The sequence below is a fragment of the Erpetoichthys calabaricus genome, chromosome 4 (assembly GCF_900747795.2).
Source record: "Erpetoichthys calabaricus chromosome 4, fErpCal1.3, whole genome shotgun sequence".
Lineage (NCBI taxonomy): Eukaryota > Metazoa > Chordata > Cladistia > Polypteriformes > Polypteridae > Erpetoichthys > Erpetoichthys calabaricus.
The window spans coordinates 429944-496261 of record NC_041397.2 but is presented as its reverse complement, the minus strand read 5'-3'; the positions used below and the strand labels follow the sequence as shown (position 1 = coordinate 496261).

Sequence of the window (66318 nt, the reverse complement as noted above, 5' to 3'; positions counted from 1 at the left end):
CAGCTTAACTCCACTCATTTATTTGTGATCTGTTCATTTTACAGTCATATGAAAGAATTTGGGACCCCCTGTTAATTCTTTGGATTTTTGTTTCTCATTGGCTGAACTTCCTTTTAATATCTGACATGCCTTATGGACACAGTGGGATTTCAGCAGTGACATTAAGTTTATTGGATTAACAGAAAATATGCAACATGCATCATAACAAAATTAGACAGGTGCATAAATGTGGGCCCCCAACAGAGATATGACATCAATACCTAGTTGAGCCTCCTTTTGTCCTCTAGACGCTGTCCTCCTATAGCCTGTGATGAGTGTCTGATTCTGGATGGAGGTCTTGTTCACCATTCTTCATACCAAATCTCTCCAGTTCAATTTAATGGACAGCCTGCTTCAAATCATCCCATAGATTTTCGATGATATTCAAGTCAGGGGACTGTGACGGCCATTCCAGAACATTGGACTTCTCCCTCTGCATGTATGCCTTTGTAGATTTCCAACTGTGTTTTGGGTCATTGTCTTGTTGGAATATCCAACTCCTGCGCAAGTAACTTCAACTTTGTGACTGATGTTGAACATTATCCTGAAGAATTTGTTGATATTGGGTTGAATTCATCTGATCCTCGACTTTAACAAGGCCCCAGTCCCTGAACTGGCCACACAGCCCCACAGCATGATGGAACCTCCACCAAATTTGACAGTAGGTAGCAGGTGTTTCTCTTTGAATGCGGTGTTCTTCTTGCGCCATGCAAAGTGCTTTTTGTTCTGACCAAATAACTCCATTTTTGTCTCATCGGTTCAAAGCACTGTGTTCCAAAATGAATCTGGCTTGTCTAAATGAGCATTGGCATACAACAAGCGACTCTGTTTGTGGCGTGAGTGCAGAAAGGGCTTCTTTCTCATCACCCTTCCATACAGATGTTCTTTGTGCAAATTGCCCTGAATTGTGGAACGATGTACAGATACACCATCTGCAGCCAGATGTTCTTGCAGGTCTTTGGAGGTGATCTGTGGGTTGTCTGTCACCATTCTCACAATCCTGCTCATATGCCGCTCCTGTATTTTTCTTGGCCTGCCAGACCTGCTGGGCCTTCCATTTCCTGATTCCATTCCTTACAGTTACAGAAACTGACCGTTTAAACCTCTGAGATGGCTTTTTGTAGCCTTCCCCTAAACCAGGAGACTCAACAATCTTTGTGTTCAGGTCTTTGGAGAGTTGCTTTGAAGATCCCATGCTGTCACTCTTCAGAGGAGAGTCAAAGGGAAGGAAGCCCAACTTGTAATTGACCACCTTAAATACCTTTATATCTCATGATGGGACACACCTGTCTATGAAGTTCAAGGCTTAACGAGCTCATCAACCAATCAGCATTGAGCAGTGACAGGCATTCAAATCAGCACAATGACAAGGGGATCCACATTTGTGCACAGACAGTTTTTCACATTTGATTTAATTTCATACAACTAAATACTGCGTCACTAAAAATCTTTGTTCAGAAAACACCGCAGTACTCCTAGGAGATGAAAGACATCCCACTGTTATCTTTATTGTTGAACGGAGAGTCAGTTATTATACAGGCTGAGAGGGGGTCACAAACTTTTTTATATGACTGTATATGAAATCTGCCGGCCTGGCATTAGGCGTTTTCGTGGTGTTGAGACGGCCCTCCTAACGTATTTAATGATGTCTCTCTTATTACTGACTCAGGTGGCACAGCAGTCCTCATCCTTCCAGACCTTTCTGTGGCTTTTGAGACCACTGACCAGGAGACCTCACTGTTGTGCCATCAGGTGGGTGTCGGGGGGCTGCTCTCGAGTGGTTCAGGTCACCTGGCGGTGTCTCTCAGCTCCTGCTTCTCCTATTAAATGTGCTGTCCATTTTGGGGTCCTATCTTATTTTCTGTTTATCTTCCTCCTTACTGTATAAGAGATGTTTTTAGGACGTCTAATGTTTCTCTTCACTGTCATGCTGATGACACGCAGGTTGACATTTCAGTTTAGAACTCTTCAAGGAAGCGGCTGCATGATTGTCTTCCTGGAGGGCTGATGATTTTCTCCATCTTAATCAGAATAAAACAGAAGTGCTGATCGCTGGTCCTGCAGCCGAAGCTCAAACTTGTCTTGAACTCCTCTGCTCTTTTGCTGACTTCTGCAAACCTCCAGTCCATAATCTTGGTGTCGTTTTCTGACAGTCTCCTCTCTTTTAAGACACACATTCACTTTGTCTTTTAGCCGAGGTTAAGCCCTTTCTCATCTCGTAGGGCTGGCTACTCCTGCCTTCATCTTTTGTCAGCGTGATTACCGTAACTCGTCGTATTCTCGGATCAGCAAATCCCCGATGTGCAGGTTACAGTTGGCCCAGAATGCTGCTGCCCGATTTTTGCTTTGGGGTACGAAGGTTTGGCTCCGTGTCTCCAGTGTTAGCCTCCCTGCACTTTTAGAACTGAATTTCAAATTTTGCTGCTGGTTTTTAAATCGTCACATGGGTCTGCTCTGCCTGTTTATGTGAGTTGTGTGTTTTACAGCAGCCATCCACAGAGCTCCGATCTGCCGGTCAGTTGGCTCTGGTGGTCCCTCACGTGACGTGTAACACTAAGTGGGGACAACAGCTGCTGCAGCCCCTCATCTGTGGAGCTCTTCACCTCATTACATTAGGGGGTCACTTCAACTGAACTGTTGACGCTTTTCTGTTCTCTCGCTTTCCGTGGCCTTCCGTGGTACTGAGGGCTCCCCTCTCTTAGTTCATTTGCTTGTTTCAGGCGTCACAAAGATTACACAGAGACATCATGAAGGCTCGGGGCAGCCACCCGTATGTTGTGTCCTGGCTGAAAAAAGGTTGAAAATAAGCACAGATCTTTACAGATCAGAGTCTGAGGACGTGGAGGTACGTTGGCGGTTTTAAAGGCCGGTGGAGGTCATCAGGACAGGAAGTGACGTCATCGATAGCAGCGGAACTGGGCGGGACTTCCCAAGAATGGTCTGCAAGGCATTGAGAGAGACAGTCAGTGCACCTCGCCACCTTCTGGTCTGGCATGGAATTGCTGTCATTCAGGCCCTTCAGCTGTCACACGTGCAGGGTGACACAGTTTACCGTGTGTTTTTATTGTTATTTTAGTCTGATTATGTTCATTGTATGTTTTGATGTGAAGCTCTTCAGCTTTACTGATGTTGTTTTAAATGAATACACTTCATCCCACCACAACATGCTGATCCAAACACACTGCTGGGGCCTCACAGGAGTTTATCAAAGCTACAAATGGCAGTCCAACTGAGCAGGCCCTCCATATGCTGAAGAGAAAACCTAAGGGGACGAGCCCCCCGAAACAAGCAGGAGCTGAAGATCGGACCCTCAGTGCCTGGTGATGTCTGTGAATGGCAAACTTCAAGCAGTCATTGCATGCTGGGATACGTGACAAAGGACTAAATATGACAACGGCTTTAACAGACCTGCCATTGATGGGGGGCCGAGTAGAAAAAGGGACATGTGACCAAAATGTCTGCAAATCCCCTTCAATGAAAGTCTGCAGTGTTGGATTTGCAGTTTTAAACTGTGGAGCAGAGGGGGAAATAAACGGACAGTGTGTCTGTGTGCCAACATTATGGAGGGCCCTGTAGATTAATATCACACACACAGACACACAGACTGAGAGCAGGACCCCATTTATCATCGGCGATCCACTTAACCTGCACGTCTTCAGGCGTCGCCTGTTTAATATTAAAGAAGGTGAAAAACCACAAAATAGACCCCCAAAATGGAGATGATACGACAGGCTGTTGCATCCACAGTGGTTCAGGACGACCACTGAAAGGGAATTAAGGTGTTGGAGGTGCATGGGGGGCCACAGACTGACAGCCAATCAGAGCGCAGCAGACAAAGGTTCAGTTCTCTGGTGGGGAGGAAACCTTATATGGGAAGAAGAAAAAAAAAACCTAAACCCCCCATTTAAAACAAAAGGTATGTTAAATTTGATTGAAAAATAAATGAACAGCTGGTATGCACTGCCAGTCAATAAAAAGAATTGATTTTTCTTATGGGCGGCACGGTGGCGCAGTGGGTAGCGCTGCTGCCTCACAGTTAGGAGACCCATCTGGGTTTGCTTCCCAGGTCCTCCCTGCGTGGAGTTTGCATGTTCTGTGTGGTTTCCTCCCACAGTCCAAAGACATGCAGGTTAGGTGCACTGGTGGTCCTAAATGTGTGTGCCCTGTGGTGGGCTGGCATCCTGCCCGGGGTTTGTTTCCTGCCTTGTTGGCTGGGATTGGCTCCAGCAGACCCCTGTGACCCTGTAGTTAGGATATAGCGGGTTGGATGGTGGATGGATTTTTCTTACTTTTCAATTTTATTGTTTTATACACTCAAGACTGCACTTAAGTGGCATGTGAGATTTCTGTTAAATTCACCAAGTCCGTGCGATGCTCTTAAGATATAATAAAAAACTGAGACTGTAATTAACGTGAGCAACTGTCCTCATATTCGCTATTTTTTAGGTTTTGCAAGAGAGAAGACGGTGAAAGGCACTGCAGATTAGACCAGAACACCTTATTAATCCCAAGGAGAATTGTAGATGCAGCAGAAACACAAAACACAGAAATACAGACACACACAGGACAGATGATACAATCAGTGCTACACAGGGAAGGCGCTATATAATAGACAGACAGGGAAGTGTAAAACACATACACTGACAAGGAAGTTACTTAATAGATAGATGGGCATATCTAACAATATTAGCTATATAACGACTTACACGGTTGCTGTTAATTTTTTAATTCCGCGCTTTAATTAAAAAACGTTCATGAAAATCGCTACGGCCGCCGGCAGGCAGAGAGAGTGGAAAGTCGCAGCACAGCGCCCCCAAAACGGAAGTGGTGGAATATGCATATTGCATCGGTAGTGGTTTAGCGCTACCATACAGCAAAGGATCGAGTCTTAGATAGACTTTATTTTTAAACCAAAAAAGACGTTACATTTTATATGAAAAAAGCCCCATCAGAACATTTCCTTTTTAAAATAGAAAAGTACGTTCAATCAGATATTAAAGTCATATCAATTAAATGAACACTACGTATGCACGGCCAGTCAATCAAAATCATGCCGTTAAATTCCTGCCGAAAGTTACGTTTTTTTTTTGTTTTGTTTTTAAATGGAGCAAAACGCCCCCTTTTATTGGGTAACTGAACAGATTACAATATGCGGGAAGGCTTTCAAGGCAGCTCAGGCCCCTTCTTCGGGCAAGCTGAAGTGTCGAAAATCTTTACTGCATTTAAATGACACGCAAAATGTTTATTACACAAAATTTGTGGGATTTTCTTTTTAAAATACAATAAAAACATTGACTGCAATTCATATGAACTGTTCTTCATAACTGTTCCCGTTTTTGAGAGATAGACGGGAAAGGCACGAGACAGACTGGGCACTGTGTAACAGTAAGGGAGGACGCTATATAAATAGCTATCTAGATAATACGGTTAGAGCGATCTCTCTATTACAGTATTATTTACCATCATTATGTTCTTTACATTACATATTTTAAACTCCACAATTTATGTAAAACACAAATATAAGAAAGGAACTGGTAACGATTCAGACTAAGAACAGCATTGGTGGTTCAGTGGTAGAATTCTCGCCTGCCACGCGGGAGGCCCGGGTTCGATTCCCGGCCAATGCAAATTCAATTTTCGTTTTTTAATAATTTTTTAAACAAGTATTTGCGGAGTTTCGACGTCTCGAATTGCCGCCTCCGTTTCATCTGCAAGCCACTGTAATAACCATTGCAGCTCTTCGGGTGTTCGCTGTAAAATCTTAAAAGCCCCCCCCCGTTTCGAAGCCGCTTCAGTCTTAGGTGGATGGCGGACTTGATCCCATGCTAACAAAGCCAAGGTGTTCGTCGATTGCTTGGTGGGAGCAGAGAGCTCGCCGGGGCAGCATTTTCCACTCTGTAAAGACGCTCGTAATAAGTTCTCCATCGCTTATGACGCGTAGTCGGTGGACGGGGGTGAAGGTCGGGTTGGTGAGCGGAGTGATTGTGGGGGTCTTTCGTAAACCTCACTGGAGGAGAAACGTAGCGGGTGCAGCAACATAAAACAAAGCCCTGCACACTAATGGATGCCTCTGTCCCAAGCATGCTCTTTTCACATGTCCATTCGGGGGTCCTGTCTTATTTTCTATTTATCTTCCTCCTCTGTATAAGAGCTGTTTTTAGGACGTTTAATGTTTCTCTTCACTGTTATGCTGATGACATGCAGGTTGACATTTAAGTTTAAAACTCTTCAAGGAAGCGGCGTAACATCAAAGTTACGCCACAAAGGTTGCTTCGTTTATTTTGGAGGATGAATATTTTCATTATGGTTAACTAATGTGGAACTAAAATGAATAAACTGTAATGTCAAGTTGTACTGCATGCACAGGTCCGATCGGGCCGTGCCGTAAAGTGGATTTTTTTTTGTTGTTAATGTTTTTTTCATTACATGCATGCGGTATGTGTTGTCGCTGTGCGTGTCACACACTTTACGGTGCTGCCCAATCTGTTTAACGCAGGCGTGAACACTTTACGGCATGCTGGGCTTTTAATACGCCTGCGCACGCAGATCGGGTAACGACAGTATTGCAGCAGGCCAGAATAAAATGGGCGTGGCAAAGCTGCGCAAATTTAAACGTCGCGGTCAATCACCTTTTTATTCAGCAAATCGCCAATCGGTGTTATTTGTCATTCACGTTCCACTTTAGCCAATTCCCTTATGGATATGTAAAAAGGAGGGTGGGAGTAATTTCTAATGGTGGACGGTAAATTTAAAGTGACTGTAAGAGACGGGGTGTATATTCGTAAAACACATCTGCCACGGTAGTCTACTGGTGCCACTATCTCACACTATAGCACTCTGTTAAGTGGATTATTAGGACTGCAGTGTATTTTCACCACCGTCATTTATGATTAGCAGTTCTGAAAAATAATGATAATAAAAGTTTGGATATGAGATATTTACTGTTACTAAACAACAATGAACATATGAATACAAATTTGAGTCCGCCTAATTTTAATGGATTGACGTACTCTTCTTGATTAAATCAGTCAGATTAAAACAAATGTTTAACTGTTGTTGTTTACTAGGCTATCCAAATGAAATAGTCGCCTACATTTAACAAGTCACACTAAAGACGGACTATAAACGGATTACAATTTTAAACTCTGAATAAATTGTTTTACTTCTATAATACCCTAAAATGTGTTTTATTACTTTCATTACTATGTATCCTAAATATAATACCCTAAAATGTGTTTTATTACTTTCATTACTATGTATCCACGTTTATTTATTTAGGTATTCTTAATATTCCATTGTCCCCCCGTCTGCCCACAGATCAGCCTCAGTTCTTCCTTTGCTGATGTCTGTCACATATTCTGCGGTCTTCATGTCTGTTCTCATCACACCAGCAGCTCAGTGAGTTTCTTGTCTGTGGATCTCGTAGTCAAGTTTGTTTTTAGCTGTATTATGATTACAGAATTTCACAAATCACATACTTGACACTCTCACGTTCATGTATCAGGGAACAGACAACATTAAGAAAGCTGGCAATAAAATTGTGACTTTAAAGAATCCATTGGCTGTCTCTACATGTTATCAATGTTAAATATAAGAAACACAGTTATCATAGTGCTAATAGTAAACTTTCAATCATTATTTTATAAAGAAATTTATTATGTTAAACGATCTGTGAAGTGCAAATATTATGCCTTTAAAAGAGTAATCCCCTCCTTTAACCGCCACCTTATCGTGGTGGAGGGGTTTGCGTGTCCCAATGATCCTAGGAGCTCTGTTGTCCAGGGCTTTATGCCCCTGGTAGGGCCATCCAAGGCAAACTGGTCCTAGGTGAGGGATGAGACAAAGTGAGGTTCAACATAACCTCCTATGATGAATAAAAAATTTGGACGGCGTTTTCCCTCGCCTGGACGCGGGTCACCGGGGCCCCCCTCTGGAGACTGGGGCTCGATGGCAAGCGCCTGGTGGCCGGGCTTACACCCATGGGGCTCGGCCGGGCACAGCCCAAAGAGGCAACGTGGGTCCCCCTTCCCATGGGCTCACCACCTATGGGAGGGGCCAAGGAGGTCGGGTGCAGTGTGAGTTGGGTGGTGGCCGAAGGCGGGGACCTTGGCGGTCCGATCCTCGGCTACAGAAGCTGGCTCTTGGGACGTGGAATGTCACCTCTCTGAAGGGGAAGGAGCCTGAGCTAGTGCACGAGGTCGAGAGGTTCCGGCTAGATATAGTCAGGCTCACCTCAACGCACAGCTTGGACTCTGGAACCAATCTCCTTGAGAGGGGCTGGACTCTCTACCACTCTGGAGTTGCCCCCGGTGAGAGGCGCAGAGCGGGTGTGGGTATACTTATTGCCCCCCGACTTGGAGCCTGTACATTGGGGTTTACCCCGGTGGATGAGAGGGTAGCCTCCCTTCGCTTTCGCCGGTAGTGACCGAAAGAACGAGATCGCGAATACAAACGGCTGAAATGAGTTTCCTCCGCAGGGTGTCTGGGCTCTCCATTAAAGATAGGGTGAGAAGCTCAGAGTAGAGCCGCTGCTCCTCCGCATCGAGAGGAGTCAGATGAGGTGGCTCGGGCATCTGATCAGGATGCCTCCTGGACGCCTCCCTGGTGAGGTGTTCCGGGCACGTCCAACTGGGAGGAGGCCCCGGGGAAGACCCAGGACACGCTGGAGGGACTATGTCTCTCGACTGGCCTGGGAACGCCTTGGGATTCTCCCGGAAGAGCTAGAAGAAGTGGCCGGGGAGAGGGAAGTCTGGGCATCTCTGCTCAAGCTGCTGCCCTCGCGACCCGATCTCTCGGATAAGCAGAAAAGGATGGATGGATGGATGGATAAAAGAGTAATAATTTTTCAGTTTTTGTGACTGTGCACCTGTTAATCAGGGTATTCAATTATTTGACTTAATTGAACCTTTATTACTTTTGGGATTTTTACTACCTCTTTAAGATAATCAAATACATGTTTATTATAATGCATGTCACTTATATAAAAGTTACCTTTAGAGATTGAAACTTGACAGATGTTTGTTTGTAGTTCATATCTCATTTATCCTCCATTTGACTCCATCAGGTCCTAGTGGTGTCCTAAACACATCGGCCTGACTTTAGTGTCTCTGATAGAGATGGCAGATATTTCAGCTGGGCATCATCCTATATGACTACCCAAGCAAACGGCATATTAAGAGCACACCCAGCAGGTCTACTCCAGTAGAAGTGACCAGATGGCCCTGACATAACACCCTGTACAGCTGTAAGCGACTCCACTTTACTGGTCATTTTAGCACACGCTACACTGAGGCTGTCAAGTCACAGCCATTAAATAATTCAATCTGAACAGCTGGGATTTTATTTTGGCAATGATATTTCTGGTAAGGCATTTTATATTCTCATTTGTCATAGGTTTATACTGACAAACTGGTTTACATCAATGTAGTTTTCTATAGGATAAATATATATATATATATAGAGTGCATCCAGAAAGTATTCCCAGCGCTTCATCACTTTTTCCACATTTTCTTATGTTACAGCCTTATTCCAAAATTGATTAAATTCATTTTTTTCCTCAGAATTCTACACACAACACCCCATAATGACAACGTGAAAAAAGTTTACTTGAGGTTTTTGCAAATTTATTAAAAATAAAAAAATTAAGAAAGCACATGTCCATAAGTATTCACAGCCTTTGCCATGAAGCTCCAAATTGAGCTCAGGTGCATCCTGTTTCCCCTGATCATCCTTGAGATGTTTCTGCAGCTTCATTGGAGTCCACCTGTGGTAAATTCAGTTGACTGGACCTGATTTGGAAAGGCACACACCTGTCTATAGAAGGTCCACAGTTGACAGTTCATGTCAGAGCACAAACCAAGCATGAAGTCAAAGGAATTGTCTGTAGACCTCCGAGACAGGATTGTCTTGAGGCACAAATCTGGGGAAGGTTACAGAAAAATTTCTGCTGCTTTGAAGGTCCCAATGAGCACAGTGGCCTCCATCATCCGTAAGTGGAAGAAGTTCGAAACCACCAGGACTCTTCCTAGAGCTGGCCGGCCATCTAAACTGAGCGATCGGGGGAGAAGGGCCTTAGTCAGGGAGGTGACCAAGAACCCGATGGTCACTCTGTCAGAGCTCCTCTGTGGAGAGAGGAGAACCTTCCAGAAGTACAACCATCTCTGCAGCAATCCACCAATCAGGCCTGTATGGTAGAGTGGCCAGACAGAAGCCACTCCTTAGTAAAAGGCACATGGCAGCCCACCTGGAGTTTGCCAAAAGGCACCTGAAGGACTCTCAGACCATGAGAAAGAAAATTCTCTGGTCTGATGAGACAAAGATTGAACTTTTTGGTGTGAATGCCAGGAGTCACATTTGGAGGAAACCTGGCACCATCCCTACAGTGAAGCATGGTGGTGGCAGCATCATGCTGTGGGGAACTGGGAGACTACTCAGGATAAAGGGAAAGATGACTGCAGCAATGTACAGAGACATCCTGGATGAAAACCTGCTCCAGAGCGCTCTTGACCTCAGACTGGGGCGACGGTTCATCTTTCAGCAGGACAACGACCCTAAGCACACAGCCAAGATATCAAAGGAGTGGCTTCAGGACAACTCTGTGAATGTCCTTGAGTGGCCCAGCCAGAGCCCAGACTTGAATCTGATTGAACATCTCTGGAGAGATCTTAAAATGGCTGTGCACCGATGCTTCCCATCCAACCTGATGGAGCTTGAGAGGTGCTGCAAAGAGGAATGGGCCAAACTGGCCAAGGATAGGTGTGCCAAGGTTGTGGCATCATACTCAACAAGACTTGAGGCTGGAATTGCTGCCAAAGGGGCATCGACAAAGTATTGAGCAAAGGCTGTGAATACTTATGGACATGGGATTTCTCAGTTTTTTTTATTTTTAATAAATTTGCAAAAACCTCAAGTAAACTTTTTTCACGTTGTCATTATGGGGTGTTGTGTGTAGAATTCTGAGGAAAAAAATGAATTGAATCCATTTTGGAATAAGGCTGTAACATAACAAAATGTGGAAAAAGTGATGAAGCGCTGGGAATACTTTCTGGATGCAGTGTATATATAAAAACACAGCCACATACTTAATGGCAAGACTTTAGAATAACAAGGTTCTAGCTCCGAGTCCTGGTTTTAGAATACTGAGCTTCAAAAGTTTTCACTCTCCATGTATCAGGTGTATACAATCCAGGAGACAGAGCTGGAGGTGGCAGAGTTCAAGATGCTAAGATGTGCATTGGGTGTGATGAGGATGGACAGACAGATTAGAAATGAGGACATGAGAGGGTCAGCTCAGGTTGGGAGACAAAGTCAGAGAGGAGAGATTGCGTTGGTTTGGACATGTGCAGAGGAGAGATGAGGGGTAAATTGGGAGAAGATTGTTAAAGAGAGAGCTGGCAGGTAAGAGGACGGCCTAAGAGAAGGTTTATGGACGTGGTGAGAGAAGACATGCAGGTGATGGTGTGACAGAGGACAGAAAGATATGGAAGAAGATGATCCACTGTGACAACCCTAACAGGAGCAGCGAAAGAAGAAGAAGTTCAATCCTTTTCCTTTAATTTTGTTCCTATATGTAAAAGATGCATTTCTAGTTAAAAAGGTATGTTTTATTGTTGTGGACTATGTTTGGAAGTGAACAGCACAATCTTGATGAGGATGCTCAGTTTCCAAGCTGTTTTATCTCGTGGGATTACCGGCGAGTCCAGCAGAATGCCATGTGTAGGCCATGTAGATACAAGCGGAGGCTCTGCTCAAATCTATCAGTTCTAGTTGTGTTAATACGTGAGGTGACTGGCCAGCACAAATTAAAACATTGTCTGTATTGTCACTAGCAAAAATGAGATGTTATTAATAAGTATTCAGTAGAAATTGTACAATCATTTCAAGAAATAGTTACAATTAAAAATAATGACGGGTCAGTTGAATTGAAAGAAAGAATGTACAAAGAAGATTAATTTAACAAACAGACTGACTGGGGAATATACTGAAGCTGAAGTATTAAAACTGCAGCAGGCCCACTTCTGTATTTTATATATAAATAAAAGAACAATGTAATGGGGATAGACATGTTCACTTGTAATGTACAAAAAAGGAATAAAACTGTACAATGCAGTTATAAAAAATAAGGAAAAAATGCAGATGGCATGAATTGGCTAAAAACAGATACACAGACGATTTCAAATATTCAAAACTTAATCAACAAAGTGTCCTTTATTATTTACATCAATAGTTAAATCAAATCTACACAACTCTATTTATTATGTACAGTCAGTTTAATACTAAAAATTAAAAAGGCCAAAGACCAGTAAAGCCAGTGAGGTGTTTATTAGAGGAGGCGTTGAGATGGAATCCCAAGTTGAGACGCCTCAGTGATGCTGATCTTGTACTGCAACAGTTAGAAGCTCAAGTACAGAATGTCAAACTCTTCTCTCTCACTTAAACAAAAACAGATTTACTTTTACTAATACTAGAAGCGTATTAATGCGTATTTTACATTTCACTTTAAACATTTATATTTACATTTCTATGTATTTAGTTTATATTCTTGTCTAAAATCACTACAAGTAAAATGGTATTCTAATTAACAGAAGAATGGTGCTGATAAGAAAAAGAAAGGACCGTCTGCTCCCAGCACCACATGACGTTCCACTCACCATCTGCTGGTCCATCAATGAACAGACCTTCTGTCTCTGGTAGAGAAATCCTCTCAACTGTTCCTAGAGCTTCAGCACATCCAGAATGATGTGAACTCTGTAGATCTTTTCAGAAGTGCCTACAGCTCTTGACAGCACATCATCAGGTAGTTGTAGAGGCCATCTGTCAGCTCCTCATCTTCTACTGCATAGGTCATTACCTGGTGACCTTTAGGATCTTCATCATTTTTAAACCATTTGGATGACACCTTTCCAGATACAACAGCCTGTTGGACAAGCAAATACAAGAGTTTGGTACTATAAAGGCATTGAAGCTCTTTGCTGCTAGATAGATTGCAATAACAACGTTTTACTTGTTATCTGAGCTAAGTTACCAGCAAGTGATCATCTGCTCCATGGCCCTTTATGATGAACTCCAACAGTTTTTCATGTTGAGTCCTCCTGGAGGTCCCGCTGATCTCTGCAGCCTCATAAACCCGAGCCCCTTGTTCTCAAGTCCACTGCCTCACTTCAGCAACACAGCCAGCCTGCTCTCGTACACGGTGGACACACAAATAAAACATCAAATTGTCACATGGAGTGTTTGTCTTGTGCAAGCTGTCTGGTTTTGGTCTGAACACTTCTGTTTCCTCAGAAAAGTGGACACATTGGAATAGAGTTCAAACTGTGAGAACTCCTCTGTGTGGTTCACTATTTAAAACTCTCATTGGTGGTTATCTCAATAGATTTTTAGAATACATCCATTACATCAGAGTATTACACCAATCTGGACAATACCTAAAGTAATATGCAAGTCACAGAAAAGCTTTGCAGATACATTTATTCTATCATAAAATAACAATCTAAAACACTCCACAGGTGACAACTTCTCCTTGACAAAGCTCATGACAATCCTTCATGCCACGCTCAACTTTAAGGTTTTTGCTCGAGTCAAACGGAGTGTGAAACTATGGTGGTAGACTAAGTTTGACATTAACACCTTGGTGTGGCTGTATCTGTTATTCCTCAAGGAGATCACTGCTGCCATGGTCCTCTTGGTCCTGACTTTTAGACATTAAAATATTGATGTTATCCAGTAGATGTTTACCTGCACATAGCAGAACACACACACACACTGGTGTATTTAAAGTTACACTATTGAGTATTTCAAATTCCAGGTTTATTTAAACTGACTGTTTTCCCCAGTTGGATGTGAGGAGTCACCTTAGATTGTCCAAGACTCCAAAAAGGAGCAGCACCTAAAGCACAGTGCCTGGCCCAGCAGTCAGTAATGGCACCCTCAGAACAAGTACCAGCAACTGTAAGGAATTCTGAAAAGGCACCGGTCATCTGGCACCCACTAAACCAGACCAGAGGAGCTGGCCACATAAAATTAGGGAACAACAGTTTAAATTGAAAACGGAAATTCTAAATGTTTACCACCCATAAGAGCAGATCTCCAGAAGAAGTAAGCAGCACCACTTTCTAATGGCTGGCATGTCATCCTAAGGTAAAAAAAGGATATATACAGTGCCCACCACTATTAATGGCACCCCTTGTAAAAATTAGTAAGAAGGATTAGAAAATAAATCTCTGTTTGCTGAACAACCGTCATCTTGCACTGAAAAAATCAGAAACATCTGACTTTTAATGGAAACAATTTCATTCAAAGAAAACAAACTCTCATCAAGAAATAAACATTTTTTTCCTAACCCTTCTTACTAATTTTTACAAGGGGTGCCAATAATAGTAGAGGGTACAGTTAAAAGCATGCCACACATGAAGAATGAATAAATGAATGAATTATAGATATTTATTATCAGCATCTTTTAAAAGACAGAGCAGTCAAATCAAAGGGTTCCTCCATATTCTCATAACTCACATACTGACAGAGGACAAGAGCTAAAGTAATGAAATCTTAAACAATCTAAACACAAATGTAAAGTTACATAAAGACTATAATTAAATATTCAAACACCATCAACGTTTCTATTCTATGGAAGCTCAGAACCGCACAGTGAAAAAAAATTATGGGATAACCCTCATCTCGTACGTACAAGATGTTTGCACGTGCATACGAGATAATGTTAGATTCAAATATTACACAAGTGCGCTTCGCGGCTACCTAATGATGCTTTTACCAAGGCTTCGGCGTGACGTCACTTCCAGCTCTAGTAGCGCGGCGATATAAAAAAAGCAGATGGCTGGGCTTTAATTTATTAAAGGAGTATGGGATGGTTGGAGATGGATTTAACAGCAGCCTTCAGTACCTGTGACGTACGTCAGGTAAGTCGGATGTTTTCCTCACACAGTTACAGTCCACAGAAATGGATATTGGCAAGTTTATAAAAGCAGCTATGCAGTCAAGCCCAGATCGTTAAATCCGCGAAGCAGCACCGCTAACCACTGCACTAATTTATAGTAAAAGGAAATGACATTAGTTAGCCATCTACTTACTAGCCCGCAGCTTCTTATTCACACAAGTTACGAAAGGAATTCATATTTCACGTATTGAGTACATGTGAAGTTTACACAGTCCAATGTGGGTTCACTAATTTAATCCACTGGCACACTGGGTCATCAGTTGCACTGTGCAAAACGACCTGCGATCTTTAAAGTACAGCTGAGATCTAAATCGTGTTGCTGCCGTTTTTATTGTCACGTTTTTGACAGGATGGATCCCCAAGTTAAATTGCACTTGGTATATTAATAGGCTAACTTATCATGTCATCGTGTTTACGGTATTAGGATAAAGAAAAGACACCTTCTTTTAGTTTTATTACAGTTGTGCTTGAAAGTTGGTGAACCCTTTAGAATTTTCTATATTTCTGCATAAATATGACTTAAAACCATCAGATTTTCACTCAAGTCCTAAAAGTAGATAAAGAGAAACCAGTTAAACAAATGAGACAAAAATATTATACTTGGTCATTTATTTATTAAGGAAAATGATCGAATATTATACATAAAGACATAGAAAACTGTGCAAATTTCAAAGTATTCATTTCGAAGCACACTTCCTTCCATTGTCAAAAATCATGAGCAATTAGTTTTGACGCTTCTTCTTTTGATTAATGGAGTTTTGTCGCTTGGTACATCCATTCATTTCCCAGCCAACACTGGGCACAAGGCAGGAACTAATCCCAGGCAGGGTGCCAACCCACCGCAGGACACACACAAACACACCCACTAGGGCCAATTTAGAATCGCCAATCCACCTAACCAGCCTGTCTTTGGACTGTGGGAGGAAACCCACGCAGACACGGGGAGAACATGCAAACTCCACGCAGGGAGGACCCGGGAAGCGAACCCAGGTCTCCCAACTGCGAGGCAGCAGCGCTACCCACTGCGCCACCGTGCCGCCCTGCTTGGTACAATGGCAGGTTATTTAAAGAGGAAACTCTATAAGGCGGAACCTCAAAGAGGTAGGGATCACGAACTGTGAAACAATTGGTTGAAGTTGGGTGGTTCTAGAGGCGGGCTAACTGTCAATCACATAAGACTACAGCAAATCATATTGTGGTAATTCAGAACTTCAACGAATGAGATGAGACGAGAGCGGCATGCTGATAAAGAAACTGTACGACAATCAAAAACTCACCTGTCCAATTATCAGCATTTGAAGTTGTCTATCAAGTGTAACATCACGGCGGCCAAAGCTCTGCTCTTTCTAAAAGTGACAGACTGGACGTTTGAACACTCGGAACGAATCACAACGTGCACATCTCATTGAGAGACAAGAAGAAGGTACTGGAAGAGCAGCACACAGGGACAAACCCACAGCCATTTAAAGGAAACCTTCCCTGGAGTTTAACAGCTCGACATCAGCCCTTGTAACAAAGACGGACTCGATTACCGAGTGAAAACCTGACACTTCTGTCACGTTTGTTCTACGGTGCCAATTGTGGCACTCAATTCCTTTATAGAATTTCATTGAAAAAATGGCATTTGCAATTTTGCATTTAACTATTTCTCTGCTGAGTTTACACAAAATTATGTTTCAGAATTGAAATAATAAACCCACCATTGCAGCCTTAGTGCATTCAGGGTTTAATCAGAAAGTGAACTTCTAGCAATAAAAGTGCATGGCAGTGCCCCGTGCTTTGCTGTTGATGAAGGGCCCTTCACTAAACTACAAGTTGAAATCGACAAGGTGTGCTCTGCTTAAATTGTGTCAAGCATTTCATAGACACGCACAGAGTAAACGGGTTTGAAATGTCATTGTCATCGTATAAAGTACAGTGCGCCATTGTCGTGGAGTGTGTGTGTAAAGGCTGTGACTTCTGATAAATCAAATGTTTTATTACAATGTGTATTCTTATGTTTTGTAATTCACAGCAGATACCGTATACAGTATTTTAGGACATTTATAATTTAGGTTCCCACTTTCTCTTTTTTCTTTAAGTAAATTGTATTGCTTAAGTCATTTTTCTATGTGTGATACGTTATTCTTATGTAAATATTAGACTATGTAATCATAATTCTTCTTAAGTACATTTTTTGCTTTATTTGTTTATTTATTTTAGCCAGACAACTTAATGCTGATTGATGCCCTGTGCTCAGTGTATTTAAATGCTATATGAAGACACCTGAGCAGACTGAGTGTCATGTATGGTGATGAATCCCCATATAGAAGAAGAAGAACAGAAACAATATGACAAAGGAGAGGAGGCCATTCACTCCATCGGTCACTCGTGTGTTTAGCTAATGGCTAAGCTGTCCCCATATCTTGTCAAGGCCCCCACGAGTACCTGTTTGCAGGAGGGGCCCGACAGCGCCTGTTCTCTCCCAGAGCCCACTCACAAGCCCCAAGATGTCGGAGTTTAGATGAGAATTTGGATAACGTAATGTCACCTGCTCAAGGTGGACTTACTGTCAGTTATGATCCTGGTTATATCATACATCCAAAAAATGCCGTCATTCAATGAAATGTGTAAATAAAGGGTTATATTATAGTCCACGTATATTTTAAATAATTCTTTCCTTGTCCCGTATTGAAATGTTTCTGTGGAGACTGTTAACAGTCAGAATAGAATTAAAATTTGAACAAATTATGCGTGTAACCTGATTATTAATAAAATGTGTTCATTTCCTCCCAAGATAAAATATTCAAAGTGTTAATTCATTTTTAAATTACAAAACAGATCTATACTTTAGTTTACCAAAATAAAATCTATTACAGAGCAAGCCAATCTGGACTTTCTTACCTTGTATTACAGTATATTGATATTAAACCTCTTTAATTCTATATATATTAAGACCTAGAAATTCATTTGTTAACCAATAAAAACATAGCACGTGTTTAGCTTTAGTCACCTTTTGAAGCTCTCTCCCAATAATAATATAAAATAATTAAAATGCTAACAACATGCTATAGATATTAACTGGTGAAACACTGAATTTCAATTAGGTAATTGGTACTGGCCAAATACCACATGCTGTTTTTGTTGTGTAAATCGTCATTTTTTCAAGGCACTTTTTTTATATAAAAATATTTGATTTTAGTTGTCAGAAGTGCCCAAATATGTTGTTTTCAATAAAAAGTGTTGGACTTGCTTAATTAAAACAGCAAAACGAAAACTGTTTATTATTCAAACATTACAGAATGTCAATAGAATACAATATAAAAAAAACACCACCACCACTTAAATAGATCAACTCTATAAAATAAGTACATATATATATATATATACACACACACATATTTTATATATATATATATATAATCTAACAGCAGCAAATCTTGGCTCACTACAAAGCTCAAGCAGCTTCGTCAAGCTACAGAAGCGTTTTTAGCCAATGGCCCTACATCAGCGTGGAAAAGACCACAAAATATTCCAAGTTACAGGACACCATCCACCCACATTACTGTAAATCACCTGCTGGCTGACAAGTTGACTGTTTTTACCACAGGTTTGAGAAGCCCAGAGTACAACTGACATTATCTCCAGCCCTCTCAGTGTACGACTCTCCTCATCACACATTCTCCCACTTAACTGCATTAAACATCTCTCGCCTGTTCAACTTCTTCCATTATAAATCAATAAAATGCCAAAACAGGCAGATAGAAGAAGAGTTTTGTTCTTTTTAATCTGAGGTATGTGATTAACTGTGGTGTGCATGTCAATAATGGAACTTATAACTGATGAGTCATCAAAACCAGAGTCAAATTCCTTGTATGTCAGCATACTTGGCCAATAAAATCTGGTTCTGAGAGATTATATTTATATAAAATAAACACACACACAAATTAAGCCTTTGTCAGAGATGTTTCCTAAAAATAGACTACAGCGGAGACCAAACCTACACGTCATGGCAGAAAGCAGAAATGGACGCAGTGGATTGGACTCGGATATTCAAGGCTGGCTTTTTAACGAGGGCAAATCTCTTTGTCAAAAAACGGTGGGAATTAAAGTGGGCCGATTTGGATTTAACTCTTTAGATGCAGGTTAAACCCCACAGTCCAGCGGTGTAAATAAGCGAGTGCGCCAATCGTTGTGTCTTTCTGGATGAGCTCATGCCAGGGGTCAGTTTGCCTACAGTAAGTCTTTAGTGAGCATATGGAGGGTCTCTATGAACAATCTCCTCTATTCTCCAGTTTGTGATCAGCTCTTATGAAAGCTGTGGAAACAGTGGAGAGGATTTTTCTAGCAGAGGCAGAGATGATGTTAATGGATGGCCCAGTATGCACTCAGAGGAACAGTTGTGTTCAGAATAATAGCAGTTTGTTTAAAATAGTGAATAAAACTCAAACTGCTTATAATAGCTTTTATTTTCATACACACAAATGCATTGGGAACACTGCACATTCAATTCCAAATGAAAACATGAAGAAAAATCTACCAAATCTGTGCTATTCCTTTACAGAAACTAAAGAAAAGGAATATCAGGCTGTTCAAAATAATAGCAGTGCGGAGTTCAATTAGTGAGGTCATTCATTCTGCGTCAGTCACAGCCCTTATTTATGGCAGGAAGGCAGCAAAGGTCGTACAGGCTGGTTATGGTGCATCTCTCTCTGAAAATCACAGTAAAATGGGTCGTTCCAGACACTGTTCAGAACAGCATACTTTGATTAAAAAGTTGATATTTGAGTAAAAAACATATAAAGAAGTGTAGAAAATGATAGGCTGCTCAGCTAAAATGATCACAAATGCTTTAAAATGGCAACCAAAACCTGAAAGATGTGGAAGGATACAGAAAACTACCATTTGAAAGAATTCGAAAGAATACTCATCACCTGAAAAATGTAACTCCATTCGAATGAAGGGGAACTGAAATAAAATATGATTCGTGTCTGTGAACTTTATAAGCTTTTTGTAAGTACTGATGAAAAAGGCAGTAAAGATTTTCGTTTTCAGTTGCAATATAACCTTTGTAATTTTGTTTTTTTAAAGGTAAACGTCACAGAATGTTCTGCATTAGAGTTAACAGATTACTGGATACACGTCATTATTGTCGTAACATTCCATTAGCATTTGCTGGTATGTTTTTTAAAACATTTGTCCACATTTTTTAATCTTAAAGAGTGAACTGCAGGCTAACAAATAAGCAAAACAAAGTAATCTACTGTTGAATTAGGAACAGAATTAGGAGTGCAGGCCTGACACTAGACTGGTGTAAAGTGTGCCATCAAACTATTTTATTATTACCACAGAGTTTATCCAATATATAGTTAACACATACATAAGGATGAATTACACACAACAACAGCAGCAGCTAAGTTATGACAAGAAAGAGGGATGCAAAGAACAGCATTACAGACTGTTAATAAAACACCCCAGAATCTTGGATGTTTTCATTGCTTTAGTGTTTTTTTAGGTTGACTTTCTCGTATCCATAGTATAGGGAAAGTGTAGGAATCGTGAAAAAATTTGACATCGAGATTTGTTTGAATCTTGATCCTTAGACCTTCCCAAATCTGAATAAACCATTTTTGAAATGTCTGTCTGTAACTTGAAAACGCTTTGCCTTTCGGTCAATGAGATTTTGTATACCTGCTTTATATCAAAAATAAGGAATCCTATCAACTTTGAGACCACATTCCGGTGACTGGAAGTAGTACTTTACTTGGAAAAAAAAAATCTGAAATGTGTTCAGGTAAACTGTGGGTATAAATAAAGATACAATTCAAAATTTTGTTAGTAGTTATGAAATTTGAGAAAAATCATGCAACAAGAAGTGATACTTTATCTGTAATTATAACCATAGTGTACTTGAAACTTTGCAAAGTATTCAGTTATAATATTGAAATTTTGTATAACAACTTCTAATGATAAAAAACAAACAGATATGTAATTTGAGAAAAGTTACTCAACCGGAAGTATTTTATTTAAACAACCATCCAAATGTTTTCATGCACCCTACAGTTTTGAATAGAGTCACTTAATTGAAAGTCTATATAGATATTTAAAATGATGAGAAAAAAAATTGATATGAAATTTGAGCGATAGTAACCCAATGTCTACTGTATGTACAATTTACTTGTGTCGCCCAAACTCACACAAGACGTGTTACGTCACAATGGGCTTTAACAGGCCCTGCCTTTTGACAGCCCCCCAGTCTTGACTCTCTAAGAAGAGGACGGTCTTGTAGGGAAAAAAATGGAAGAAACCTTGGGAAAGACGTTTCAAAGAGAGACCCCTTTATAGGTAGGCTGGGCGTGCAGGGGGTGTACTGGCCGTGTATCAATATGGGGGAATAAAACCATTCCCATGAGATGAGGAGTCTGTCTGCCTACAAACGACGCTGCTGGGAATTTCACTGCACTCGGCTCACGTGGCGTTAATCATAATCTGAAGTAGTTCATGTTGTTTTAATTCTGCTCAGTTACTTTAGAACATTTTATTTTACTGCTGTTAAATTCTGTTCAATTTTATCATCTTTAAAAATAAGTTTGGTTTCACAGACACCACGATATAACATTAAAAACACATCACAAAAAACAACCTTATTACAAATAAACATCTTAATACATAATTTGCCTTCCTCCTCACTCACTCACTCACGTCCGTCCAAAGCCGAATGCGCAGTCTCCTTCTGCACATCCAACCCCAACATCGCGGCAGGCGGCAGATTTAGCCTACGCATTATACAACTTCAACAGGTACATTCATGACTTAAACATTTCAAAGTTTGTCTCACTTCCAACTTAAACAAATGCCTCCAAACAGAAAATTTGCTTCATCAGACGAATAGCACGAACATGAGAGACTGAAAAATGTAGTCTACAGAGAGATTTTACAACTTTAGTTGCATACTGACAGGCCTCCAGTATACAAACAAAAAACGTTGTCACAGATAGCATGTATTTAAGTGCACAGTATTTTTTGCCGTGATAAAGTCATACATATCCCAAAGCTCTTAGTTAATTATCATTACTTACATCACTTTCTTATTTATTTCTTACTTATCATTTGTTCTTCATACACTGCTGACACAAACTCGTGCCCGTTTCATCTTACGTTGTCGAAACGTCCTTTTTGTCTAGTAATAAATAAGGCAGCAAGCACTTGCTGTAAAAACTTCGATCAAACATGTCACACATAAAAATTAAATTGACTTTTAGATTTGACTAATGATTGATTCAAGTGATGACAGTTCACTCACTTAATTCAGGTCTGTGGGTGTAAAGTTAGATAGATAGATAGATAGATAGATAGATAGATACTTTATTAATCCCAAGGGGAAATTCACATACTCCAGAAGCACCTTACTGACACAAAAAACAGGATTAAATTAAAGATTGATAATAATGCGGGTAAAAACAGACAATAACTTTATATAATGTTAACGTTTACCCCCCTGGGTGGAATTGAAGAGTCGCATAGTTTGGGGGAGGAACGATCTTCTCAGTCTATCAGTGGAGCAGGACGGTGACAGCAGTCTGTCACTGAAGCTGCTCCTCTGTCTAGTGATGACACTGTTTAGTGGATGCAGTGGATTTTCCATAATTGATAGGAGCCTGCTGAGCGCCTGTCGCTCTGCCACGGATGTCAAACTGTCCAGCTCTGCCTACAATAGAGCCTGCCTTCCTCACCAGTTTGTCCAGGCGTGAGGCGTCCTTCTTCTTTATGCTGCCTCCCCAGCACACCACTGCGTAGAAGAGGACGCTCGCCACAACCGTCTGATAGAACATCTGCAGCATCTTATTGCAGATGTTGAAGGATGCCAGCCTTCTAAGGAAGTATAACCGGCTCTGTCCTTTCTTGCACAGAGCATCAGTATTGGCAATCCAGTCTAATTTATCATCCAGCTGCACTCCCAGGTATTTATAGGTCTGCACCATCTGCACACAGTCACCTCTGATGATCACGGGGTCCATGAGGGGTCTGGGCCTCCTAAAATCCACCACCAGCTCCTTGGTGAACTTTTCTGTAAGATTAATAGCCGTTGGAATGAAGGAGGATTTGAATCTGTGGCTTGTTTTAACTTATCTATTAAGCCAATAAAACTGAACTGAATTTAACAGCTGTAAAATAAAATATTCTGCAGTACCTGAGCAGAATTTAAACAGCATGAAATAGGTCAGTTTATGATGAATACCATGTGGACAGGGGGCAGTGATATTCTTTCTTATAAGTTTAATCAATATAACACACCGTTCTTTGTGCGCAGACTCGTCTCATGTCAATGGTTTTATTCACCCCTATCGATACAGAGCCAGTTCATTTTTATAACTTTAAAAAAGGATATACAATACACTTTTTCATACATTTTTTATTGAATAAATGGTATGTTTAAAAATTACAAAAGTGAAATATCTGTGAACAAATATTTGTCAAAAAAAAATTACACACAAATATAGGAGTAGAAAATGCAGTAATCATAAAGATGTATAAATGGTACATGCATTTAACTAGAACACAAATACAATGAAAATGGCCAACAAGGGGGAGATGTTAAAACTATTAGAGAAAGGGAACACAAACATATTTACAGATTTTTACCTTGGTATTAAAAAAAAATGTTAGCCAAGGTTTTGAACACAGTAAAAGTGAATCATTAAATTTGTCAAAAACGGAAAAATGCTACTTTAGCTTTATGAACAAGATACTGCTCAGAGTCAGAGTTATTATCCAGCAATATTCCATAAAAAATGTGTTCTATTTAAACTGACATTTTTCCTGATCTGTCCCTTAACATTTACTCTATCACTTTTGCTTACAAGTGTAGCTGAAGTTGCTCTATAAAAATATACAGTTACAAAGAAAATGGAAAGTATTATAAAAGGAAATAAGAAGCAAATTGTCAAATGGCCGGGGACAAAGACAAACTTGCAGCTTTCAAGATTGCCACAGATAATAAACCTCTAGGGGTCCCAAACCAAAGCCTGCACAGCCCCCTCTGCACATCCCGGCATACATAATTGTGGCCATCTCAGTCCAGTCACAATTCCATTCCAGAACGTCTTGTGAACTTTTCTTCTCTCCGGCAACAACAGGCAGTTTGAGTTGATGTAACAGACGGTGGAGATGCAGGGGGGCACCATTGCAATAAACTAGAAAAAGACAACAGAGAAACACAGCATAAGTTAGTGCCCAGTGCAGATCTTACAAAGTGTACACAGTACCATTTCTAATCTATTATAATCAATGCAAGTAATTAAGAAAAAGACAAATTAGAAAAGTGGGCTTGTTGAAGTTTTTCAAAATGCTTGACATTTGTAGCCTGGCACTTCTCTACTAGCGAAGCATTCCAGAGTACAGAAATCTGCCAGTTTTTATGGTTGATCTTGGAATAAAAAGCAAAGCAACGTTTGAGAAAAGAAAATACAGGCAGGGTCTAAAGTACTCAAAGCCTTCTAATTATTTAATAGAACCTTGAAATCGATTCTATGTGAGACAGGCAGCCAGTGTAATGAGACTGAGACAGTTTTCAGAAGAAGAAAAAAACAAAATAGTTCAATATCTTATGATCACTTGGCAAAGGCACAGCAGATCCAGACCAGAGGTTGAGAAGGAGGATTCTAGAAGTGTGGACAGGAGGGTCACCCACTACTTCAACATGGCCCACATCTCGCCTTCCTTCTTTAACTGCTGCCCCATAACACGGCCGGACTCTTCTACTTCACTGTAACTGTTAAAAACAAACACAGTAGATATTCACTCACAGAGTTCAAACATTAATAAAGTGTACCCTTACTTCTTATTCTGCCTCCTTCCTTGATTCACCTGTAGATTAATTATTACCAAAGTAAACCATCACAATAGATAAAGTTCTGCTTAGAGTAAAGTCTAACTAACAATATTATTTTTAATTATTGTGGTTTTTTTTTGTTGGATTTTGAAAGAACCCCAACTTAACTGTCATTATATGTAGCATTATTTTTTGTCTTATACGTTGCGCATACAGTAGACATTGTGTTACAATCTCTGTATATCTGAACTTCTAATGTGATGTGCTCAGGTGTCATTACTTACATGAAAACATCTTTGGTTTTCTCTCCTGCCTTAGTTTTGCTTTAAATTTAAAATGAAGTCTGGGTTCTTTCAAAATCCAACAACAAAGCACAGTAACTTAAGAAAATAAATGTTATATTGCAAAACGGAACAACATCCCTGTTTAGTGACTGCTGGGACTGATGCTCCTCAGTCTGAGGCTCTCCTGTCTAAAATTAAAAAGCCGTGTTAGTTCATGGACAGAGTGAGCAGACATACAGGACATTATTCAAGGCAGCAAAATATTACAGATCAAGTAATAAAATTTGGGAAGGCTTTGCAGGAATTGTGCACAAACGACTTCTGAAACTGACAGCCTCAGTAGTCTTACCTGTAGAAATAGCAAATCTAACATGAACTTCACATCATCCTGAATTGGAAATCTTAAAAGCAGAAGAAAAGGACATCCAGTTGTGTCTCAGAATTCGGGTACACTGACATCTGTTCAGCCAGTTGGAAGGCTGGTTACCACCGGGCATCCTGTAGGGTCAAGAAAAAAAATACAGTACAATGAAGGGGCATTGTACTTGTAACTACAGCAATAAGAAAGAAGTTATTTCTAAGGAGCAAGCCTTCTCCATTATATTCAGTTAAATGTGTGTGTGTGTGTGTGTGTGTGTGTGTGTGCTCCTTCTAAACCAACAGCTTAAATGATAAGCTAATGACACGTGACAACAGCAGGTACCCAGCCTGTCACTTTGCCACCTCAGACACACACCACACTTCTCTGATGGCTTTGGATATAAATTTTAAATTACTTGTTTTCTACCATAGAATTTTTTCTAACAAACAAGGTTAAAGAAATCCACTTCAAAATTATGAATAAATAGTATCCAACTAACAAATTAATTCATAAGTATGACATTAATATGTCCCTGAAATGTACAAATGAAGACAAATCCCCTCTCACATTTGTTTTATTTCTGCTCCTATTCTAAAATGTTTTATAAAGATTTATTTCTGTTACTGTCTTGAATGACAAACCAATATCTCACTCTTTAATTCTTGTTCTTCTGTATACACTGTAAAAAATGTAACTAAGTGATAGTCGACCCAGTGTAAAAATGTTTGTTGTTCCAGCATTTCTGTGTTAAATGTTTAGCTTCAACAATCGTTTCTTCATTGTATGGCGCAGATGTGAGTTCTGTTTTTCTTTTGGGTTCAAATGCAAAAATCATCATTGTGAGAATGAATAATCTGTTGTTTGTGCGAGTTTTTCTTTTGCGAAATGCGCATGTCCTGCGAGAATATTCTCGATTTATGAGATTTGGACACGTCCATGACTACACGACTCCACAATCTGTAATTACTAACGTTTGACAGCCCCGATTTAAGGTAAGTACATACATTTACAAGAGTAGGACTTTCCTTTGTTGAAAACCATAAAAAATCGGGGTACGATGTATTAACAGTTACCACGCGAGTAACCTTACAAACTTCGACCACCTTGGATTATAACCTACTGCCGAACGTAAAAAAGTTTTTTATGTGTTTAATGTTAGCTTGTGTTATTTGCAACGTGTGATGACGGCGGGTCCGTTAATTACGGAAGATTTTAGTGACTATAACAGAATCTGAAAATGAATAATTATAAAATGAAAGGTCAGTTGTGCTTACTGTGGTGGCTATAAGTTTTTATCAAAAGCCACGCAATTGCGATATTTCCCTCTTTCCTTTTTTCACTATAACAACTTGTGTTTTTATACCTCAAAACCCGACATCAGGACACTTTTTTCACTTAAAGTTATAGGTCTGAATTCCCGTAGTAGCTGCGGTGACCGACTCGCGCTTTTGAGGCACCATACTAAAGTTTAGAGTAGAGACTGAACGCAGATGATTACACTTTATTCAAGTGGATTGGGCAATAAGAGAGTACGACAACGGTCAGATAATTTTGTTTTTTAAACGGTAAATTAATAAAATGACATCAATATTTTATTCAGTACCGTTTTTTTCGTAAAATTGCATACAGTCGAAAAAAAGTAAAAGATGGCGTGCACGCTTCTGTGGTGACGGCGCTTTTTTTTCAACTGAATGTTCTAGTAAATTATTACGGACGCTGTGGTGCATAGGCATAACAGCTTGTAAAGGCAGGCGCACGATTACTGGTTGGAGTACTCCTTTCTTTCTTGTGTATATTCAATTTATGCCGTTTCTTTTATAGAGGAAAATTGGGGTGTGCGTCATAGAGGGAGAAAGCGAGTGGTAAAGGGGGAAGGACCTGAAATTAACACACTGAGCAGACCTCAACAACAATTCTTCGCTCCTTCAAGGAAAAAAAAATATACCCTTACAAACATATGTTAATAAATATAAGTCGCACCACACGACTGCTCAGGTGTAAACGTGATGTGTAGTTTACTGTGTTCATTTTCAGATACCACTTTAGACATTTGTGATAGAATTATTAAGATATGATTTCATATAATTACTGAACCTATTTTAATTCTATTTAATGCAGTGTTATGGTATACAAACTCTTTTGAAGGCCATCCAAATCAGCTCTTATTTCTTTATTGCGATTTTTAGGGTCTTCATGCATTGCAAGCTCTGTACATTTTGTACTTCAGCTCAGGACACACTTCTCAGACATTACAGATTGAAGCACTGGCGTGGACCATATTCATAGTTTCCTTGCATTCACAGTGACTGCATTTGTTCATTCCGGACTGCAGGTGCGTTAAGGACACATCTCAACAGAATACATCCCAATGCTACCCTTTCAAAAGTTAGCAAGGATTTGGCTTGTTTGAGCTGTGAACTTTGTAAATTTCAAGATATCTGTGATGGGAAGACCTTTTACAGCCATATAAGAAAACATCTAAAAACTATGAATATGTGAAATGTCCTTTTGTAAACTGTGACTTCCAGACCAATGTATATACCACATTTAATGTACATAAAATTAGGAAGCATAAGGGTCAGTCTTTTCATGATTTCAGGCTATCCATTTTAAGTAGTAATCATACAGGCCAAGAAGACAGTCCTAATAGTAGCTCTGCTGCAGACAATAGTGGACCTCTTATTGATGGTGAGGATGATCATGTAGGTAGTAGATATGCTGCTTGCACTGAGGATTTAGGAGATGCAGTTGAGCACAAACTTGCTTCTCTCTTTCTTTGTATGCAATCTGTTCTTCACGTGTCAAAAAGTGCTACCCAGCAAATACTTGAAGGGTTAAATGATATTTTTTCAGCCTCACTTAGTCATACTAAAAATGAAATTGAACACGTTTTGCAGAAAAATAATTGTGAGGTTAGCCAGACCATCATTAATGATATTGTAAATGTTATTCATAAGACGAGTCCTTTACTAGCAACATCAAATGGAATACTTTCTTCTGAATATAGAAGAGACTGTTACTTCAAAAGAAACTTTTCACTTGTAGAACCTATAGAATATGTTTTTAGCAGATCAAAGAAAAAAACATTTGTTTATGTGCCACTGTTAAAAGTTCTTAGGTTATTGTTAAATCGTTCTGATGTGTTAGAACAAACTGTCAATACTGTTGCCAACCCCCTGGGGTTGTACGCTTCCTTTTTTGATGGTAAATATTATAAAATTAATCAATTTTTTGGGGGAGAAGACTTTAAAATAGCACTCAATTTATATATTGATGAATTTGAAATATGTAATCCACTTGGAACTTCTCGGAAAACACATAAAGTAACTGCAGTTTATTGGGTAATATTAAATTGGGATGTACGGTTTCGATCTGGATTGCAGTCAATTCAATTAGCTCTACTCGGGAGGAGTAATGATGTTCGAGAATTTTGGTATGACACCTTCTTAGAACCATTGCTAAGAGACTTAAAGGTACTTGAACATCAGGGATTATTTGTTGAACAGTTGGCTGATCATGTAAAAGGAACTGTTTTTGCTGTTTCTGCAGATAATTTAGGTGCTCATAGTCTTGCTGGGTTTCTTGTGTGTTTCAGAGCTGACAAATTTTGCAGATTTTGTCTTGCTTCATTGCAAGATATTCAGACCAAAGAAGCTAAAGAATTTCATCCAAGGACTCCTGAAGAGCACAGCAAGTTTATTGCAGAGCTAACTGAAAATCAGCACCTTACATCTGTTAATGGTGTCAAATCAGATTGTGTTTTATCTAAAAACTTGAAGTCTTTTCATCCAGTTTCTGGCTTTCCACCTGATATACTGCATGACTTTTCTGAGGGCATTGTGCCTTTTGAGCTTTCATTATGTCTTCAGAAATTGATTTCAGACAAGTATTTCACTCTGGATTGTCTTAATCAGATTATTAAAACATTTCCTTATGAGAATTCAGACAAAACAAACAGACCGCAAACAATTCAAAAAACATATCTTTCAAAGAATACATTTAGGGGCAACGGACATGAAAATTGGGCATTGTTAAGATTTCTTCCCTTCTTTATTGGAGTCTTAGTACCTGAGGGAGATAAAACATGGGAAATCCTCATGGATTTAAAAGACATAGTTGAACTTTCTGTTTCTTCAAAGTTCTCAGAAGAAACTTTGTGCTACTTTGAAACCAAAGTTTCAGACCATCGACTTTTGTTCAAGGAAGTCTTCCCCAATGTCAATCTAAAACCAAAACATCACTTTGTTGAACACTACCCCAACCTAATGCGTTCTTTTGGCCCATTAGCTGATTTTTGGACAATAAGGTTTGAAGCCAAGCACAGTTTTTTCAAAAAAGCAGTGCGAGATGTGCATAACTTCAAAAACATTTTAAATACATTAGCCACCAAACATCAACTCATGGTTGCATACCATTTAGATTGCCCAACATTTTTCAAAACGGCGTTGCACATAGAGAAATTAAAAACACTTAAAACTGTCTCACTGGACTCACACACAAGAGCTGCATTTCAAAAAAAGTATGTAGGCAAGACCGAGGCTTCTCTAGCCTCTGCTGTGCACTTGTATGGGACCAAATACACAAAGAACATGATCGTTGCTATTGGATTTTCTTTTGGACTACCAGAATTTGGACGAATCCTAAACTTTGTTGTTGTTGGCAGTGAGCTCTCCTTCATCGTTGAGAGATTAGACACTTGGTATTTTGAACATCTCAGAACTTATGAAGTTGTTAGGAAGGCCTGTCCAGATGTCATAACTATTCTTCCTCAGGACCTTATTGATTTCTATCCACTAACTCCCTACTGTATTGCAGGAAAACTCATGGTGTCACTTAAAAGGTCCTTACTTCCCTAGGTACTTGATGTATTTGTGACCTCTGATTTGTTATATGAAACTGCTAAAATATATGAATCAATCTGATATATGTTGATTGATTCATTGAGTTCTCAGCTATCACCAGCTTAATTAGATTGTAATGAAGCAACAGTTCTTTTACTATTACTGACATTTTCTTATACTGTTTTCCTAAAAGGTTAAAAACCACTACAATGTTGTTGCGGGTAATTCTTGCTCCAGACAATATCAGAAAAGTATCATGCCCTGACAATGTATCGACCCTTGAAGACCTCAAATCTATTCTTTGTGAGAAACTGAACATAGAAAGTGGATTCACTATACAATTCGAAGATCCTGATTTCAATAATGAACTGTGCAATTTAACCGACATTAGTGAACTTCCAGCAGACAAGGCCACCTTAAAGATTTTCTGGAACATTTTAGTCACACCAATAGAAGAAAACACTTTGTCTGATTTCACTGTAGATACTGCTAGTGTTTCAAGTGACTCGTCATTATCACCTCAAACATTTAACAGAGTGGAGCCATGGCCCAAGGAGTTTCCAATTCCTAAGTTTTCTTTGGAGCTTGAACTTCGTCTCCAGAAAGCAAATGAATTATATGAACAGAAGAAGATTCCATTGGATGTCACTCGTGACATTAAAATGGAAATACTTTGTAAAGTTTCAGAGGTAATGTTTTCATACAAAACCTACCCAAATGAGTCAGAATGTGAGAAAGTTGCTGCAGCTTTGATTGTCAAGCATCCTTGTCTCACTGAGGCCACAGGCGCTGGTTGGCTTGGATGGAAAGTAAGTATTCAATATAAGATGAACAACCTTCGGCAAAAACTTCGGTTTGCTGGCTGTGCAGAAGTGCAGGTAAATGCTTACAAAAGAGGATTTGGTTCTCCCAGAGGTTGCCTTAAGAAACCTCGTAAATCTGAGGTAAATTTCTTGCCAAATCACCCTGGTAGTCAAAAAGATGAAGATCTTGAAACAGAGAGGCAGCAGCTTGAGGATGAAGTGAAGAAGAAAAATATGAACCTGGACCTAATCAACACCAAAATGGACCTCACTTTTTCCCTGAGAAGAAAGGAGATTGTCATGGATGAACCGCTGGTCTCTGTAGTCCAACAGAGATGGCCAGGCCTTTTCATAGAGCAACAGGTGAGTTTTATCTAATCTTATAAATCAATTGTCGAGTAGTGATGCTAGTATCTTGAAAATAAGTACATTATTAATTCCTGAATTTTGTTACAGGTGTATGCAGAATTTTATCGCATTACCCAGGTGCAATTAAAAGAAACATTGCTGACATCCTTGGACAAGTATTCGACAGGTCTGATCAAAATGTACAGAGCAAAAGGAGGCAAGATGGCACATGAATTGAAATCACTTTTAGAATTACTAGATGAACAGGTACGTAATAAGGATCAGGAAAGAATTGTTTTATAGTCATAAGCATGAACTTAAAGTAGTATGTGCAGGGCAGTGTTGTAATTACGGCTGTTAAACTGTTTGCTTATGAAGGTGCATGTGGCAAACCCATAGACTTATCAAATGTATGCAAAATGATTTTATAGAACAAGCTAAATTATACTGTATATGTTTATATCTGAGTCATTGGCACTGCACATATTCCCTCCAATGTCATGGACTACAAAGTCATAATGTATTAATTTATAGTTTTACTTAATGATGAGATTTACACAAACAATATTTTACCAGAAATAAAAGTAAATTCCTGAGCTATTCTGTTTATTATAAATTGACAATTTAAATTATCCAGGTTAATAGCATTTTTTTTTTTTGTGTCTGGATCTGTGCATACATTTTGAATAATTTGCAGACGTGCAAAATCCTTTCATTATTTGGATTCATTTAACAAAGATGGACTTTTGTATATGTACAGTAATGAGGAAGAAAATATGTCAAATATATTTAGTTGTTTTGTTTAAAGTTTTCTTAAATTGTCATTTGGTTCAAGCATTATTTCTTTGTATTTTCTACCTCTATGACTATCATTCTTGTTACTGTACTTTTCAGACTATGGATGTTACCACACACAAGAGGGCAACGGTTCTACAAGGACTACCTCTGTACTTAAGAGAATACAAGAAGTTATCAACAACATGTCATGTAAGTTCTGTTGGAAATGTAAAACTAAATGATTAACAAACTAGAAAGTTAAGTTGGTAGACAACCTTTCACTTGGCTTTGGAAAAGAGTCAACTATGGTTTATTTTTTCACACTTTAACTATATTACTTTTCTATATTTTTAGGATACAGACTCCCTTCAAATATATACAAATGAAATGAAGATAGGAATATTAGAGGTTGTGAGGCACCATGAGACCCATCCTGGAGCTGCAGCAATGAATGTGGCTGTGGTAATAGAAGGTCAAGTAGTAATTGAAGAGCTTGCCGACTTCACAACTGCATTTGTCATACTTGTTGGTCTTCTGTATGCTCTAAACATTCAGTACCCAAAAGAACTTAAATACACTTTTGAAACAGTGCAGAAGGTGTTTCTAAATATTGGAGACTCATACTCACATAGAGTATTGTCACTCAAAAATATGCTGTATAAATGTTAGACAAATGTGTCTCAGATCTGCAGAATAGGATGTGCTTGTCTTTTGATTTTAGATTAACATTGCGATAGCTACTTTTCTTTGTGTGAAATTCTTTTTCAGTTGCACTTTAGTGTTAATGTTATGACAGGATCCCTTTACCCTGTGCAGGTTCTGTTCAAAAATTTTGGAATTCTTGATGTAACACTTTTCAAATTAAGATTCCACAACATCAGAGATGGCATGGCTTGTGGTTATTAGTAATGATAACAATGTTATTAAGACAAAATTTGAATGTACTGAATATAAATACATTTATATAAGTGATTTTCATATTTCACACTGTAATAATAAGGTGATGCCATGTCTAAGAAAATAAAGCTGCATTATTTTCAAAAAAGCTGTTTTTTCTTTTTTGTTAAAATAGAATATGTTGCTCAATAAAGTCAGAGTTCTTAAGTAACTGATTACAATGTGCTTTTTGAGTTTGCAAAAAATAAATATATTAATTTCTTGAATTACTACCTTGAAGTTTGCCTAAATTTACTTACGTTTATTCAGCATAGGTTTTTTAGTTGCGCCAATTAGTGATGACATTGACAAAGCCCTAAAATTTATGTTAGATGGGCTTAATGCTGTTTTTACATATTAGTTATTTCTACTTGAGCTAATTTAATTTTCTTAGTTTGGCATAGTGTAGCTTGTATCCAGTGAACGCAAATTTTGTAATTGGCAGGATTTGTCAACGTAATGTTGAGCAAACTCAAAAAGCACATTGTAATCAGTTACTTAATATTTTTTAATTGGGAGTAGGATTGATTTTTTACAGTGTACAATTTTGAAGACTAAATGTTAGAAAATGCAGTAACTGTGCTTTCCTTGCTTCATAAATCTCCTATTCATAAGTTTAAAGTTCAGAATGTTAGACCCTCTGTTACATCTTAGCTTTTAAAAAGGTAAACACACTAAAATAATTAAAACGTAAGATTCGGATCTGCTTCATTAACAATTTCTAATGCTATTATCTGCATCTCGCTTTCTTGTAATAACTTAGCTGTTGCTACTCTTGTATGTAATTCAGCCTTCATTATCATATATTTGTTAACTTTATTATGTAAAAACTCTTATATTGATGTAATCCAATATCAACGTAATATAAAATACCAATGGCTTTGGAGGGCACACTTTACACCCGTCGAGTGTCAGATGTGCTCTCCTAATTCTATTCCGAATTCGACACCTCGATTACATTGTTTTGCTTAATTATTAGCATGCCGTTCACTCTTTAAGATGAAAAATGCGAACAAATGTTAAAAGAAACACACCACCAAATGCTAATAGGGTGTTACGAAATAAATGAAATGCATCCATTAACCCAAATACAGAAAATGCTGCGACTTTCACATTTAAACCTCGAGAATACGAATGTCGGATTGGAACTAAAAATGAAAATCCTTATTGCCTTTTTCATCAATACGATGTACTTACAAAAAGCTGTACGTATCCATTATAAAGTTCACAGACACACGTCGCATTTCATTTCCCTCCCTCTTCATTCGAATGGAGTTAAAATTGTCAGGCGACAAATATTCTTCCAAGACGTTATAAAATTCAAAAGTAGTCATCTTTTGCAGTAAGAAGTCCACTTGCAAACGGAGATAAACAGCAAAACAAAAATGACTAGCAAGTACAATTCAAACCTGAAGAGTGACGTGTGTCGTAAAGCATTAGATATGCGATGAACAAATCGGGGAGTGTTGTGAAATGAATTTTAATTAAGCAGAGAGCGTGTGAGCGAGACAAATGGGATGGGGACTCGTGTCGCAAAGTAAAAAAACGGAGATCGCGAAGGGTTGTAATAGGAAAGCTGTGCGATTATGCGCGCAGCTCGGGCTATCTTTGTGCGCATGTGCGCGCAAATCGGGTAGGCACTGCAGATCGGGTAGTGACAGGGTCTCACGTTTAATAAAACCCATAAATGACAGCGCGACAAACACTCATGGCAAAGTCCATAGGACAAACCAAAGTAGCAGCAACAGATGAAGAATAAAGAGTGGAAAATCCTGAGAACAATCCGATGAGAAGAATATTAAAGTTTATCCTAACATCTCTATCAATGAATTTGCCACCAATCTGTTCACTCACACGAAACAGGCGGGCACGAGACCGACCATATATCCAACCAGGAACAGTAATTCAAGACAAACTGAAGGTAATGCAACAGGTGAAACGGTTACAATGATCCAGAGATTTGCCAGCTTCCTCCATTTGAAGAGCCCGCCTTCTTCCCAGCAGAACCTCACGTCCACACAGCAGGATAGAGCGGAAGTGGCGTCACCGCAGTTTCTCTACATGGAGAGACTTCGGAAGGGTTCGGCCGGTCCTGGCGAGAAGGGGATTGCTGCAGACCGGAGACATTATGGGCGGATCTGAAGGCGGGATAACTGTAAATGCAAGTGGATAGTATTGGCTAAGTCAGAATTTCAACGAATGAGATTGTTGTTATTCTATGACAATCAAAAACTCACCTGTCCAATTACCAACGTTTGAAGTTGTCTATCAAGTGTAACTTTAAACAGTCGATTCACAATTCGAGATCCGTACCGCTTTGAGGTTCCGCCTTATAGAGTTTCCTCTTAAATAACCTGCGTTTGTACCAAGTGCCGAAACTCCATTAAACGAATGGAGACAAAAAAAAAAAGAAGTTGCGGCGATGAAACTCCATTAGACTAATTGCTCGTATTTTTGACAATGGAAGTAAGTGTGCTTCGAAATGAAAACGTGATATTTGCGGGTTTTTTTTGTATTTTTAATAACTTTGTTTTGCATGGTTATGTTTGTACCATGAACCTTTACGTTTTGTATTAATAATCATTTTCGCTGTAGTAATTGATTTATATTCAGTGCTTGAAGTGGACCGGCACTCAGCGGTACCGGCAACTCTTCAAATTCCACAAGGCGAGTTTCACGAGAACTCCTCGACTGTTAGTGATGGGCCGCTCGATACTCAGGTTTCGACACTGTGTCGAGCTTTCGAAGCACTGGAGATCGAAGCGCCGCTTCGAGGCTTGCTTCAAATGCGCCCGTCACGTGATTTTGAGTCACGCTTGCGTAATGACGTCATTGATATCTGCGCAGTCAGCAGTCGATTTGGTAATTCACTAGTCTGTTAAAGTGCTTTGGCTCAAAGCGTAAAAGCAGTTGTTCTTGCTACAGCGATAAGGTTCGCTAACCCGAGATCAAATCCTAATTTAGGCTCGCATATGTTGAAATAAGGATTTTGTATAAAACAGTTAAGTAGTACTTGTCTGAAAGTTAACAAATATATTTTGGAGACATTATGAACGATTTACATGGGGCACCTTTTTCCTTGGTGTGGAATCGTGTCCACCTAGAATCTGTAACAAATTGATGAGCATATTTTGCGTAAGGTAGCACGTATTATAACAATCCAGAATCTACTCTACGCCATGTCGATCATCTCAGAGAGGCTAAGAAACGCTTCACTAAAGCCGACGTGGTCATTACACCAGTATATGCGCAAGACACTCTCATTAAACGTTTTTACTATTCAGTGATTTCCAGATCTGTAGTTGATTTGTATTATTGATTTCCAAAAAGCAATGTGAGTAAAACCGTGTTCTGCATAACTAATCACAACTGTCTTCTGCAATTTTAGGAAAGTTTCGGGAGTTCTGCGTTAATGAGACAAAAACGTTGTAAAGAAACTTTGCGAATTCATCCAGAGGTGAACATAAAGATCACTCAAGTACTGACAAGAAGGAGCAGCTGGATAAGCACATCTGGAGCCAAACTTTCAAAAAAGCACCTGACTTTGTCAGTAACATCCTTTCCTTCTGAATGCATCTTATCAAAGGCTGCGCCGGGGGGTAAATAAGTAATCTTCCGAACTGCAGCACAACGGAGTAAATCATTGATGTAAATAAAAATATTGAAAGACTAAGCTTTTGTCGTTTCTGTATTCTTAAACCATCTTCCAGTCCCACAATCCCCCGCAGTCACTGTCACATTTAACGTTCCCTGCTCCTCACCTGTCGTGTCACCCAAAGCATCAACACTCCGTTTCATTCAAGGCTTTACCGTCCTTCCTTTCATAGACATAAAATAAGACACACATTCCCTCTACATACGTGTCCAATAATAATAGTAAACTGGCAGGAACGAGAAAAAGCACAAGATGGGAATATTCATGACAAGAGCCTCGGCATCAGGGTGAGGATGTGCCTTGTCACTCATTACGTAAGCTCGTCTGCCACCCTTCAGTTGCACTGGCACACCTTACACTCTGGGGCAATTGCAATGGAGAATACCGACAATGTACACCTTCAGAAGTGGAATAAATCAACTGTATAAGTAGAACATTTCAGATAAACTATGAATTTTGTTAATCATAAACAATGCAACATAACTATTATATGTGTTGTTACTTTTTATTTATTCTCACCAAACGTTACATATCTACATGGGAAATGAACATGGGTAATATGTTTATAATCATTCTCACTAAAATACACTGTCAAAATATATTAATGAGCAAACTGAGACACATTGGCCTTTAGGAAATATAAAAAAGCGTATGCGCTGTCATTTAGGACAGAATGCATTGTTAACATCATGCACTCTCTACTGATGCGATGTCACAAAAAAAAAGAAACAGCACAGTCCGTGCAAACTCATCGCCTCCTTGGTTTTTGACCTTATGATTGTCAACATCAAATCAATAAAGTCATTTTAAGAAGATGACAAGTCTGCTATAGTCGGTTCAATTAACGCTCCTTTTAAAAAAATTGCTTATACCGAATATAAATCAGAATCTCAATGATGCGGGACTCGCGAGTAGTAACAAATAATATATGACACTGAGAAATTGTAATCCCTAATAACGGGAACAAGTAAAAACTACGACTTCCTAAAATGGACACTGTAAATGTAGGCATTTCAATAAATAATTTAGGAGACTTGTGTGTGCAGTTCAATATCAATTTAAGAACTACGTAGGCTACCTGTTGTACTATAAACGCTACCTCAAGCAGCACTTAACAGTAAATAGTCTAACAGGACAATGACGGACTGAAACGAAGATGCTGCGCCGCTACAATAAAGGTTCACACTGTCATTCTGCATGTTTAGAAGGCGCTGATTGGCTGAAACTGTTTATAGCGAATTGTCTTAAATTGGTAGTGCCGTATAGCGATCAGAAACGAAAAGACACATTTAGGCCTGCTGGACAGTAGTTTGTTTTTCTACAATACAAATTCAGTACGACACCAGGGTCTCCAAACACACAAATATGAAGCTTATTACGTTTTACAGTGAAACTCTTTACATACACAATATAATTAGGGACGTGTGCCCCCTGCCCGTCTATGGCGGCCCAATCTTCCCTTGACAGCTCGATTCGCTCGCTATCCGTCCAAGCTAAAAATATTGTTAAATGGAGGAATTGAAAAAAACCTTTATCAAGTGGAGGATCGACGACGCGAACCGCTGGTGTTTTTACCGAGAAACAGTTGCGATACCATTGAGCCACCTAATCAGGATAATTAACGAGCTTCGCACAACTGAACTACTACTACTGTTCTTACTGCGGCGGATGTGGAAATATGTTGCTTGACATATGCACGTTAAATTGGTTTAATTGACACGAGAGTATCATTGTTGTATTCTCCTAATGAAGACAAAAAAATTATATTTATAGATGTATACTATATGACGTACGGTTTTGAACAAAATTAAGTGTTCCATAAAAAGGTTGCACGATTTACCTAATCTTTTTATATATATAAAGTTAATATATGACAATATATCTTTGACACTATGTATCAGACAAAGGAAATCACAGCAATCCACAAGAACAATAATTACTTCTCAGCAACTACCTGAATTGTAGTTTAACTATATTAAGTGAAGTGTGTAATGTCAATACGAATTACAAAATATAACTAGAGAGTTAAGTGTCAGATAGACTCTCAGAATATAGAGGTCAATGCCTTTGAGTGTGCTGAGGCTTCACAAAGATTCAGTAACCAGTGACCATGTCTGCTCCAGACTTTGAAGCCCTATCATGATCCAATCTCAGTACTACGCATGTCTGAAGCTTCAGAGCTCCGTCATGAGCTCAGTACTACGCATGTCTGAAGCTTCAGAGCTCCGTCATGAGCTCAGTACTACGCATGTCTGAGGCTTCAAATCCCCGTTTGAAGCCCGTCATGACGCAATCTCAGTAGTACTACGCATGTCTGAGGCTTCAAATCTGCTCGACGCTTCGAAGCCTCAGTTACCCCAGTGCGCATGTCTGAGGCTTCAAATCTGCTCGACGCTTCGAAGCCTCAGTTACCCCAGTGCGCATGTCTGAGGCTTCAAATCTGCTCGACGCTTCGAAGCCTCAGTTACCCCAGTGCGCATGTCTGAGGCTTCAAATCTGCTCGACGCTTCGAAGCCTCAGTTACCCCAGTGCGCATGTCTGAGGCTTCAAATCTGCTCGACGCTTCGAAGCCTCAGTTAACCTAGTGCGCATGGCAGAGGCTTCGGTCTCCCGTCACGATCTCAGTACTCAGCATGTCTTAGGCTTCGACGCCCTATCAGGATGCAATCTCAGTACTATGCATGTCTGCTCAGTGTATCAGTGTATCGCCCCCAGTGTATGGGGGCGGGACATTTCCACTCCTCATGTCAGCTTACTGCTTCGACCCGAGAGTTAGGAAGTTATATTAATTACATTACACTGCATATTCCACCACCAGGTTACAAAATTTCAACAGAGTTGTGATTGGTGAAACAAATCTTTCTGGATCATCAACACAACTGAAATTATTGTGCAGTAGATTACTTAGTGTCAAAATATAAAATGACAAATTTTGCATATTAAAATGCTGACTATTAGAATGCATAAGAACAGCTGTACTAATATGGTTCAAAACACTTCCTTCACCATAATACTCTGGCTGTTCTCATAAATATTCCAGTCTCTGTGTTGCACTGCCTCACTTCTATAGTGAACAGTGTTATGCGTGTATTCACTGAATATAGAAATCAACATATATATGATTGTACCGCTACTTCGCGGTTCACTTTTCGCGGATTCACGACTTCGCGGGTTTTTAAATACAAGTGATTGCCCGCCTATCGCGGAAGTTATGTTCAGCAACAGGAGAAAATCCGCGATATAGAAAGACCATATAAATAAACATTTTTATAGTTTAAGCCTTAAAATACCCATCCCACATGCTTTAAACACATGTAAACTTATAAAACACACTTTGTTAACACATATGATATGTGGATGTCGGGCTAAGGATATGAGTAACATCTCACTATTATAAAACATTTTAACTTCACGCAAGACAAGACAGTGAGACAGGAAAATTGGTGATGTACAGGCTTTTAAATTATTGACACGCAGAGCGACAAGCAGCACAAAGCCAGCACAAAGTCCACTTCTCCTTAGCGTTCATTCTGCTCCCCACCCCCCTTGACAATGCGAAGTGGCAGGAGCGTGCGGCTCCTCCGGGGAGGGGGGTTTGAGCGAAGGTGCGTTCAGCTCTCTCACACACACACACACACACACACACACACACACACGCACACACACACTCCTCGCGCAGAGCGACAAGCAGTCATTTTGGCAGAAGCAGCACAAAGTCCATTTCTGCTCAGCGTGAGTTCAGCTGCCCCCTTCACAAAGCGACTGCAGACACATTGACGTCTGATCGCTGCGTGCAGTGTTGGTCTGAGGTGTTTAACAATGTAGAAAGTATTTAAGAGCATAGGAAGTGTTTATAAGAGCGTGGGAAAGGTTAACAAGAGAGTGAGAAAGGTTTGTAAGAGTATGGGAAGGGTTTAATAAAGCCTTAGAAATATGTATAAATAATAAAATAAATATAGGTCGCTACTTCGCGGAACGTAACCCCCGCGATAGGTGAGGGATTACTGTATATATATATATATATATATATATATATATATATATATATATATATATATATATTTGCAGCTGGAGATCCACAAAGGGAGAAAAAATGTATCATAAAGTAGTTTTTATTCCTGAGCTTTCAACCCCTGCCAGGGGTCTTCATCAGAGGATAATGCTTAGACTTGCAAGAATCAAAGGCAATATATAGCAAAACATTATGTGGATGGGGTGTGGCTAAATCAGTGTGATTTGGGGGGGGGGGGGGGATTGGGTGTACAGTTTATTTATTATGAACGTGTTCTTCTTGTGTGTCCTTACAGGTGGCGCAATAGTAGTGCTTCTGCTTTGCAGTAAGGAGACTGTGGAAGATTGTGGGTTCGCCTTCCCGGTTCCTCCCTGTGTGGATAGCACTTTGAGTACTGAGAAAAGCGCTATATAAATGTAATGAATTATTATTAAGTTTACATATGCTGGATTTACGTCCAAGTATCTGTTGATGGCGTTCTCATTTGATAACCAAGACTCGGCCAGCTCTCTGCCACTTTTAGTACTGGCCTTAATTTGACTTGTCCCAGTTAAATGTCTGTCCTGTTGATTTAGTATGCGTTGTAGATCAATGAAAGTGAGTCCTTTCTTCTGATGCGTTGCGATGTTCCTGTATAAGTGTTGCGATTCTTTTTGAAGTTTGTCCTATGTATACTGCTGAGCAAGAACTGCGTGGAATACTATAAACTGCGTTTCGTGTTTCTGCTATCGATTTCTTGTTTTTAGCATTAAAGAGGACCGTGCGCAGATTGTTGGTGGGTTTGTGTGCTATTCTGACACCTGACTTGGCCAGGATGCCCGCTGTACCTTCTGACACATTGTGGTGATGAGGGAGTGAGTGCCAGGTGAGGTGGGGGTTCTGATTCAGTTCAATTGTTTGCTGAGTTTTTTGGCGTCTTCTGTGTAAGCTCCGATTAATGAATGTTTTTGAGTATCCGTTTGAAGTTATTCATTCATTTTTGTTTCCTTCGTATTACAGTGGGTGTGGACTCTTCTGAATAGAGTTTTAACACAGCTCCGTTTATGAGATACCGGGTGGTTGCTGGTGAAGTGTAATATCTTGTTTGATATTCTATATGTTCTATTTACTGTGTTATATGTTGTTTTTATACTGTTTGCTACGATATCACTGTTTCTGTCCCTTCTCATAAATATTCCTTTTCTTCCTCAGGTTCATTATTACTGCTATAATTACTGCATTAATGTTCAATATGTCTGTCAGTCAGTCAGTCATTGTCCAACCTGCTATATCTAAACACAGGGTCACGGGGGTCTGCTGGAGCCCAATCCCAGCCAGCACAGAGCGCAAGGCAGGAACAAATCCCCGGCAGCATGCCAGCCCACCGCAGGACACACACATACACCAAGCACACACTAGGGACATGTTAGGATCTCCAATGCACCTAACCTGCATGTCTTTGGACTGTGGGAAGAAACCGGAGCACCCGAAGGAAACCCACACAGACACGAGGAAAACATGCAAACACCACGCAGGGAGGAGCCGGGAAATTAACCCGGGTCTCCTTATTGTGAGGCAGCAGTGTGATAAAGATGTATCTAATGAAAATATGTGTCTTGTTTCATGTGTATGATGAAATTGTAGATCTAGCTAACGTAGAGGGTTTCATTAGTTGTATTAGCTATATTATGTTACAATATGTAAACTGCAGGTCTTGTACTTTGAACGTTAAGGTGATATACGTGTATCAGTGCTTATTTGCGCATGCTTCGAGATAAATGATTAGTATGGGCTGCTCTTACGGTAAACAAGAATAAATGTTTCTGGCAAAGACAGATTTTTTTTTGAAATTACTATAAAATATGGATAGCTGCCTGCTCTTTGTTTCCAGTGCATTAGTAGATCTTCATGTCGGCGTCTGTATCAGTCGATGAAGAGTCTACAGTGTCGTCATTAACAAGGCTAACATGGGGTGAAGTAATTGACAGTGCTGATAAAAGTAACACACGACATATCTCAGTGACATTTGGCTTTACCTCCCCTTCATCATCTCACGTGCACTTTTAAACAAGCTTCAAGGTGTCGTTTTGAAACATTTGTGCGTTAAAAGCTCAGCGTCTCATTTCCAATGCACGTGATGATGTGGATGTGTAGCGCCAGTTCGTATCAGTATAGTTATTGCAAAATTTAGTGACAGTTAGTGATGGACCAATCGCATTTCCACGAGGTGTAGTCTAGTTTGGTTGAAGAGTTTAATTCAAATACTGATATATGCTGGTTTTACATTGGAATTAGAATATGAATGTACATTATACAGATTAAATTCCCGATTAGAAGTCTAACACCAACCAGGTTTTCAAGGAGCATTGCCGCATAATCGGAACTATCAATCAAACGCATCAGGCAACGGCAATCTGCAATCCCCAGACAGATGCTGACCAGGTTTGTTATTGAACACGAGACCTGGCGCTGTCCGACTGGCGTAATTGTTCGAGCCACCGTTACGCATACATTTACTTCTAAACAACGGTAATCCGTGCTGGCGCCTAACGTAACTAGTCAACGTTGATCCGATTACTGCAGAGTAATTACTTGCTAAGCGTATGTCGATTTACAATTGCCAATTATAATTTTTGACTTCAAAGGTGTATATCACAACTTCATAGAGATTCGGTATTCGTCCACAATGCTCTAAGAGTTTACTGTTAAAATGTGCTGTTAATACAAATGGCCAGGAGGTGTCCCTAGAGAGGTGAGTGTCAAATGCTTCGAAGCTTCGATACGATTTCCGACACAATTGCTTCAAACGTGTTGATGCTTCATGAGGCTTCTCTCCGCCCATCACTATCGACTGTGCATGGAAGACGAAAAAAAACTTTTACAATCATCTCGGAAACTCTTGATGAGTTATTCTGTCGTGAAGTGGGCTTTTGATAAAGTTCAGATTGACTGCAGTGGTGCACCATGTTACCTTTTTTCTTTTCAGTTTAGTTCCTTATGTTGGAGTAATGTGTCTAAATTGTAATACCAAGTAATTTTCGATGTTTTTGTACTGTCAATTTTAATAGAATTTCATAGTAGTTTTGCACAGATGATGCCTGCTATTTCTAAATTGTTAAAGACTTTCCTGCAATAGTCAGTGCGCCACTAACTTGTATGTGACTCAGACTGACAGTAGCGATGTTCACAGAGCCTTTCAATTTATTTACAAGTGACATTTATGATTTTTTTCCATTCAGCCAGCTTGCTACAAGAATATCTTCTGGAAATTTGATGTTAATGAAAAATAAAGTAAATTGTAAACGTCACCCATATCTTAAACTTGTAATTCACTTGTCGTGTTTGACTTTCACGTGTGTCTTTTTTTCTTTCCTTCTTTTCCTCGGACATCCCTGCTGGTTCAGTAGACTGTGGAGTAGACATGTTGATGGTATGTGAATATGAACTGTAAGTTTTATGTAACTTTACATTTGTGTTTAGATTGTGTAGGATTTCAGTACTTTATCTCTTCTCCTCTCTCAGTCTGCTCTTTATCTGACCAGGACGGACCCTTTGATTTTACTGCTCTCAGTCTTTTAAAGATGCTGATAATATACTGTATATATATATATATATATTCTTCATGTGTGGCATACTTTTAATTGTGGCATTCATTTAACATGCCCTCTACTATTAATGACACCCCTTATAAAAATGTTAATTTTAAAACTATGTATTTCTTGATGAGGGTTTTGCTTTTCTTTGAATTAAATTGTTTCAGTTAAAAGTCAGATGTTTCTAATTTTTTCAGTACAAGGTCACATTTCTTCAGCAAACAGGGAATTTATTTGTAACCCTTCTTACTAATTTTTACAAGGGGTGCCAGTAATAATGGAGAGCACTGTATTTATCCTTTTTATCTTAGGATGACGTGTCTGTGACTTGCATATTACTTTAGGTAGTGTCCAGATTGGAGTATTTATAATACTGTGAAATAATTGATGTATTCTAAAAAACTATTGAGATCACCATGAACGAGAGTTTTTGTAGTGAACCACAGACTAATTCTCACACTTTGAACTTTATTCCAAAATGTCACTTCTATGAGAAAACAGGAGTATTCAGACCCAAACCAGACAGCCAGCATAAGACAAATCCTTCATGTGACAGTCTGATATATTTATTTGTGTGTCTCCACCGTGACTGTGTGACTGCAGAGGGGCAGCGGACTCAAGAACAAGGGGCTCAGGTTTATGAGGCTGAAGAGATCAGCAGGGCCTCCAGGAGGACTCAACATAAAAACTGTTGTTGTTCATCATAAAAGGCCATGGAGCAGATGACCACTTACTGGTAACTTAGTTCAGATAACAAGTAAAACTTTGTTATTGTAATCTATGTAGTAGCAAAGAGCTATGATGACTTTAGAGCACCAAACTCTTGTATTTGTTTGTCCAACAGGCTGTTGTATCTCAAAGATGTCATCCAAATGGTTTAAAAAAGATGAAGAGCCAAAAGGTCACCAGGTAATGACCTCTATACAGTAGAAGATGAGGAGCTGACAGATGGCCTCTACAACTACCAGATGAAGTGATGTGAAGAACTGTAGGCACTTCTGAAAAGATCGACAGAGTTCACATCATTCTGGTTGTGCTGATGCCGGAGGCTCATTTGGCTTCAGTGAATCTGTGATGAGTACAGAAAGTGTCTCCATGAGTAAGAAGCAGAAGGTCTGCTCATTGATGGACCAGCAGACAGTGAGTGGGATGTCATGTGGTGTTGGGGAGCAGACGGTCCTTTCTTTTTATTTTCAGCGCCATTATTGTGTTAATCAGAATACCATTTTACTTGTAGTGAATTTAGACAAGAATATAAACTAAATACATATAAATGTAAATATTTGTTTAAAGTGACATTTAAAATACACATTAATCCACTTTTAGTATTGGTGAAAGTAAATCTTTTGTTTTAAAGTGAGCGAAGAGTTTAACACACTTGTGCTTCAACTGTTGGAATACGAGGACAGACAACATCACTGAGGCTTTCAACTTGGGATTCCATCTCAGCGCCTCCTCTAATAAACACCTCACTGGCTTTACTGGTCTTTGGCCTTTTTATTTTTGAGTGTTAAACTGACTGTACATAATAAATAGAGTTGTGTAGATTTGATTTAACTATTCATGTAAATAATAAAGGACACTTTGTGGATTTAAGTTCTGTATATTTGAAATTGTCATGCCATCTGCAATCTGCCACCTGAAATTCATGCCATCTGCATTTTTTCTTCAATTTTTATAACTGTATTATCCATCCATCCATCCATCCATCCATCCATCCATCCTCTTCCACATATCCGAGGTCGGGTCGCGGGGGCAGCAGCTTGAGCAGAGATGCCCAGACTTCCCTCTCCCCGGCCACTTCTTCTAGCTCTTCCGGGAGAATCCCGAGGCGTTCCCAGGCCAGCCGGGAGACATAGTCCCTCCAGCGTGTCCTGGGTCTTCCCCGGGGCCTCCTCCCGGTTAGACGTGCCCAGAACATCTCACCAGGGAGGCATCCAGGAGGCATCCTGATCAGATGCCCGAGCCACCTCATCTGACTCCTCTCGATGCGGAGGAGCAGCTGCTCTACTCTGAGCCCCTCCCGGATGACTGAGCTTCTCACCCTATCTTTAAGGGAGAGCCCAGACACCCTGCGGAGGAAACTCATTTCAGCCGCTTGTATTCGCGATCTCGTTCTTTCGGTCACTACCCATAGCTCATGACCATAGGTGAGGGTAGGAACATAGATCGACTGGTAAATTGAGAGCTTTGCCTTGCGGCTCAGCTCCTTTTTCACCACGACAGACCGATGCAGAGCCTGCATCACTGTGGACGCCGCACCGATCCGCCTGTCGATCTCACGCTCCATTCTTCCCTCACTCGTGAACAAGACCCCGAGATACTTGAACTCCTCCACTTGAGGCAGGATCTCGCTCCCAACCCTGAGAGGGCACTCCACCCTTTTCCGGTTGAGGACTATGGTCTCGGATTTGGAGGTGCTGATTCCCATCCCAGCCGCTTCACACTCGGCTGCGAACCGATCCAGAGAGAGCTGAAGATCACGGCCTGATGAAGCAAACAGGACAACATCATCTGCAAAAAGCAGTGACCCAATCCTGAGCCCACCAAACCGGACCCCCTCAACACCCTGGCTGCGCCTAGAAATTCTGTCCATAAAAGTTATGAACAGAATTGGTGACAAAGGGCAGCCCTGGCGGAGTCCAACTCTCACTGGAAACGGGTTCGACTTACTGCCGGCAATGCGGACCAAGCTCTGACACCGGTTGTACAGGGACCGAACAGCTCTTATCAGGGGGTCCGGTACCCCATACTCCCGGCGCACCCCCCACAGGATTCCCCAAGGGACACAGTCAAACACCTTTTCCAAGTCCAAAAACACATGAAGACTGGTTGGGCGAACTCCCACGCACCCTCCAGGACTCTGCTAAGGGCGTAGAGCTGGTCCACTGTAGTACATACAGAAAGTAACTGTCAAAGGAGGTGTTAGATTGATTTATGACCTTTAAGCCCCGCCCCCAAATATGAAAATATGATTTATAAAAATATGAAAATATAAAAAAAAAATATGAAAATAGGATTTATGAAAATATGAAAATATAAAAATATAATTTATGTAAATATAAAAATATGAAAATTTATGAAACTATAAAAATATGAACTATACCCCGCCCCTGGGGGGTTGGACCACCGTCATAATTGATCATCTCTAAACCACACCTTTTAGGGTGTGTCTTTCGTAAATCGGACACCTATCACGCCCCATTAACAATACTCACGCCCCCGAGGTACGCCTTTATCTCTCAATCCGCCTATAGGGTTAGGGGTGAGGCGTGTCTCTCACCCCCGACTGTAGGAGGAGACGAAAGAGCTCTTCTATAAAATTCTAGTCATTTAGTGAAAACGCCACGACACACAAAAGGAAACAAAATGGACGGTCTTGTGAACGCTCCTAAGAAACTGAAAGCAAACAGGGTGTCCAGAAGAACGTTACGGGAGTTACGGGGACCACGCTTCAGCTCAGTCTGGTACGATTCTAACTGTGCTTTGTGCCGGGTAGAGGTGAAAAGAAATGCTGAGGGACAGCTCACGATCGCTGTTTCCAAGAAGGAGCCTATCCTTCTCGAATATAACGAGGCCAGTCACGAAGAGGATGAAGATAAAGAAAATGTGATAAAGGAGCGAGTGAGTGAAATTAATTTTTCTATAAAAGACTGGACTTTTTTTAAAGCTCTTATGCCAAATATTGATGAAGCTATTTACCAAGGGAAACTGTCTGACCAGATGAAAAGAATTAAAAGAAAATTGGAGGAGGAGTTTAGCATGTTGAATAATTCATACTCGGAGGAGGAGGAAGAAAACTGGGAGGCAACCACCCCCTAAGTGAGCGGGGATAAATACAGAGGTCTTTTCCACAGTCTACATTAACCTAAAAACCTATCGAGATGTCTTCAACTACTTACCCTACCGAAGCTGGTGCTAGCTGGTCCAGTTGTCTCCCTGTTCTCTCGGCCTCTGAGGTGGCAGAAGTCCTCGAAATTTTGATGCGCTCCAAAGAACCAGGCTCCGGAGGTATGGAACATGCGTCCGCCGCTGACTACCTGTTTTGGCCGGCTAACCTTCAAGCCAACACCGCTTACTCTACTCCCAACGAGATGATCGACACTAGCCTACAGCAGACTGCTGCAGACCAGATGGCGACAGACAACGATGTGTTTTGGTCGGGTGACAACCAACACCCCGCCAGCTACGTTCCTGATCAGACCTGTTGGTCTATGGAACAGACGGCGCTCCGCGACGGCCTGTTTTGGCCCGACGACCTCGTACCTAACTCCGGGTACTCTGTCCCTAACAACTCTCCTTCAGAACCACCGTCTTGGCCGGATCTTCTGATGCCCTCAAATGACCAGATCTATTGGCCCGAACCTCAGTTACCCGCCCCTGATGATATGTATTGGCTGGACAGTCTCATGGAGAACCGTACAGTACCTGACCTTTTTGTCCCTGCTGAGGAGATAGCCGTGCAGGCCATGCGGCAAGAAGAGGCCATGGACGAACTGGTAGATGCTCTGTCCGCATGGAAGCCATCGTCCCGGGATGCTGATTATGAGAGTATGGACCTTGAACAAACTGATGGGCCCCTGGGTCAAACACTTTGAAAGACTCTGAAACTGGTCAAGAGTTTGATTGCGGCTCTGCTGGACATAATAGTCGATCGGGACCTAAAAAGCACCTGTCACGGCTGTTTCATAGATCACTTCGTCTGATTTTTCTAAGTCGTACTCCCCGTAAAACCCCAAAGATGCATCGGTCGTGTTCGGTACAGAAAAATGTCTTTTAGAGAAAGCATTGGCTATTTCACGTATTTTCGAGTAAGAGGGATCGTCCATGTTGTGAAAGGCTCGTACAATAGCCTCGTTAATAGAATGTTCATTTTCCAGTTCATCGACAGCATTTTGCACAAATGAATGAACCTTGTGAAAAGGCAGAAAGATGTTGAAGCAACCCAGAGTCTTTATGAGCAGGCTCCTGAGCCAAGGTTTGCGGAAAACAGTCAGAACCTCTTGAAAGCGGCCAACCCGATAAACAGAGTCAGGCTCAAACAGACACGTATACTGCGTCTGGGCTGGGGTGATCTCAGGCAGTATTTTGGATTAATTAAAGCCACCGTCCAGCCTCCATGTGGTCTCAATTTTCCAGTCCTGCCTCTCAGGTTTTGTGGGAAATTAATGTTCACCCTCTGTCGCACCTGTGCGGAGACAGAAGCTCAGATTGTGGACTGTCGTCACACAGAGGATGAGAGAGCTTTAACTGGTACTTGGTGCAGTGTGGAAATAGCAAAGGCCATTGACAAAGGTTATAAAGTTTCAAAAGTATACGAGATTTGGCATTACCCTGAACGTACTTCTGAGTTATTCTCAGACTATATCAAGCTTCATCTAAAAGGCAAGCAGGAAGCCTCGGGCTACCCTGCCTGGTGTACGGATGAGGCTTCCCGAGACCGTTATATTTTAGATTATTATCAGAAGGAAGGTGTGCAATTGGACCGCGATAACATCACTGTAAATTTCAAAGTTGTTTTTAAATTCTCTTTGGTGTAAATTTGGGCAAAAACCTCTCCATCTCACTACTAGCTTAGTCAAGGACGGTGAGGAATTCTTGCAATATATTTTCTCCAAACAGTATAATGTTTCTTATTTTGAATTTATCGGCGATGAGATTGCTCAAATACAATGGAAGTACACCGATGAAAAGTATACCCTACCTGGTAGCATTAATGTTGTCATTGCTGCTTTCACCACGGCCTATGCCTGGTTAGAGTTGTACGATTTACTGGACAGTCTGGGAGAAAGGGTGTTGTACCACAACACCGACTCGGTCATTTTTACTTCTCAGCCTGGTCAGTACAATCCTCCTCTGGGTGACTATTTAGGCGAGCTCACTAGTGAGTTAAATCCTGGTGATTATATTACTGAATTTGCTTCAGGCGGTCCAAAGACGTACGGGTATACAACGGCACAAGGCAAAACATGTATGAAGGTAAAAGGTATCACCATCAATCACGAAACCGGTAAAATTATAAACCTCGAGTCACTAACCAATCTAGTTCAGAATTTTGTGACGTCTCATGAAGCCTCTCTTCAAGAGTTACTGGTTCACAGTAAGCGGATCCATCGAAATAAAAAACGTTTCACTTTAGAAAACAGACCACTCAGGAAGAAATTCACAGTGGTGTATAACAAGAGGGTTCTCCTAAAAGATTACAACACAAGACCATATGGCTACTTAAAGAGATTTTGACGCACGCCTTCAACACCCCTTCGCTAAAATTATCTCGGGACCCTCTTGTTCTGGTAAATCCTATTATGTGAAAAAATTATTGGAACATTCGAACCACGTTGTGTCTCATCCTTTTCAAAATATAATTTGGTTTTATAGTTGCTGGCAGAAAATGTACGATGAGCTATCGGCTAAATTTCAGCAATTAAAATTTATTGAGGGGCTCTCAAAGTCTTTATGCGACGACGAACTTCTCCCTGTCTCTCTGTCGCTGTTATAAATGTAACATTCTTTCTCAGTCAGATATGCACCTTGGGCAGCATGGTGGCGCAGTGGGTAGCGCTGCTGCCTCACAGTTGGGAGACCTGGGGACCTGGGTTCGCTTCCCGGGTCCTCCCTGCGTGGAGTTTGCATGTTCTCCCCGTGTCTGTGTGGGTTTCCTACGGGCGCTCAGGTTTCCTCCCACAGTCCAAAGACATGCTGGTTAGGTGTATTGACGATTCTAAATTGGCACTAGTGTGTGCTTGGTGTGTGGGTGTGTTTGTGTGTGTCCTGCGGTGGGTTAGCACCCTGCCCGGGATTGGTTCCTGCCTTGTGCCCTGTGTTGGCTGGGATTGGCTCCAGCAGACCCCTGTGACCCTGTAGTTAGGAATATAGCGGGTTGGAAAATGGATGGATAGATGAGCTGATGGAATCGGCTAGCGAAAGCCAGGAAATAGAAAAGGCTTTCACAAAATATACTCCTCATCGGAATCTGTCTATCATTTACTTGGTTCAAAATTTATTCTTTCAAGGAAAGAAAAGCCGAACGATTAATCTTAACACCAATTATATTACTCTTTTTAAAAACCCCAAGGACAAATTGCAGATTACTACCTTGGCCCGCCAAATGTATCCGAGGCGTGTTAAGTTCTTTTTGGAAGCTTTGAAGATGCTACAAAACTACCGTACGGCTATCTCTTAGTGGATTTAAAGGCATAGACCCCAGACGAACTGCGCTTAAGAACAGGTCTGTTTCCGCCCGATTGGCCGGTCGTGTACACCGTGAAAAGATAAAAGAAGCTGCTCTGAGTCAAAGTTACATATTCTGTCAGCATGTCGGCCGGAATAAGTAGAAACCTACAGCCTCTTAAGGCCTTACTCCGTTGCTCTTGTCGCCGCCGTAAAATTCTTATAAACGCCTCTTCTGACGATTTAATTAATGCTTTGTCCGAAATAGCCTGTAATACTTTAAAAGGTAATATACCTCTTTCGCCCAAACAGTTTAAGCTACTCAAGAAGCATAAAACATCTGTCAGAAAAATAAGTGACAGAAAACTAACCTTAAAAAAGAAGAAAGCTATTCTGAACCAGAAAGGAGGCTTTTTGGGAGCTCTTTTAAGCGTCGCCGTGCCATTCATATCCAGTTTACTAGCTTCTAGAGCATAAACATGGAATACGCTCAAAAAATGTATTTGGTCCCGCAGCAACAGATGTCTCTTTTTCAGCAAAAGAGTTCTAACCCGAACGATCTCTTGAGTGTCACGGAAACTGAACTGGACAAAGAAATGAGAAACGTCCTGCAACGCTGTGATATAGGGGCTGACGAGAAGGTGAAGCTTTACACTTCTATCTTGCAGAGATATCTGACTCTAGTTAAAAAGGCCGATAAAGAAACTAGCAGTCTGACACTCGTTTTACCAAAAGAAGAAAATGCCGAGGGGGACACTGGAACAGTCAAGGTGTCTGAGGGCAAGGTTTGGCAAGAGGTTTTGAGAAGCGCACCTGTAAAAGCAAAGAAAAATGTTGAATTTGTTTTACATAAAATGTCACGCGTTTTGGAATAATCGTGGAGAGCTGTTGTTAGAAGGTAAACCTTTGGTCGGATCCAACATGGTGGATTTGGTCCGTAATCTGACCACTTCTCATACAATACCTGAACATAGGAGACCGCGGGGGTGGAAGGAATTTGTAAACGCCATGGCCGGTTTGAACATTCCATTTTCTGTCGTACCTAATGATGAAACGAGAGAACTCCTTGAAAGTTTTAAGCCGCCCGCCGCCCCCCTCCCTGCTCATCATACAGAAGTTACCCCCTACCGACGGAAACCGAGAAAAAAAAGACTGGAATGGATTGCTTATTAATTTGTAAAATGATTTGTTTATTAAATACAATTTTATCTCATTACAGAGTGTCGTCATCCTTTAACCGTCTATTGAAATATTTACAGGTCTCTGATCTTTGCACGCAAGGGTACTGATAAAAACAGAGTCCCGGCGAAGGAAGCCAGGAACGAACAAATTTAGAGACCATAGAGTCATTACTGTTCACGTCCTCCGAATACTTTTTTATTACAGAGGTGTACGGGAGACCTTTTCCTCTCTGATGCAGATAGAAGAGGCAGTGTTGACCGCATTTGTCCGAGAACCAACTTTGAAGCTGTCGGTTATTGTAAATGATTTGTTTACAGTTTTTGCTTAAGAAACGGTAAATGTCATTCGGGAAGTTGATAAAGTCCGGAGGATTTCCATAGGAATCAAAAAACTCCCCATTTCCGTCTTCTGTGAGGTAAATCCCCAGCCAGTGTTCTCCGGGTTGGGTTTGACGGTGAGTATTCACTACAAACATGGCTGGCAAGACGTTATTTTTTTCCGGTAGTTGATCACACGCCAGCACACCGCGGAAATATCTTTCGGTGTAGGGGTCTTGGGACAGTAGTTGTGTTAATTATTTTGTATTCATGGTGCTTATTAGTAGCCATACAGAACATTACATCTCTGGTTGATTTCGATGATGTTGTCAAAGTCCGCATATACTATTAGATTGACGGTCCGAGGGAGAGGGACGCGGAAGCGTAATTCAAATCTCATGTTTCCAGTTTTAACTAATGAAAAATGATCACCGCATTCTTGATCGGGGGTTAGATCAAAAGCGAAAAGAGTATATCCTTGCGAGAACTCTGAACGGCTGATAGACAGAGCTTGATCCTTCAAATGCTTACCAGTGGCCAATACCAGGTTATAATATTCTCTGGCACTGTTGCCGCTTACAAAGTCTGGTTGAAAAGGTTTGGCGGGAATCTGTTCACCGTCCATGTGCAGAGCCAGGAACTCTACATCGTTGTGTTTGAAATTGAACGGGTTCCGTGTATAAGACCCCGAGAAGGCCTCATTATCCACCATGCCAATCACCACATACTTTGGTAGTTGACCCAGAAACAGGTTTTCTTGATTGCATACTCGGATTCCCGCGGGCATACTGAATACTTTCATATTCACCCTTTCCACAGGGTATTTAGCATTGGCTGATGTAAGGGCATGAGCGTGTCCTAATTTCACGGCCGGTGAGACTTTTACTTTTTTTACAAACAGGGAGGCTGATGTTATGATTACTCTGTAACGTTCGGCATCACCGGACATTAAGCAGAATTCATCTTTGTTCCTAACTATTTTAATCTTCACGTCTATGCCATTCAATATTAGTTTTTCCTGGAAAAAGAGATCTGTATGTATGTGCCCCAGAAGTTCGACAGTCCTGCTACCGGCTGTATAGGCGCTTCTGTTATTAAAACCGGTGTTTTCTCTGGCGGGGTCTGTCTCTTCCAATTTGTTAAGTGTATCTTTGTAAAAAAAGTCCTGTAGCAAACTGAGAATGAAGAGTCTCTTGGCTGTAATTTAGCAGACCTTCTAAGACCGCTCGGTAAGGATAACAATTTGAACTCTGCGATATTAGGCGGTCCCCCAGGGTGACATCAACTTGAGAAAACAAACTGGCTATAGGGTAGTTGACAAATCCGACCTTTGCCCCGGCAGGTATATTAGTCCCGTCAGCGTTCACTATCTTTCCCCTTAGGTGTAGAAGAGTGTTATTCAAGTCCAGGTAATCTTCCCCATTTCCGGCTCTGAGAAATTCTAGCGGAGCTACTTCAGAGAGGGCTGAGAGTGGTGGTACTTCAACGTATATACTTTTATCTACACTCGTTTGAGTGAAAGGCACCGTAAACAGATCCAGTTCAGATTTGACACACTCTTCGGACATTCTGTGTACGAAAGCCATCTTCTCTTAAAAAATGTCTCTCTTCTTTTTGCTTGCTTTAGTCTTGTTCCTCTTCTGATGACGTTTAGATAATGCTGTAAAAATAGTGCGCCCGGCCTTTTTAGCTGGCGGGGCCTGACGTGACCCCGGTGGTCTCTTGCGTTTTGTCTTTCTCATGACCATCAAGCCCGCTCCCTCCTGCTTTTCTAGGACTCCACCCGCAGCACTGGATATAGCCCCTGTGATCACATCTTTTACAATATTTTTAGCCGCGGATTTGATATGTGGTTTTGCGATGTCAAAGCCTTTTTTCAGGAGAGGTAAAGCTCTTCTAAACAATCCTCGAAATATACCTCCAATCCCCCCACCATACATTACAGGGGATCCAGAGAATCCCGGTAATCCGTTACCCGCTTGGGTCTGATAATATTGGATGTAAGGTGTTTGGTCTTGGTAAGACCTCATTGTTTCAGTCGTGCATACAATGCCTGACAGGTCTGAAATGCAACTTCACTATCACCTTACCAAACTGAAATGGCACGTTTTTGTTCTGGTCCGTCTTTATTTCAATAGTCACTGTGTCAAAATCATTCTTGCTGACTGGGGCATAATGTGGTTTGTCATATGTGATGGTTGTAATTTTATTTGCCTGATCCTCTATATGAACACACCTCAAAAGGGGTATGTAGCTGTCTCCGACTCTCTGATGAGATACCATGTCCCCGTACACGTACAAAGTGTAAAAGCCGGCCCTGATGTCGGCGGGGAAAGGAGCCTTATAAGTTAAACCCCGAGTCTGATCAGGGTGCGCTCCTAATATTCGACCCAGCTGTCCTTTCAAGTGTATAGTTTCATCCTTTTCACCCGGTACCACGTAGACTCTTCTTTCCACAGCATTATAACTGAATTTTGCAGGGTTCTCAGAAGGGACAGTTCAAGCTGCAACATCTGTCAAAGTGGATAGGCTTAAGGTTGTCAAATTCATAAAAGACAGTAGGTCGTGAATACCTTCATAATATCCGCATGGAATGTAGTAATGTTTTTTTACCCCTGGAGCTGAAACGTAGAATTTGTTATCCGGTTTGTCTATGGTATTCCACGTATGTGGGTACTGAATTTCTGCTAGACCGACTTCCCAAGAACCTTCTAATTCTATGGGTTTAGCAAGCTTCGTCGTGAAATTGGAAATTGTGTTGTTAGGGAAAATGTCTGAGGAAGCGTTGCTCGGTAGAGTCACAAAAAAACTTTTGCGCTCCATGGTATACCGCTAGAGAATGAAGAGTCGATTAGGAGCGTTCTGGATTTTATTGAACATCTTGGGCTTGGCTCTCTGGTATCCAGCTGTTAAATTTTTCTGGCCAGCCGAGCCATTTGACTAAAATGAGTCGTTTTTTATTCTTAACTTTCCTAGCCAGTATTTTTTCAATCCTGTAAACATCTGTGGATCCGACTTTAATTTTCTGTAATTCAGGGTCGTAAAAGGATCCTACAATCTCTTCACCATCGTAGTCTTTCAGTTTGTACACCGCCGGTTCCCTAGGTACAAGTTCAGATACGGTAAAGATGTCATCTGAAAATGTTTGTTCATAACCTTTCTCAAAAGGATGTCTGGTTTTAGACACCCTAACTGTGTCTCCTACTTTGAACTTAAACAACGGCGGACCCGGGGGGCTGGCTATGCCGTATAAGTTTTTGAAAACTTTCCAGGAATTTAACATGTTAACATCGGAAGGAGCCATTTTTATGCTTCGATGATAACTTTTGTTGTAAGAGTATACTAGATCCGGCAATTTATCGATGTAGGTTCTCGTGTTATAAGCGCTGAAATATTTCCACATTTTAGATTTTAGTGTGCGGTTAAATCTCTCCACCACAGAGGCCTTTAATTCGTTTCCTGTGGTGAAATGTTTTATTCCGATCTTCTTTAACAGCTTTTGAAAATCTCGGTTGAAAAACTCTTTGCCCTTATCGGTCTGGAGCTTCTTTGGAGTTCGACCGGCACTCAGAATGTCTTGGAGGGCTCTTGTCACTTCCTTACCCGTTTTGTTCTTCAGGGGTCGCACCCACGCGTACTTAGAAAGTACGTCGATACAGGTTAACAAATATTTATAACCCAGATTATGCTCGGACACATTTGTCATGTCCGCTAAATCCATCTGCCATTGCGAGACTATATCGGATACATAAACCTTATCCACATTACTAACCGAGAATGGTAAACCGGATGGACGCAGGGACATCCAGCCATGGGCCGTGGACGCAAAAGACGTACTGCGCAGGCACCCCACAAACCCCCCCCCCCCCCCCCCAAAACAAAGGGGAACCGGATGTAATGCAACGAAACCCATTGCACACGAAACGGGACACACACAAAGAGGAGGATTCAACAAGCCCCTAGCACACAAAAAAAAGAAGCCGCGAACACCACACAAAGCCCATTGGACACGAAACGGGACAGACTACGGACATAGCACATGAAACGTACACAAAAACGACGATTCAGACCCACGACCACAGTAACATAAATAACAAATGACACACAAAGCCCCATTTCTAAATGAACCGTCCATATTAAACATACGTCATCTCAACACGTTCACACTATGCAGCATAGGTAGATCTCATTACAATGAGGCACTATTAACCGTTCAACCGCAGAAAAGGCTCCATATTAACAGTGAGTGCGATCCTCCTTATTACTTATCCATATTTCCAACGCTGAAGAACAAACAAGTCATGAATTCACTATCACGGGTACAAAACGATACGGCTCGGGTAACGGGACCAAACACACGAACTTAGACAAATGCAGCACGCGTCTCACAGAGCTGCATCGAAACAGGCACGGGTTCAAAACGAAACACCTCCCGTCTCAGACATACAGAAATGGCAGCGAAGGGACAAAATAAATAAACGCAGACGTCTACAACGCGCATCTGGAATGCCGGAAAACAAGCAGGCAAGGCTCCAAAAAGAGAAAGCTCAACTGACCGACATACACAAACGGGCAAGACTCAATACAAACAATGCACGCTGTAAACTACAACGAGCTTCTCACGCAGCACAGGCAAATCGATTACAGCTCCAAAACAACACGTCCCAAATACTGGACATACAACGGCACAAGCAAAACATACACGTCACAGACATCAACGACAGACACCTGCTAAACGCTTGCGCCAGTTAGCTGACAACGCGTTCAATAATGAGTGCACTATTCAGGAAAATTCATTGGGATTAATGAATGTCATTTTCAATCATTGTCATTCACTTAACTTCCCTGAAGAAACAACTAGCAATACAAGTACACTGCCTCCTTTACATTCATATCCTGAATATCTACAGAAGCTTCTAACTAACAATGTACCTGAAAGTAAAAACTTTATGAACTGCATTAGATCCTACAAATCGCTATCCACTATGAACATGAACAGTAGCACTGTACGTGACATCCGTCTTGCAAAACTGTTCATTATTGATGAATTTACAATGGCATCCAGTCACTTACTCAACACCATTCATAAACTTCTACAAACATTGATGAATAATAATATTCCCTTTGGAGGAAAGGCACTTTTATTAGGAGGAGATTTTAGACAGTGCTTAGCTATTGTTCCACATGCCATGCGCTCAGCTATTGTTCAGTGCACCTTAAAATACGCAGACAATTGGCATTGCTTTCAAAAGATACAGTTAGTACAAAACATGCGATGTCCAGATCCAGATTATAACAATTGGTTATTACAACTGGGAGATGGTACACTCACCAATACAGATAGACTTCAGCCAGATATTATTACAATTCCTCAAGCTTTTATCTGCGACGACTTAGTTACACAGATATTTGGAACAACAATCTCATTAGACCAAATGCCCCTTTTAACACAACGCACTATATTATGTCCAAAAAATATTAATGTAGAAAACATAAATACCCAAATCATTGCATTACTTCCTGGAGAGACACAACTCTTTCTAAGCTCTGACAAAGTTGACTCTGATCACAACAATAACCATCTTCATTGACCTTACAAGTTCTGACCTGGAATTAGCCTTTTACACTTAAACGGCGTGTACAAAGAAATTTTCCAATAAACCTTTACACTGTGCCACACACTTTATTGTTTGCTTTCTATATGCATCATCTACACCTTCACACTATGCTATATCTCATTCATACATCACGCTCTTTGTCATTTCCCAACACCAGGGGTTAGCGAATGAAGCGAGCAGGGGGCGGAGCCCCCTAGTTTCTCCTAAAATGCCTTCTAGCGGGTTTGTGAATTGTATATGCATATTGACCGGATAACCAATCCGACACCTGTTGGTCATTACTTTTCTGACCCGAAACCTCAAGAGCTCTTTTCAAAGAGTCTTTTCCCCCAAAGCTACCAGGATTTGTCGGGTTATAATAAACTTTTTTCAAGTAACCCTCCATCGCCGACGGTGAAAGAAAAATGTCAATGGTTTAAAAATCAAATGAGTCTTTATTGTTAATTTTCAAAACAACATTGTTTTAATTTCAAAACAGCAGTATTAAAAAACATGATTAAAACATTTCATAGCACAGGCACATTGAGTGCAGACCATTTAAACATGGCTACCATAAAGTAGTGTGATTTAAGCATGAGACTTGAAGGTTCAGCTTTACCTGTATGGACTCCTCCATAGCATCAGCTCTGTGTGTGGTCCACAGCTGGACAGGTGACTGGCTGCCTGTTGTCCTGAGCCTGTGATAGTGCCAGGCCTCTGCCAAGAAAGCTAAATGTTTTTGATGTTCAAAACTCCAATGAAAATATCAATGTCAGAGTCTGAACTGAGTTGGCCCTCTGTCTCTAGGATGTAGAAGATGTGATTGAACAGATCCAGGACATGCACCTCCATCCAGAGTCTCTCTACTCTCAAACAATCAAATATTACCTCTCACCAATTACCAAGTTTGAACACGAGACAGATCTTACAGTAAGCTGGCCGTGTGTGATGAGAGCACAAGAGGAGACAATTCTCGTATCACAGCCTCGAGAGTACAAAGCTCTCCTTGAAGAGTCGATCCTGAAGGGTCACAGACGAGCAGCACCTTCAGTGAGACGTCGCCAGTGCTCTGTGCCCTTCAGCAACGCCATGTGGCACATTGATGGCACTCATAACCTTATCAGGTGCTCAGAAATGCATGTGCTGCACAGTCAGAGTACTTTGGCTGAAAGAGCTCTCATCTGTGAGCCTTCAAGATCGACTCTTCAAAGAGAGCTTCATACTCTCGAGGCTGTGATATTAGAATCATCTCTCATTACAGAGGATTGCTTAAGTCACCTCCGTGCTGAGGACATTTATAGAGTAATTTGAATTGTCATGTTAGCCATGTCTAAACCACACGCTGGCTGTCTTTAAATAGACGAGTAATGGAACGTGATGTATGCATTGCCATGAGCCATTAGCTGAACTCCACAATTCTGTTAACTCTGTGCAATTTAGTTTGGACTCAAAGACTTCTCGCCTGAAGATGGCCACGTGTCACTCTCTATCTAGAGGTAGGACAGAGCCTCTGGATTGCCTCCACTAGGTGGTCTCCATCTGAGACTGTTGAATACAAGTCAGACCCTCTAAGCTAAAATAAAACAGAGGATCACTTAAAGCCATTATGGTATTTAAAATGTCCTGACAGATGACAATGACTAAAACTACTAACTAATACAACATGTTGTAAAACAACTGTGTGTGTGCCGTAATAAAGCTGAAGTATATGAGCGACTGTCGCTGCCTTTGCACTGGACGCCAACAGCCAAAGTCAAGATCAGGCTTTGAACCCAATCACTGTGTCTGGTCCAAGGTTCTTGAGCTGTGATTGTGATTCGATCTGACCAGGAAGACCACTAAGAGGTGGTGGAAAGATTCAGATTATGAAAGGAAAAGTAAAAATGTCACAATGGAGAAATGCTCTAAGACAAACAATTCAACATTCAGAAAATCAAAAATGTCTCAAAAGTACTCAGCTGACTTAATTCCTAGTAAATATGTTCACTTCCAGTGTGTTCAGTTGGCCCTTTCCCAGACTGTTCATAAAAGCCTTAACAGGTGAAGCTCCTCTAAACGGTAAAAAATGTAAAGAAGGCTTTATATACCGTTGGGAAAAACCAAGCAAAATGACACCTTTTATTGGCTAACTAAAAAGATTACAATATGCCAGCTTTCGAGGCAACTCAGGCCCCTTTGAAGGCTTGCATATTGTAATCTTTTTAGTTAGCCAATAAAAGGTGTCATTTTGCTTGGCTTTCCTCTAACATTTATAATGGCTAACACGGTACAACACCCTATACATCCATCCATCCATCCATCAATTCTCTTCCGCTTATCCGAGGTCAGGTCGCGGGGGCAGCAGCTTGAGCAGAGATGCCCAGACTTCCCTCTCCCCGGCCACTTCTTCTAGCTCTTCCGGGAGAATCCCAAGATGTTCCCAGGCCAGCCGATAGACATAGTCCCTCCAGTGTGTCCTGGGTCTTCCCCGTGGCCTCCTCCCGGTTAGACGTGCCCGGAACACCTCACCAGGGAGGCGTCCAGGAGGCATCCTGATCAGATGCCCGAGCCACCTCATCTGACTCCTCTCGATGCGGAGGAGCAGCGGCTCTACTCTGAGCCCCTCCCGGATGACTGAGCTTCTCACCCTATCTTTAAGGGAGAGCCCAGACACCCTGTGGAGGAAACTCATTTCGGCCGCTTGTATTCGCGATCTCGTTCTTTCGGTCACTACCCATAGTTCATGACCATAGGTGAGGGTAGGAACATAGATCGACTGGTAAATTGAGAGCTTTGCCTTGCGGCTCAGCTCCTTTTTCACCACGACAGACCGATGCAGAGCCCTCATCACTGTGGACGCCGCACCGATCCGCCTGTCGATCTCACACTCCATTCTTCCCTCACTCGTGAACAAGACCCCAAGATACTTGAACTCCTCCACTTGAGGCAGGATCTCGCTCCCAACCCTAAGAGGGCACTCCACCCTTTTCCAGCTGAGGACCATGGTCTCGGATTTGGAGGTGCTGATTCCCATCCCAGCCGCTTCACACTCAGCTGCGAACCGATCCAGAGAGAGCTGAAGATCACGGCCTGATGAAGCAAACAGGACAACATCATCTGCAAAAAGCAGTGACCCAATCCTGAGTCCACCAAACCGGACCCCCTCAACACCCTGACTGCGCCTTGAAATTCTGTCCATAAAAGTTATGAACAGAATCGGTGACAAAGGGCAGCCCTGGCGGAGTCCAACTCTCACTGGAAATGGGTTCGACTTACTGCCAGCAATGCGGACCAAGCTCTGGCACCGATCGTACAGGGACCGAACAGCCCTTATCAGGGGGGCCGGTACCCCATACTCCCGGAGCACCCCCACAGGATTCCCCGAGGGACACGGTCGAACGCCTTTTCCAAGTCCACAAAACACATGATGACTGGTTGGGCGAACTCCCATGCACCCTCCAGTACTCTGCTAATGGTATACAGCTGGTCCACTGTTCCGCGACCAGGACGAAAACCACACTGTTCCTCCTGAATCTGAGGTTCGACTATCCAACGGACCCTCCTCTCCAGAACCCCCAAATAGACTTTTCCAGGGAGGCTGAGGAGTGTGATCCCTCTGTAGTTGGAACACACCCTCCGATCCCCCTTCTTAAAGAGGGGTACCACCACCCCGGTCTGCCAATCCAGAGGCACTGTCCCTGATGTCCATGCGATGTTGCAGAGACGTGTCAACCAAGACAGCCCTACAACATCCAGAGCCTTGAGGAACTCCGGACATATCTCATCCACCCCCGGGGCACTGCCACCGAGGAGTTTTTTGACCACCTCGGTGACCTCAGTCCCAGAGATGGGGGAGCCTACCTCGGCTCACCACCGACCCACAATGTCCCGAGTCGAGGTCAGCAATGCACCATCCCCACCATATACAGTGTTGACATTGCACTGCTTCCCCCTCCTGAGACGCCGGATGGTGGACCAGAATCTCCTCGAAGCCGTCCGAAAGTCGTTCTCCATGGCCTCCCCGAACTCCTCCCACGCCTGAGTTTTTGTCTCAGCAACCACCAAAGCCGCATTCTGCTTGGCCTGCCGGTACCTATCAGCTGCCTCCAGAGTCCCACAGGACAAAAGGGACCGGTAGGACTCCTTCTTCAGCTTGACAGTATCCCTCACCGCCGGTGTCCACCAACGGGTTCGGGGATTGCCGCCACGACAGGCACTGACCACCTTATGGCCACAGCTCCGGTCAGCCGCCTCAACAATAGAGGCACGGAACATGGCCCATTCGGACTCAATGTCCCCCACCTCCCTCGGGGTGTGGTCGAAGTTCTGCCGGAGGTGGGAGTTGAAGCTACTTCTGACAGGGGGCTCTGCCAGACATTCCCAGCAGACCCTCACATCACGTTTGGGCCAAATAGCAGACTAAGCGGCTCTCCGCTCTGATAAGAACAGATACTACATTTAATTTTGCACATTGAAAACAACTCAATGTTTAAAGAAGTTCTGGCACATTGTCTGGTGTGGAAGTAAAGTTTGCTTTTGTGGTGTATGGTGTCCTACAGGTGTGCCGAGGTGGTCAAAAAACTCCTTGGTGGCAGGGCCCCGGGGGTGGATGAGATACGCCCGGACTTCCTCAAGGCTCTGGATGTTGTAGGGCGGTCTTGGCAGACCGGGGTGGTGGTACCCCTCTTTAAGAAGGGAGACCAGAGGGTGTGTTCCAACTACAGAGGGATCACACTCCTCAGCCTCCCTGGAAAAGTCTATTCGGGGGTTCTGGAGAGGAGGGTCCGTCGGATAGTCGAACCTCGGATTCAGAAGGAACAGTGTGGTTTTCGTCCTGGTCGCGGAACAGTGGACAGTAGTTATACAGATAGCTATAATCAACGAATGATTGATGCCTTTAAGCCCCGCCCCCAAATATGATTTATGAAAATATAAAAATATTAAAAAAAATATGAAAATAGGATTTATGAAAATATAAAAAATATAATTTATGTAACAATAAAAAACATGAAAATTTATGAAACTATAAAAATATGGATTACGTTAATATGATTTATAAGCTATAAGATATTGACTCCCTGTTCTAAGTTATAAACTAATAGTAAGAAAATAAAATTTTCTAAAAACGATATAAGATATTGACTCCCTGCTCTAAGTTATAAGTTCACGACACGCGTCTTTATTTTATAAGCACTTCTCTTTCCTGCATAGCCATAGCTAAAACGATATTCACTCCCCCGCTCTAAGTTATAAACTAATAGTAAGAAAATCGATATAAGATATTGACTCCCTGCTCTAAGTTCACGACACGCGTCTTTCCTGCTTAGCCATAACTAAAACGATATAAGATATACAATTATCTAGCCGAACTTTTCTAAAAACGATATTCACTCCCCGCTCTAAGTTATAAGCTCAAGACACGCCGCTTCATTTTATAAACACTAAATTCAAAACTAATATTAAGAAATAAACACTAATCTTCCCAGCACTTTCTAAAACGTGGCTTCATATTAAGAAATATACACGGATCTTGCTTGCATGCCCATGCATGGACGTGACTTTCTAAAAATGAAATATACACTTTGCCTAATCGTAAGACCAAACTGCTCGAGTGTGCCTCTTTCTAAAAACCTCGGGACCTTTAGTGTAAAATTTTCAGCTGTTGTAACAGTCGAGACCCAGGAAGCCCCCACCACCAAGCAGCCCCTGCTAGCAAATGGTAGGGAAAAGATACCGTAGTGTTAAAGGAAGCACCCCGCCATGCGGCACTTTGCTGGGACAAATGTCTTTAACATAGGGTCACCAATTTTAAAAGGAAGCCCCCTGCCAAGCATCAGACGGCGGTCAATTTTAATCCGTGGGGAAAAGACCCCGCCAAACAGCAAATGGCCTTTAATGCTAAATTCTTTTATGTTTAATGAAATCGAAAAATCATACGATTATTAAAGAAGCCCCCGCTATTCAGAGGGTTGAAAGCTCATTAAACACTAAGCTTCTTTCCCTGTGTTCCATTTTAAACGTCAGACGTTTTCACATTTCTATGGTCTAAGAACAAAGTTATTAAATGAAATATTTTCCACTAACGACTCTCTCTCTTATATACACAATGATCTTTAAAAGCTCGCAAGAAAAGTTATTAAAAATGGTCTTGCTGTCGTATGGTACTTGATAAAAAAAGTTGTTTATATTCCGAGTACAAACGCGGATCTTTCCGATACTGTATTTTAGCCTCGTTAATCGGGTAAATGTCAAATTGACCTTGTTTCACATTTACAGAATATCAACTTTAAAATACACGTGGCGATCTAAGAAACGGGTCTTTCCGATACTGTATTTTAGCCTCGTTTCACATTTACAGTCTATCAACTTTAAAATACACGTGGCGTTTAGCACAACGATCTCTCGGTAAAACATTGTATATGCTGTTAACGACCGTCTCTTCAAACTGTTGAAATGATATTCTTTTATAAATCCGCTTTCAAATCAGATAGTTCCAGCGACGAAGAGCAATCACCAAGCTGCCTCTCACCCATAGGTAGTTTTTCTGCTTTTTAAATGAAAAAACTGTACCTAGTCGTAATGCACAGAGTTTATAAATGTGGTATTTTTTCTTATTTCAGAAGGCTGTAGTTTCTGGCCGGTTGGCTGTTCAAAAAGTGAGTCAGATCTTCTTTCGGCCATACTTTTAAATCGAAATGTTGCTTATAAGACCGCCGATTTAATAGTTTTAATGTCTTTAAGTATTTACAAACTTATTACTTTTTAATGGTAATGTACATTTCATGCTAATTATAGTAGTCATACAGACTACCCTTTTAATGTTTTTTTGTAGTTATACCGACTACCCTTTTATAAATCGATATGCTGCTTATAAGACAGCGCCGATTTAATGTCTTTAAGTATGTACGTTTCATGCTAATTATTTTTAATGAAAATGCACAAACTTATAAGAACGTTCTGGCTGATTACTTTTTAATGTAATTGTCTTTAAGTACGTACAAACCTAGTCTTTTATATTCTAGAATCGGAGGCTGAACTGTTTGATTCTTTAAATCTAACTAGTTCGCAATTGGAGGATTTAATAGCTTCCACAGATTGTCTTTTTGAGAATAAAAATCCTGTCTCAGAAACCCGTAAGTACCACTTTCAACTGACGGTTCCTGTGTGGGTGTGTGTTGAAGTAAATAAGGCGTTGGGGTTAAATATGTACTTTTTAGCAGAATACTCGACGCCCCCAAAGAGTGGTAATTCTTCTGAAGTTTCCAGTCAGCCTCTAGAATCGGCGCAAAGGCCCTTGGACAGTCTACTATTGAACATCTCATTCACGTAGCCCGGTAAGTTGAACTATTTGTGCAAGTGCACGGCAAATGTTTATTTTTAAAGAAAACTTAGTCCTGCTTGTTTTTTTCAGAACCCGCCTCTCCAGGCTTACTGACTCAGATACTTGGGGGGATCACCGTCGTTTGCATCATCACCCGGACTTCTCACCCAAATAATCGGTGAACCTGAAAGATTTGATCCCGCTGCTAAGGCTGCTGAGTTGAAGGCTGAAATCGAACGAGTGCTGTTGATTTTTCAAAGTGCATTACCGGACCTTTTACCACTGTCTCCAGATATACGTGAAAAGGTTATTTTATTGTATGCAATTTTAGAAAACTTGTTCCCCAAATAATGTCTGGCA

The 66318-nt window shown here is 41.1% G+C and overlaps 1 protein-coding gene, 1 long non-coding RNA gene and 1 other non-coding gene across 3 annotated transcripts; 2 read left to right on the top strand and 1 right to left on the bottom strand.

The window, feature by feature from the left end:
• Window positions 1–5595: 5595 nt before the first annotated feature.
• Window positions 5596–5666, top strand: trnag-gcc (transfer RNA glycine (anticodon GCC)). The gene has a single exon. It is a non-coding gene; the product is annotated as a tRNA-Gly (tRNA).
• A 17806-nt stretch (window positions 5667–23472) lies between these two features.
• On the bottom strand, window positions 23473–34666 carry LOC114641477 (uncharacterized). The gene is made up of 3 exons (XR_007934635.1): window positions 34351–34666; window positions 25437–25585; window positions 23473–24743 (listed from the first exon to the last, which is right to left on the bottom strand). It is a non-coding gene; the product is annotated as an uncharacterized LOC114641477 (long non-coding RNA).
• On the top strand, window positions 31102–32998 carry LOC127527338 (uncharacterized). The gene is made up of 3 exons (XM_051925681.1): window positions 31102–31455; window positions 32335–32427; window positions 32572–32998. The coding sequence occupies exons 1-3, from the start codon at window positions 31117–31119 to the stop codon at window positions 32884–32886; spliced, it is 747 nt and encodes a 248-aa protein (XP_051781641.1). The 5' UTR covers window positions 31102–31116; the 3' UTR covers window positions 32887–32998.
• Window positions 34667–66318: the final 31652 nt, after the last annotated feature.

Excerpts from the sequence above, each read along its gene's own strand:
- LOC127527338 (XM_051925681.1), top strand. The coding sequence starts at position 31,117 with ATGAACAACCTTCGGCAAAAACTTCGGTTTGCTGGCTGTGCAGAAGTG. Across the intron at positions 31,456-32,334 it reads GCCTTTTCATAGAGCAACAG|ACTATGGATGTTACCACACA; the intron begins GTGAGTTTTATC and ends TGTACTTTTCAG. Across the intron at positions 32,428-32,571 it reads AGTTATCAACAACATGTCAT|GATACAGACTCCCTTCAAAT; the intron begins GTAAGTTCTGTT and ends CTATATTTTTAG.